Consider the following 72,089-nt stretch of genomic DNA (forward strand, 5'->3'; position numbering starts at 1 on the left):
AATGACTTTTATTTGTGGTTTTAAATTGTGTTTCTAAAAAGTAATGCAGTACTATCAAAATGATATTTTATTTTGAACATCTGGTTAGTTCTGAGAATTGTTAAATTTTAGAAGAAATATTTCATATGTTGCAAAATGTTACATGGCACAATAAGTTATCCAAAGCAGGAACAACAGTGGAAACAGAAAAAACAAACAAACAAAAAACAAAAAACCATTTTTAAAAGAAGACTTAATGAACATCAAACAGTGACAACTGATTTAATGTCAAAGATATGAAACCTTTATGATAAATAAAAGGGTAGATCGTTTATGGAGGAACACAATTGTTACAAACTTCTAGAAAGATCTTATTTCAAAGGCAGTGAGGGTAGACTCTAGTTGTACAGTTATACTAATAAATCACATAAATGTAATTTCACACTTCAGTCAATGAGCTCTGCAGTCAGTGAACTCTGGAATTACTCCTGACTCTCAAAGTGCAAAGTATCACCTTTAAAAATTCTTTCATGATGAGGCGCCTGGGTGGCTTGGTCGGTTAAGCGTCCAACTTCGGCTGAGGTCATGATCTAATGGTTCATGGGTTGGAGCCGTGCACTGGGCTCTGTGCTGACAGCTCAGAGCCTGGAGCCGGCTTTGGATTCTGTGTCTCCCCCTCTCTCTGCTCTTCCCCCACTCGCGCTCTCTCTATGTCTCTCAAATATAAAAAATTGCTAAAAAATTTTTTAATTATTTCGTGTCTAGCTATCTAATTTACTAATCTAAAATAGGAATTAAAATATGTAGAATGTGATGCATATAAAGCACTTAAACTCAATCTGACTGTTCTAAGATCTCAATAACATATTAGTTATATTAATTATTTTTAACACAATAATTGTTTATCATTAGTGATTCATATCATTTAGACCATGTAACATAATTCATTAGACAGGAGTGTCTTTCAGTATTAAATATCTTTCTTGGCCAAGTTTTGTTCAATTTTATAAAAAGTCTTTGGATTGTTTACAGTTAAGTTTAAGTTAGCATTTTTACAGAAGGTACCTCATTTTGCATATTATAAAAAATCAAACTGCTTTCATTTATTGAAGTAAGTGTATGAGGAATTACATTTGACCTATATGATATAATGGATTCATTTTAAGAATCTATTTTTAAAGGCTGGGTAAATATCAAATAATATGTAATATATCATTGATGACAATTGATGACAAATCCAAATTAAGTGTCCTTCGTCATGATGCTTATTTGATCTCACCCGAAATTATATTGCTTTACAAACCCAATTATGCATATGAATATGCTCTTAATGACTTCTCCACAGGCAAGAATTTGAATATTTTAAGATCTCCAACATACTTCATGCTCATTCTTGTTTGTTACCCTGAATTGTTGGAATGCAGATACCAATGTTCTCTGTGATTTCATTGTATATTAGCTGTGTCTCAGATGCATCCCACCAGCATTTATAATCTCCCACTCACTGGGGTGACTACTAGAAAGGCAGGACCGTGGTGACACATACCTTCTGTTGGCCAGTCACGCATCGTCCAGAGGGAACCAGGTTCCTCTTGTAAACAGAAAATATCTGTGGTCCTCACAGCCTGCCAGCCCTGTGAGAGCTCAGAGTGAGGCAATAATGGAAAAAGTAGATTTCTTATCAATGAGTCACTTCAAATTTGAACAGGAAATTCTTACTCTTGGGCTATTTTGAAGACACTTTATCTCTTCACACACCTCCAGAATGTAGATGCTTTGAGCTGGCAGTGTGTCATTTAGTTTGTCCCTCAGCAAATACCTCTGACAAATTTTATGTTCCACGAGCTACTGGGGTCAGAGACTTAACCACCCAGGCTGTTCACTTGCTTCCCTCTGAATGACAAACACTGAGGATTTAGGCCTTGTGTAAAATATCTTAGATGTTTAAGTTTTACTTTTAGACAATTTTGCTACGTCTTGATATTATGTACTTTTTCTTCTGTCCTTATTGTGTCATTTCCACTATACCAAAAATATTCTAAAATCATCATCCTATCGACAGATATTTAATTATATTTGACACTAATAGAGAAGATTGACTACATTTTCCATTTATTGTAACTGTCATAAAGACATCAATTTCTGAATTTATCTCATCAATTTTCTACCTTAGTTTTTAACATACCTACATTCTATTTTTATTATTTGTAAACAAGTTTAAGTTACGGCTAAAAAAAAAACCAAATCCTGTGGGAAAGATAAAATAATAGACAATATTGAACAATAGCACTGTATGAGATATTTGAATATTAAATAATTATTCATTTTATTTATTTATTCCTCTTCCAATGATAACTAGGTGTCTGTATTTTAATGGGAATATTTGTTGGAAATGAAAAAAAGCCTAAGTCTAACTATGTAGAGGATAATTAACAAATGTTTAAAAATTTCACTTAACTCAAAATATTGGAGTAGGACAGAGAAAGTACTTTTTTATTTTTTTAATGTTTATTTTTGAAAAGGCAGGGGTAGGGGTGGAGAGAGAGGGAGCCACAGAATCCGAAGTAGGCTCCCGGCTCTGAGCTGTCAGCACAGAGCCCGACGCCGGGCTCGAACTCACCAACCATGAGATCATGACCTGAGCCGAAGTCCGTCGCTTAGCCGACTGAGCCACCCAGGTGCCTCCACAAGTTAAAGTTTTAAACATTTCATTAGTAAGAGTCACAAAAAACAAACAAAAACAAAAACAAAAACAAAAACAAACAGTGCTTGTAATTATGGGAAGACCATCATGAAATGGAGGTCAGAGCAACAGTTTTTAGAGCCAATGTCTGTTATCTCCAACTTTACATTCTTTATTTACTAGAAGACAAAATTTTCATTACTAAATTTGTTACATGAGATTTGGCAAACACAACTCAGTCCTTCCTGCCTTCTCCTTGGAACTGAGTGCCTGCAACAAAAACATTTTCTGCTCAGTACATTTTAAAAGGGTGCCATCTTCCTCTGAATTTAGTACTGAAATGGGTACTGTTTAACTCTGGGATCCAGAAAACAAGCTCACTGTGTTCATAACCTAATGTATATTCTCAGAAGGTTAGGCAGAGAAAACTGTCATTTGGATCTTTATATCCCTGACTTCTCCGTGACTCTGTCTTGAATTCACTTCTTATTAGCAGACCTGCATTATTATTCTATATAATGGAAAGATTTAAATATATATAAATAGATATCTCACCTCCCCAACCCATTGTAAATGCTGGAAGACACTTTTTCTAAAGCTACAAACATTTATAGTTTTGTTTTTATTGAAATAAATTAAGTTTGAATAATTGATTTACTTGAAGGTTTCCTATATATTTATAACAGCAATATAATTCTGAATCCCAGGTCTCATATCTGAAGGAGTTTACTATTGCTAGTTGTCAAATTTTAAATAAATTATTTAGATGAATATACTGAAATAACTTAGTTTGTTCCAAAATTGCTTTTTTTCCCATTATTTTTTAAATTTACATCCAAATTAGTTAGCATATAGTGCAACAATGATTTCAAGAGTAGATTCCTTAATGCGCCTTACCCATTTAGCCCGTCTCTCCTCCCACACCCCCTCCAGTAACCCTCTGTTTGTTCTCCATATTTAAGTCTCTTGTATTTTGTCCCCCTCTATGTTTTTATATTATTTTTGCTTCCCTTCCCTTATGTTCATCTGTTTTGTCTCTTAAAGTCCTCACAAGAGTGAAGTCATATGATACTTGTCTTTTTCTGACTAATTTCACTTAGCATAATGCCCTCCAGTTCCATCCACATAGTTGCAAATGGCAAGATTTCATTCCTTTTGATTGCTAAGTAATACTCCATTGTATCTATATACCACATCTTCTTTATCCATTCATCCATCAATGGACATTTGGGCTCTTTCCATACTTTGGCTATTGTTGATAGTGCTGCTATAAACATGGGGGTGCATGTGTCCCTTCGAAACAGCATACCTGTATGCCTTGGATAAATACCTAGTAACACAGTTGCTGGGTCATAGGGTAATTCTATTTTTAATTTTTGAGGAACCTCCATACTGTTTTTCAGAGTGGCTACACCAGCTTGCATTCCCACCAACAATGCAAAAGAGATCCCCTTTCTCTGCATCCTTGCCAACATCTGTTGTTGACTGAGTTGTTAATGTTAGTCACTCTGACAGGTGTGAGGTGATATCTCATTGTGGTTTTGATTTGTATTTCCCTGATGATGAATGATGTTGAGCATTTTTTCATGTGTCAGTTGGCCATCTGGATGTCTTCTTTGGAGAAGTGTCTATTCATGTCTTTTGCCCATTTCTTCACTGGATTATTTGTTTTTTTGGTTGTTGAGTTTGATAAGTTCTCTATAGATTTTGGATACTAACCCTTTATCTGATATGTTGTTTACAAATATCTTCTCCCATTCCATCAGTTGCCTTATAGTTTTGCTGATTGTTTCCTTCGCTAAAAAAAGTTTAAAAAAAAAAGAAGAAGGAAAGGACCCATATAAATAAAATAAAGAATGAAAGAGGAGAGGTCACAACCAACACAGCAGAAATAAAAACAATAATAAGAGAATATTGTGAGCAATTATATGCCAATAAAATGGGCAATCTGGAAGAAATGGACAAATTCCTAAAAACATATATACTACCAAAACTGAAACAGGAAGAAATAGAAAATTTGAACCGACCCATAACCAATAAAGAAATTTAATTAGAAATCAAAAATATCCCAAAAAACAAGGGTCCAGGGCCAGATGGCTTTCCAGGGGAGTTCTACCAAACATTTAAGGAAGAGTTAACACCTATTCTCTTGAATCTGTTCCAAAAAAATAGAAATGGGAGGAAATTTTCCAAACTCTTTCTATGAATCCAGAATTATATTGATTCCAAAACCAGACAGAGACCCCACTAAAAAGGAGAACTATACACCAATTTCCCTGATGAACATAGATGCAAAAAACCTCCACAAGATATTAGCCAACTGGATCCAACAATACATTAAAAAAATTATTCACCACGACCAAGTGGGATTTATACCTGGGGATGTAGGGCTGGTTTAATATCTGCAAAACAATTAATGTGATTCATCACATCAATAAAAAAAGGACAAGAACCACATGATCCTCTCAATAGATGCAGAGAAAGCATTTGACAAAATACAGCATCCTTTCTTGATCAAAAACCCTCAAGAAAGTAGGGTTAGAAGGATCATACCTCGAGATCATAAAAGCTATATATGAACGACCCAACGCTAATATCATCCTCAATGGGGAAAAACTGACAGCATTCCCCCTAAGGTCAGGAACAAGACAGGGATGTCCACTCTCACCACTGTTATTCACCATAGTATTGGAAGTCTTAGCCTCTGCAATCAGACAACACAAAGAAATAAAAGGCATCCAAATCAGCCAGGAGGAGGTCAAACTTTCACTCTTCGCAGATGACGTGATACTATATGTGGAAAACCCAAAAGATTCCACCAAAAAAATTGTATAACTGATTCATGAATTCAGCAAAGTTGCAGGATATGAAATCAAAGCACAGATATCGGTTCCATGGAGGGTATTATGCTAAGCGAAATTAGTCAGAGAAAGACAAATATCATATGACTTCCCTCATGTGAGAACTTTAAGAGACAAAACAGATGAACATAAGGGAAGGGAAACAAAAATAATGTAAAAACAGAGAGGGGGACAAAACATAAGAGACTCTTAAGTATGGAGAACAAACAGGGTTACTGGAGGGGTTGTGGGAGGCGGGATGGGCTAAACGGGTAAGGGGCATTAAGGAATCTACTCTTAAAATCATCTTTGCACTATATGCTAACTAATTTGGATATAAATTTTAAAAACTAAAATTCAAAAAAGAAGAAGAAATGAAGAGTTTCCCAGATAAACAAAAACTAAAGGATTTTGTGACCACTAAATCAGCCCACCAAGAAATATTAAAAGGGACTCTTTGAGCGGGAGAGAAAGACCAAAAGTGACAAAACTAGAAAGGAACAGAAAAAATGTACAGACACAATGACTTAGCATGTAATAAAATGGCATTAAATTCATATCTATCAACAATCACTCTGAATGTAAATGGACTAAATTCTCCAATCACAAGACACAGGGTAGAAGAATGGATACAAAAACCAAGACCCATCTCCATGCTGCCTACAAGAGAATTTTACTTTAGTTTTTATTTTATTTTATTTTATTTTATTTTATTTTATTTTATTTTATTTTATTTTATGTTTATTTATTTTGAGAGAGAAAGAGAGAGAGAGAGAGAAATGGCAGAGAGAGAGAGGGAATCCCAAGAAGGCTTCATGCTGTCAGTGCAGAGCCTGACATGAGGCTCAATCTCATGAACTGTGAGATTGCGACCTGAGCTGAAACCAAGAATTGGATGCTGAACTGACTGAGCCACCTTGAAGCCTCCAAGAGACTCATTTTAGAGCTAAAGACATCTGCAGATGAAAAGTGCAGGGATGGAGAACCAATTACTATACCAATGGATGTCAAAAGACAGCTGAAGTAGCCATACTTGTACCAGATATATTAGATTTTAAGCCAAAGACAAGAGAGAAGAGCACCATATCATAATAAACAGGTCTATCCAAAAAAGAAGATCTAACAATTGTAAATATTGATGCCCCACATAAACATGGAAGCACTCAAATATATAAAATAACTAGTAACAAACATGAAGGAACTCATTGCTAATGATACAAAAATAGTAGGGGACTTTAACACCTCATACAACAATGGACAGATCTAAGCAGTAAATCAACAAGGAAACAATGGCTTCGATGACACACTGGACCAGATTAACTTCATGGATATATTCTGAACATTTTATCCTAAAGTAACAGAATATGCATTGTATTCAAATGCACATGGAACATTCTCTAGAAGAGGTCACATACTGGATTACAGTATGGTTGTATTGTAATATGAGTACTGACTCAACCACTACAAAAAGATCAAGACCACACCATGCATATTTTCAGACCACAACCCTATGACACTTGAAGCTAATCACAAGAAAAATTTAGAAAGATCACAAATATATGGAGGTGAAAAAATATCCTACTAAAGAATGAATGGGTCAACCCAGATATTAAAGAATAAATAAAAATATACATGGAAACGAATGACAATGAAAACATGGCAGTCCAATGCCTTTGAGACGCAACGAAAACAGGCATAATAGGGAAGTATAGAGCAATACAAGTCTACTTCAGGGGCAAGAAACATCGGGGCAAGAAAAATCTCAAATAACCTAACCTTAATCTAAATGAGCTAGAAAAAGAATGACAAATGAAGCCTAAAGCCAGCAGGAGAAGGGAAATAATAAAGATTAGAACAGAAACAAAGGATATAGAAAAAAAACAAGCAAGCAAGCAAGCAAGCAAACAAACAAACAAACAAACTGTAGAACAGAACAATGAAACCAGGAGCTGGTTATAAGAAAGGATTAATAAAATTGATAAACCCCTAACCAGACTTATTAAAAAGAAAAGAGAAAGGGCCAAAGTAAACAAAATCATAAATAAGAGAGGAAAGATCGCAACCTGCTAGAGACAAGTTCCAGCAACCAGGGGTTCCCGAAGGAAGAACGGCGTCGGTGAAAAGAAAACAAAACTAAAATAAAATACTAGAAAATAAAAAACTAAAACTAAAATAAAAATGGACACAGACAACAGCAGCGTGTTGAACTGGCCAATTTATTGCAGCAAATGTGGCATTACATATGCTAGTGATTCCCTTGTAACATATGTCATCTATGTTTTTCTAACATTACCTAATTTTGAAAATGTTTCTATGTGTAAACAACCTTCAAGAAATAACATGGCGATTTTCCTCTAATGTTCCCGCATATCTTTGGATTATTGATTAATTTCTTACATTATCCCATGATGCATCTACATGTATCTATAATCTACAAAGCATTTGCTTTGCTGTTCTCATGAAAGGCCCTCCATGTCTCAACACCTCAAGTGGAACAGTTACAGGGACATGACCTCCTAACCACATGAGGCCAAAAGAACAATGTGTTTGCCTCAGTCCGAGGTGCCAGGAAGGGGCCGAAAAAGCCTTAGAAACCCATGCCTCACACATTCTCAGAGGGACAATGCACCTAGGAACCAATGAACCATTCTGTACCTTAACCAACTAAGTTCAGTCATCATCTGGAATGCCTCTGGGGGGCCCGGTGGGCCTAGGGGTTGAAGTCACCTGTGTCCAGAGATACACTCCTTAGTTGCTGGAGTGAGGCTTTCAAATCCATGTGTCTCCTTACAGGCCATCTTTGCTGGCAAAGGTATGAGGCTATCCTTCCTGTAAGTAAAGGAGTCTCCATAGGGGATGGCGAGGGCTAAACGTAAGGCCGCACAATTTCTTGCGGAACCTTATTTTCTTCCCTAATGGTTCTTTTCCCAGGGGGCCTGTCGAGGGCAATTCCCCAACAGACAATACCCCAAGTACTTAAGGCCAAATTACCTAAAAATGGGAGTACAAGAAGCTTCACTGTCGGTGGCCCACCCTGCAGTCACCAATCCGTCCACAGCCGGGGCCCTGCCACTCAGGTTGGGATAGCTCGGCTTCCAGCAGCAACCATCACCACAGAAATACAAATAATTATAAAAGAATATTATGAAAAGCTATATGCCAACAAATTGGGCAATCTTAAAGAAATGGACACATTCCTAGAAATATAAACTACCAAAACTGAAACAGGAGGAAATAGAAAATTTGAACACATCCATAACCAGCAAAGATATTAAATTAGTATTAAAAAAAAGTCACAATAAACAGAAGTTCAGGGACAGATGGCTTCCCAAGGAAATTCCGCCAAACATTTAAAGAGTTAATACCTACCTATTCTTCTCAAGCTGTTCCAAAGAATATACATGGAAAGAGAGCTTCCAAAGTCATTCTACAAGGCCAAGATTACCATGATTCCAAAACCCAACAAAGACCACGCTAAAAAAGCGAATTACAGGTAAATATCCCTGACGAACATGAATGCAAAAAATTCTCATCAAAATACTGGAAAATTGAATCCAACAGTACATTAAAAGAATCATTCACCACAATCAACATTTATTCCTGGGCTGTAAGGGTGGTTTCAAATCCATCACGTGATACACCACGTTAAAAAAAGTAAGGATGAGAACCTTAGGATTCTCTCAATAGATGCAGAAAAAGCATTCGACAAAGTATACTAGCCATTCTCAATAAAAGACCTCACAAAGAGCTGTAGAGGGAGCATACCTCAACATCATTAAGGCCGTATATGAAAGAACCGTAGCTAATATCATCCTCAATGGGAAAAACTGACAGCTTTTACTCTGTGGCCAGGTGCAAGACAGGTATGTTCACTCTCACGATTGTCATTGAAAAGTCTTAACTCAGAATTCGGACAACAAAAAGAAATAGAAGACATCCAAGTCAGCAAGGGAGAAGTCAAACCTTCACTATTGGCCGACATCATGACACTATAGGTAGAAACTCAGAAGGACCGCCCCAAAAAACTGCTAGAACTGATACATGTATTCAGCAAAGTAGCAGGAGACAGAATCACCCTACAGAAATCTGTTGCATTTTTATACACCAGTAATGAAGCAGCAGAAAGAAAACTGAAGAAATAGATCCCATTTACAATTGCACCCAAAACAATAAAATAAGTAGGAATAAACCTAACCAAAAAGGTAAAAGGTCTCTACTCTGAAAACTATAGAACACATATGAAAGAAATTGAAGATGACACCCCCCAAAAAATGGATAAACATTCCATGCTTATGAATTGGAAAAAGAAATATTATTAAAATCTCTATAGTACCCAAACCAAAGCACTCTACAGATTTAATGTAATTCCTATCAAAATACCATCAGAATTTTTCACAGAAATAGAACAAACAATCCTAAAATTTGTGGGGGACCACAAAGACTACTAATCATAAAAACAATCTTGAAAAAGCAAAGCAAAGCTAGAGACATAACAATTTTGGACTTGAAGTTATATTATAAAGGCTTCTTCTGTACAGTGAAGGGAGCAATCAACAAAATTAATAGGCAGCCTTTGTAATGGGAGAGATAGTTGAAAATGACATCTCTGATAAAGGGTTAGTATTCAAAATCTATAAAGAACTCATCAAACTCAACACCCAAAAAACAAATAATCTAGTGAAGAAACAAGCAGAAGACATGAATAGACATTTTTCCAAAGGAGACACACAAATGACTAACAGACGTATTAAATGGTGCACAATGGAACTTATAATTAGGAAAATACAAATCAAAATTCCAATGAGATATGATCTCACATCTGTCAGAATGGCTAAAATTAACAATACAGAAATCAGTAGATGTTGGCGAGGATGCAGAGAAAGGGGAGCCGTCTTAAACCGTTGGTGGGAATGCAAACTGGTGCATCCACTCTGGACAACAGCAGAAAGTTAAAAATAGAACTACCTCACAACCCAGCAATTACACTAGTAGCTATTTATCCAAATAATTAAAAAAATACTGATTTGAAGGGGTACATGCACTTCAATGTTTATAGCGGCACTATCAACAATGGCCTAATTATGGAAAGAGTTCAAATATCCATCAACTGACAAATAGGTAAAGAAGATGTGGTATGTATATAAAATGGAATATTACTCAACAACCAACATGAATGAAATCTTGCCATTTACAATGACATGGATGGAACGAGAGTGTACTATGCTAAGCAAAATATGTCAATCGGAAATATAAATACCACATGATTTCACTCATATGTGGAATTTAAGTAACAAAACAGATGAACATTGCGGGGCGGGGGGGAGAAGACCATCAAACAGACTCTTAACTTTAGAGAACAGACTAAGGATTGCTGGAGGGGTGGTGGGCAGGGGGATGGGTTAAATGGGTGATGGGTATTAAGAAGGGCACTTGTGATGACCACTGGATGTTGTATGTAAGTGATGAATCACAAAATTCTTCTACTGAAACTAATATTATACTGTATGTTGATTAACTGGAAATAAATACAAACATACATACAAACATACATGTATACAGTATCCAAAATATATAAGGAATCCTGTAAACCAGTAACAACAACAACCAAATAACCCAATGGAAAAATGGGCAAAAGTATAGAATACTTTTTCCAAAGAAAATATATAAATGGCGATAAAGCATATGAAAACGTACTCAACATCACTAACTACCAGAGAAACACAAAGCAAAACCACAATGCGATATTACTTCATACTCATGAGGATGGAGACTAAAAAAAAAAAAAAAGTGTCGGTGAGGAGGTGGAAAAAGAAGATCCTTGCACGCCATCGTTGGGAATGTAAATTGATCAGCCATATGAAAAACTGTATGAAGCTTCTTCAAAAAATTAAAAATTGAATTACCACGTGAATCACTAGTTCCACCTATAGGAAAATATATAAAAAACATTAAAAGCAAGATTTCAAAGAGATATCGGCACACCCATGCTCAGGGAAGCATTATTCACAAGAGGCAAGTGATAGAAGCAGCCTACTGCCTGCTAATGGATGGATGGAGAAAGAAAGCATAGTACACACATAACAACATATTATTCAGGCTTAAAAAGGAAGGAAATCCTATCACCTGCTACGACGTGTATGAAATGCCAGGGCACTGTTCTAAGTGAAATAAGGCAGGCACACACATGCAATCAACCAAGCAATCAATCAATAAAATAGAAGTGTATGATTCCACTGTTGAAAGTAGCCAAACTTACAGATACAGAAAGTAGAATGGTGATCGCTCAGGGCTGAGGGGAAAGTGGCGAAGGGTAATAATGGTTCAGTGAGTATGAATTTCTAATTTTATAAGGTGAAAAAGTTCTAGAGATCTGTTAGGCAATGACTGAATATAGTTAGCTCTCTAAACTGTGCGCTGAAAGTCAGTTAAGACACATGATATAGTAAGTGTTCTGTAAGACGTGAGATAAGTTTATGATTCCCACTACAACAGTCTGGAAAAAAACACAACTACGGAGACAGGAAATAGGATCAGTGGTTGACAAGGTTTAGGGAGAAGGAAGGATGGCTAGATGGAGCACAGAGGATTTTCAAGACAGCGAAAGTATGCTATATAACTCCATAGTGGTTAATACATGTCATTACATATTTCTGCAAACTCATAAAATTCACAATACTAATAGTAAACCTTAATGTAAACTATGGTCTTTGGATGATAGAGATTTGTCAACATACGGTTATCAGTTGTAGCAAATGAATCACTACACTGAGAGATAATGACAGTGAGAGACTCCATCCACGACTCATGCATAGACACTTAGAGAGTAGGGGAACGCAGGAAATCCCTGTGCTTTGTCTGAGTTCTGCTGTGAACCTAAAACTGCTCTAAGAAAGTAGTCTATTTTTTTTTTCACATGGGTAATGTGGTAAATTTTATGTTATGTGGGGTTTTTTTTTTGCCACAACTTAAAAAATAAAATAAAAGGGAAACAAAAAGAGGTGATCTTGACAAAAGCAAGAGAAAACTACTCATTACGTTTAGAAAAATAAGAATATGATTAACAGAGGAGTTTTCACCAGACACCATGAAGAATAAAAGACAGTGAAGGTCAAAATCAGAGCTGAAAGTACTGCACTTGTTGTGATGAGCACTGGGTGTTGTATGTTAAGTGATGAATCACTGAATTCTATTCCTGAAACCAATATCACACCATAAGTTTTTTTAAACAAAAACTTGAAACAAGCAAAAAAAAAAAAGAAGAAGAAGAAGAAAGGAAAAAGTATTTAGCCACAGAGCTGAAAGTACTGAAAAAACAAAAACAAACAAATCAGCTCCCCCAAACAAACACACACAAAACCCAGAACAAAACAAACAAAAAAACCCAAAAAGACATGTCAAACCAGAATTATAAATTCAGCAAAACAGTCTTTCAAACAAGAAGGTGCATAAAGACCCCACATCAAACACAACACCTAACAGAACTTCTTCTTAGTAGACCCACCGTCCAAAAATGTTCTTCAAGCTAAAAGTAAACGATGCCAGAGTTACTCATTTCCACAAGAACTAATAACGATCACCAGAATGATAAATATGTCAATAAATTTTTAAATCTGTGTATTGGGGTGCCTGGGTGGCTCAGTCGGTTAAGCAGCCAACTTCAGCTCAGGTCATGATCTCGCGGTCCGTGGGTTCGAGCCCCGCATCGGGCTCTGTGCTGACAGCTCAGAGCCTGGAGCCTGTTTCGGATTCTGTGTCTCCCTCTCTCTGACCCTCCCCTGTTCGTGCTCTGTCTCTCTCTGTCTCAAAAGTAAATAAACGTTAAAAAAAAAATTTAAAATCCGTGTATGTATTTTCCTCTTGTAAGTGATCTATGAAATGATATTATTTAAAATCATCATTATAACACCATATGGTTGGATTGTACTATACAATCTTATGCTGGTATATGGGCACACAGGGAAAAGAAAACGTTTTTTTTTTTGTATTTGTCAACTTTTGTGGTGCAAAATCATCATGAATGTTTCCTTTCAAGTCTCCAATGTGAAATCGTGAATGTAGAGAACGTAAAGATGTGCATAATTGGTGTTCAGAAACCAGGGTTCGGTACAACATTGTTAGAAGGACAGGTTTCCTGCTCTGAGTGTTTCTATGAAATCTTTCCTAAGCTGCAATGATGTAAATTAAAGAAACAATTACCATTAACTTCTATGGAAGAGTTGTTGAGCATTCCCTGACCCAAAAAACAACCTCTCATGTTTTTTTTTTGGATACCTTAAGAAATATCTTGCTAATGGATGCACAAAATAAATTGAGATGAAGTACAGACGCTGAAAACCACAGTTTAAAGCTACCCTTGACAGTGAGATGCTGAGTAGCTGGTCTGACAGGACCAGACTCACTGCTTGGGGTGTGGGCTGCCTCTATAACAGCAAAGCCAGCACTGAACACATTTTTCACTTTTCATCTCTTTTTTCAGAAAAGCAAAACTCCCCTTCCCATTTCTGTTGTTCACCAAAAAAAAAAAAAATGGTACTAATCCAGGTCTTTCATAAAAGCAAAGTGACATAATGCAAACAGTTGGAAAGCTGTAATGGGGGGAGGACAAATTGCAATGTTTGTGCTTAATGTATTTTTACATGTTTATTTATTTATTTATTTAGAGAGCAAGTGTGGGCGGGGGAGGGGGCAGAGAGAGATGGGGACAAAGGATCTGAAGCAGGCTCTGCGGTGACGGCAGAGACCCAGATGCCGGGCTCCAGTTCACAAACTGTGAGATCATGACCTGAGCCCAAGGCAGATGTTTAACCGACTGAACTGCCCAGGTACCCCTCATTTAATGTACTTTGTCCGAATTAATTTGAAGTATATGGCAACCACTTCATGATATATGAGTAAAGAGTCCCATCCACAAGGTGAAAGGCTAGGAGGTACCAACGCTCATCTGCCCTACAGAAAACAGTAAGAACAGTAACGAAACCATTTCAAACGGTTCAGGGAAAGCTCTGCACAACAAAGAGCAGCAAAAACTGGGCAGAACTCGAAAATTCAGGGTGGCTCCTCAGAATGTAAAGCAAGCATTTTGCCGGCACCACACAGCCAGCTAGTTGGGAGCCGCTTGGCACCAGGAGGAATCCCCTCAGGGGAAGTCACCTCATGGAGAGAAGGGGGGCAAGAGAACCCAGCAAGGTTTAGCTTTGTGGCCATCTGCAGGTTTTGCAACAGAGGTGCCCCACTGATACTGATCCCAACTTGATGGAGCAGCCCAGAGAGCCCCCTCTGCAGCTACTCCCAGAGGCTGGAGCTGTTGCCCTGGTGAGACTTGCCTTCAGGGGCGCCAATGGAGGCATTTGGGGACTGGGTGCCATAGCACCTCGCCAGATAGAAGACTAGAGCTGCGTCTGAGTTCTTCCACCCCCGGTCCCTGGTTGGGGCTCCGTCTCAACATTACTGGGAAAGCTTGTGCTGTCTTGAGCCCCGTCCCCAGGTTCCAAGAATGCTTTGGCTCCCAGTATGGGTACCTGCGGCTACTTCCGGTAAGCCCCACCCACTGGGTTCCATGTCATGACGCTGGGTCTTCGTTGTAAAGGGCGCTCCTGCTGCTCTGAACCCCACCCCTACTTGAAGCCTAGACTTTGAACTGCCATGGCTCGCATCAGGTTGCTGCTGCCTGGACCCTTCACTCCATCTATGGCAGCTCAAGGCTCTGACCCATCATCTCTATGACCAACCTACCACTGCCTACAGCCCCATCGCTTAGGTCCCATATCAGGGTTCTGAAACCTCATTGCTGGTGCTGTACTGCTCCATCCCAAGACACACTTTCAGCTCCCAGGTCCCAGCCTGAACTGTCACTGGGGGCTGGGCTGCTAAAGCTCCGCGCCCAGGTCCCTGGGTCATGAGACATGGTTTTAAGAAACTACCACTGGATCGCGGTGCTGCTATCTTTGACTGCTGCTTGGGACAGAGTTGAAACTTTGCCTCACCCTCCCCAGCATATGCCACTTCTACACTCTGCTTCTCCTGCCTAAGCCCCTGCTGAAACTTGTCATTCTAGGGTCTGTGTCTCTGTTATATTCCCTTCACCAACCAGAGCCACAGTTGTGTGTCCCTGAGACCCTGGTACAGTTTGCATAGAGTATCTGCCCATGTCTCTATCCTAGACCCCAGTGCCCCAGCCACAGCAAATGAACTTGTGCGCCATGACCCAGGCACAATGGTAGGTCCATCAGTGCCTAATCTTGGACAACGGCTCCAACACTGCTTTGAGGCCTCTGAGGTCAACATGTCACATCAGACACCAAAAAGGATCTTCTCAGCAAGATCTTCCCACGATTAAGACAAGAGAGAATGGGATGCTATTTTTTTTCAATTTTTTAATATTGATCTATTATTGAGAGAGAGAGACAGAGAGACAGAGTGAGAGTGGGAGAGGGGCCGAGAGAGAAGGAGACAGAATCTGAAGCAGGCTCCAGTCTCTGAGCTGTCAGCACAGAGCCTGATGCAGGGCTCCAACTCACGAACCGTGAGATCATGACCTGAGCTGAGGTCAGACGCCTAACCAACTTAGCCACCCAGGTGGCCCCTGGGATGATATTTTTAAAGGGAGCAAAGAGGGGCGCCTGGGTGGCTCAGTCGGTTAAGTGGCCGACTTCAGCCCAGGTCACGATCTCGCGGTCCGTGAGTTCGAGCCCCGCGTCGGGCTCTGGGGTGATGGCTCAGAGCCCGGGGCCTGCTTCCGATTCTGTGTCTCCCTCTCTCTCTGCCCCTCCCCCGTTCATGCTCTGTCTCTCTCTGTCCCAAAAATAAATACAGGTTAAAAATTAAAAAAAAATAATAATAAAGTGAGCAAAGGGAAAGAAAAAACCCCAAAAACCTGTCAACCAGAAATACCTTACTCAGGCAGCATGATCTCCAATAGCCAAACTATAGAAAGAGCCCAAATGCCCATCATCCCATGAATGGATAAAGATATGGTATTTTTCAGAGTTAAAAATACCATAGTAGTAGGGGGGACCTTGGGCTTGTCTCATGCCTCAAGCACAGCTAGATCAACATCAAATCACTCTGAAAGCCTCGGAAATTGATCACAAGGCAATCGATAAGAGAACAAGCTGCACAATTCAAGGTAGAGAATGTGGCAGGTACGCGGAGCAGGGGAACTGGGGGGAGAGAAAATCAGCGTTGCTGCAGAGGGTCAGAGCCCTTTACACAGAGAAGAGTAAGAGAGAAGGAGGGAGAGAGCAATGCATTGGGTTCATGTAAGAAAAGCGCTCTCCCCAGCCACTGGTAGGAGAATGACGAGGAACTGACTCTTCCAAGTTTTTGCGAAGAGTTAAGCTGAAATTTTGAGTTTTTGGAAGTCTGTGCCATTTGCCGGAGTAGAGTCGGGGCCGGGGGGTGGCATTGCTCCTGGGTAGAAGAAAAGGAGGCCCAGAATGTACCGTGGACAGGGTGGGGTGGCCATCCCTTGGGTTGCACGGGGAGACTTATCCTCTCCAAGGATAAAAGACCCAGCTGGCGCCTCTGAGTGGGCATTCAACAGCAGGGCACAGAGGTACAGGAAAAGGACGGGTGAAGTGATCGCAGCTTTTTTCCTGTGCCTCACCATAAACTCCAGGCGCCTGCCCAGCCATGCAACTGCTTTTCGGGAACAGACCGGCGCCAGGGGCAGTGCTGTGAGGTTCTCCTCTGGAGGAGGGGAATGGGTTCTATGCCCTGCCGCATCCTTTAAGATCTGGAGTTTTGAACCCCAGTCATACACCAAAGATAAAACACGGGAGAACTGTGGCACCACAGTGTGTGGAAGGACTGGGCACAGAAGGGTCGAGGGCAGGGATCTGACAGAAGCCTGGGACACGGGAAAGGGAGATGGTTTGCTTGCCCGTGAGGGCTGTCTGAACAGTGGCTCCGCTAGCCGGGGATGACAGAGCTGGGTGATGCCTTTTTCCCCCACCCACCAGCATGGCCAAACTTCAGACAGCAATCCAGCATCTCCAGTAGAGGCTAGCACCCTTACACCAAACCCACCCCCTGCACCCTACAGGGACATCTTTAGGAGGACAGGTCTGACTGTAAGCCAGCGCAGTTGACCTCTTGCCCAGGGGTTTCGGTGGACCCCCTAACCCAAGCGCACTTTACCGAGTAATTCTCCTGGCTTATTATGGGTACGTATAAAACTTTGGGCATCTTATTATGCATGTATTTAGATACGTATTTGGGGAGAAAATTGGGAGGGGTTCTACATCAGATATACATTAAGCAGCTCCTCTCTTACTTTTCTCCATTCTCCATGGTCAGAGATGCGTAGGTGTGGATGGGATATGCCCACATTGAAAGGAAAAGGGCACTTGAGCCTCTTCTTTCCCTGGGCCCCTGTAGGTTCCCCAAATCTAGCAGCTGAACAGGCTTGCTCGCCAAGCCTTGACAATGCTTTTCAAAATTTCTTCAATTCCCAACGAGACAGTGTGAGGTGTTGGTATTGGGTGAGGAGACTGGGCTTTTGGCCAACGAGACAGAACAGGAAATGCAACCTGATTTCAAAAATGAAAACACATGTCCCCCCAAAATTACTCATTTAGTGTCCATAGATGATGTGTATGAAATTTCTCAAAAACCATTTCTTGGATGTTGTATTATTTCCTTTTGAGAGAAAGAGAGACAGAGCACAAGCAGGGAAGGGGCAGAGAAAGAGGGAGACACAGAATCCAAAGCAGGCTCCGGGCTCTGAGCTGTCAGCACAGAGCCTGACGCGGGCCTCGAACTCACGAACCATGAGATCATGACCTGTGCCGAAGCCGGACGCCCAACCGGCTGACACACCCAGGTGCCCTTCTCAAAAACCATTTTCAAACTGAAAATGTCTTTGATAATATATGATCAAACTCCTAAGTCAGATTATATTTCCCATACCCAGCTAAACAAATATATTGTAACAATAGAGCTTTGGATGAGTGGAAGGAAGAAGACAGTTTTAGAGCTTGGGTTTTCTTAGAAATCGGCCTTTATGAAATATTTGGAAAAGTAAAATATAAAGAGATCACATATAGGAAGAACCTCTTGTAGCTTGGCTATATTTTAAGGATATTTAGGCATTATGTAATTTATTCCTCAGCCCTTGGCGTTGGCTACTTATACAGTTACCATATCACAGGTGATGGAACTGAAGCATCAAGTTTTTAAGTAAAAATGACCAAGATTTAGTGAATACTTAGGTGTCAAAAGGTGCTTTCCAAATCATCTTCAAGCAACTCTATGAATAAGATACTATTTGCGTCATATTTTATGGGAGAGGCAAGCGAGACAGATCAGTTTTCTGACTCACACAACTAAGAGTGTGCATTCAGAATTACATTGAAATGACCTGGTTTCATTGCTGATGTTTTTAAACTTTATACCTTACTGTTTATTCCACATTTGTAAGTTGATCAAGGCCCCTGGTGAAAACATCTGCATGCTGATGTTTCCTGTTATACAAAAGCACCTTACAAGAATTTTTGGTACAGAGGAAAGAAAAATCTAGATGGAAGTTAGGAACGTTCTATTTTTTTTTTTATTTCTCATGTTTATTTTTTACAAACAAAGATATCTATCTCATGAAACACAATGAGAAAAATATTCCTATGGTTATTATGGTAAATTGGGTTATTTTTCAGTGAACTTATGTTTCCTCTAACTGACCACTTTGAAAACAGTATACTTTGCAGACAATTAATGACAGGTTTGACCATAGGACTTGTTTTCACAATATAGTTTGAGCGGGAAAGTGATACCTTCTGAGCTCAGAGTGCAGGCATTAAGAAGCACATTTCTGCTGGCCCCTCTGACAGCTGCTAATCTCTGCTTTAAAAGGTCGTATACCACATAGCCCACTGTTCTAAGAATAAACAATACAAAAGGATCTGAGCTGCATCTGTGGTTTCCAGTCAAGTCCATGCAACCCAAGCTCATCAACTAAAACGCAGCCAAACCACAAATGGGTGAACGAGACATAAAGGCTTATTTTTAGATGCCAATGAAATTTGGGTTGTTTGTAACACAAGTTTAGCAATTAGTACATCTGCCACTTACCTACTATATGAAATTAACTTTGAATATCCATCTATTTCCTCTGTATGAACATGGGAAATAAATATAAAGAATATGTCTATATTCAAGAGATCAAAGCATATGAAATGCGAATTTATTTTGTGACTTTGAGTTTTATCTCTCTTCCTCTTGTCACTGAATTACAGTAGAAAAATCTCTGAATCACTATCAAATTACTAAAGTTTGTCCTGTGATCTGGCAATAATTAGCTGTTTTACCCACACAAATATCTGTACATGTTTAATTCTTGTTTTCTTCATCATTTACTATTTTATTTTTCATGCCAAAGTATGTATGTATGTATTTATTTATTTATTTACTGGGAGAGTGGAAACAAAGCAAGGGCAGAGAGAGGGGGACAGAGGATCCAAAGCGGGCTCTGTGCTGACAGCACAGAGCCCGACGCAGGGCTCAAACTCACGAACTGTGAGATCATGACCTGAGCCGAAGTTGGACGTTCAACTGACTGAGCCACCCAGGTGCCCCTGCCAAAGTATATTTTTAAATTTGCTGGCACAGAACGACAGAGTGAGGACACAGATAATTTAATAAAACAAGATACCTTCCAAAATATCTGAAATCCTGGTGAGGAAAACAGTAGACAAGAAGAAGTACCAAAGGACGCTGGTTGTTATTCATTGAAAAAGCAACCTCTCCCCAAAAATGAATCTAATCTTTGATTAGTGCTGCACTAAAATGGGTTCAGAAGGTACAGCTTGGTTCCATTCTCTGAGGAAGTGGGCAGATCTGAATGGCTCTTAGACGGCAACCCTGGGATTGTCGCATGATACCCTGAGTGCCTGGTTATCAATTTAGTACTCTCAGCTCCAAATCTATCCCTCAGTGCTCTTTTCTCAGATAACGGTGCAAGATCCTATCAATTTTCTCTCTTGTCATCTCACAGGAGGTTGACTTCTGTTGGTAAAAGGCCATCGAGAGACACTGCAGCAGAAAGGGCTCTTCTTCCTGGTTCCTTGGTGTTTTCTCTCCTTTGGCCACTATGGCTCAGTTGCCAGCTGCCTGTTTGCAGGAAGTCCTGTGTATTCAGCCTCCACGAGTGTCTGTGGCCAGTGCCAGTTAAAGTTTCCTCTTCCAGCCTCTACCTGCTAACACTCTGGCAGGGGGTTCTTCCTTCCTGCCAGTCTCAGACCGAGATCCTTCCTCGCCAAGTTCAGCCAGGGGACCGAGGAGCTGCTCTGCCCCAGGTCAATCCAGTGAGCATGTCGGCCATGAAGTGGTGTGCACCCACATTGTCCTCGACATCTAAATCCCATCTTCAGAGAGCGGACCTGGCTTCCCAGTGATCCCTCCTTTCGGTACTTTCCTTTAAGCCTAAGGTATTCTTATAACTTTGTTTCATCCCCTCATGCTAGGCTTTCCCATATAGTTAATAATTCTTTATATCAAACTTCTCCTGGTTTCTGTCTCCTACCTCAACACTGACTGATAACCTTGCCACTCTGGGTCGTTCAATCTTCACATGCAGCCCCTTTAGGGCTAGAACAAATCAATTATTTTGGAAATATGAGTGGGCTTTTTCACCCTACCAAGGACTTTATCATAATAATGCTTGATATTATCATTTATAATGTATATGTAATTTATTTTAATAAATAACAAAAGTTTAAGAAATGGGTGATATATTCCTGAGTATATATATTTTTTATGTTAATATAAATAAAGATTTTAAAATAATTCTACAACCCTAAGGGTAAAACCTCAGGTACTCTTTGGACCTTGGGGGATTATGATATATCAATGAAGATTAATCCTGGGTAACAAGTAAAGTATTCTAATGAGTGATGTTGATGATGGGAGACGGCATGCATATGTGCATACTGGAGGGTTATGGGAAATCTCTGTACCATTCTCTTAATCTTGCTGTGAACCCAAAACTGTTGTAAAAAATAAAATCTTAAAAAAATAACTCTAAGAAAATAATCATATGGTTTGAAGAAATGAGAAATATGTTCTTTATAGATGGTGAAGCAGCATTATATCAGATTTAGGTAGGTTGAAGTGCCTGGTGCTTACAAATATATGTTTTTATTTCTAAGCAGGATTCAATTAAAATTTTTTTGGCCTGAACGTATAAAAATGTACAATTGTGGTCCCACTCTGAAGATACTGACAACCTGAAATATAGAAAATAATATCTAATTAATCTTGGTAATACATAATTTTAAATCTTAATGAACATGCAATCCATTTAGACTAAGAGTCATGTATCTAAATCTGAATATTTTCCATATTATTTTTCTATGGAAACACTTCAACAATGGTGTTTCTAAAGTTGTTCCATTAAGGGGCGCCTGGGTGGCTCAGTCGGTTAAGCATCCGACTTCAGCTCAGGTCATGATCTCACACTCCGTGAGTTCGAGCCTCCCGTCGGGCTCTGTGCTGACAGCTCAGAGCCTGGAGCCTGTTTCAGATTCTGTGTCTCCCTCTCTCTGACCCTCCCCTGTTCACGCTCTGTCTTTCTCTGTGTCAAAAATAAACATTAAAAAATAAATAAATAAATAAATAAATAAATAAAGTTGTTCCATTAAAGCTGTTTTCTTTTTCCTATGACAAATTCTTTGAGGCATAAAATAAAGGAGTTGTGAAGAAACTTACAGTTTGGAAAGGAAAGCTAAGCCTTTGGGCCACAGCCATGAACTATTATTTCTTGTCTGGGAGACTCTACACCATGAAGAATGAATGAAGAAGTCCAACATATACTATGAGAAAACAAATTTTATTAGAAGTCACATCAAAGCTCTTATACTCATGTGAACTTTGTAGTAACAAGTCAAGCTCATTCTTTGTGACTTTATGGAATCTTTCAAATTGTAATACAGTGCTATGCACTGAACCCATTGTAAAGATATCTTAGTAGGACTAAGTGAAGAAGACACACTGCCATAGATAATAATTTGGGGTTCTGACAATTGCCCTGAGGTTAATAGTAATAACTTGTGAAATATTTATTATTTTAAAAACTCCCAGAGATTCAAGTAAGAAGTACCTTTGTAATCTTCTTGCCTAGGACTGCTCCCATGATTCTCCACCTACCCACCCTAGTGCAGTGATCAAAAAGAATTGTACTATTGGGGCGCCTGGGTGGTTCAGTCAGTTGAGCATCCGGCTTCAGCTCAGGTCATGTTCTCCCGGTCCATGAGTTCGAGCCCCGCGTCAGGCTCTGTGCTGACAACTCGGAGCCTGGAGCCTGCTTCTTGTTCTGTGTCTCCCTCTCTCTGCCCCTCCCCTGTTCATGCTCTGCCTCTCTCTCGCCCTCTCAAAAATAAATAAGCATTAAAAAAATTTTAATAAAAAAAAGAATTGTACTATTTATGGGGAACTGGGTGACTCAGTGGGTTGAGCGTCTGACTTCACCTCAGGTCACGATCTCACGGTTCATGAGCTCGAGCCCCGCGTTGAGCTCTGTGCTGACAGCTCAGAGCCTGGAGCCTGCTTCAGATTCTGTATCTCCCTCTCATCCTTCCCCACTCGAGCTCTCTTAAAAATAAACATTAAAAAAAATTTTTTTTTTAAAAAGAATTGTACTATTTACAATTTGGGAAGACTGAAAAAATCATGATGCAGTTGCCTCAAGGGCAGACATGAGTAAGAGTGGGGAAGGGGATGAAATAACCATTGCTTTTTCAGCTCAAAGTGGTGAGTTTGCTTGATAATGAATGAGGGATACTCACACTTTCCTTTATCTGAGCTCAAGTCCCCCAGTAAGTAAAATGGGAAGATATTGAAGGGAAAAGTACAACAGAAGAGATGATATTAGCTCTCTACACACTTTTAGCTGATGGGGAAAATGCGCCCACATGTAGAGGAGACCCAGATAAAAGCGAAAGCTGAGACTTGAGAATTGACAGTAAAGTTATGAGCATTCCCCTCCCACACACATCCCCCACCTCTCCCCACACACATACACATACACCTGCACATCCAACACATGGCAGAGGGTGGAAGCCTTACTGATTTGCAGTATTTGAACACAACCTTTAAAAAATTAGTGGTTGACATCTAAGCTGCAAAATCACAAGGGCAATCCCTAGGAAAATAGGCTGTAAGTAAATAAATAAGTAAACAAAAAAACAAACGATAAGAATTAGGAAAAACTGATTTTGCAGTAAAAGCTATGCAAGCTCCAAAAATAAGAAATCTAAGAAAAATGAAATACAATGCATGTTTACTAAACTACATTATCAGAAATGTGTACCTAAAAAACTTTTAAAACACGCAAAGAAACCGGAAAATGTCATCCATACTAAAGTCAATAGAAACTTTTCCTGGGAAAGATGTTAGAATTACTGAAAAAAAAAGTATTTTAAAGTAACATTTATGAATATTTGTAAGTTATAAAGGGAACTATGTTCAAATAATTAAATGAAAATATGGCAGCAACATAAAAACTAGGAAATATCAGTAGAAAAATGAAACTATGTGAAAAAAAACACAGAGAAATTCTGAGTTTATAAATACATGAAATGAAAAATTCACTCAATTGGCTCTATAGAAAATTGGAGATGCAAAAGAAAAACTTGATGAAACTGAAGAAGGGGTAAGGGGATTTATTCATCCCATAGAATGAGAGAGAAAAAATAACAGAGTTCAGAGATCTTCAATAATCAGAAAACCACCATGGGTCTGAATAAAATCAAAGGAGGATAAAAGAAGCAGAAGAAAAAAAAAAACAAACAAACAGAAAAGCAATATTAACACACAGTGAAAGAATAACTTCTTAAATAGCATTTTAAAAATATTTGTGGAACCCAGTGGCTCAGCAAACTACTAACAGAATGAGCACAAGAAACCCACATCTCACAACATGATAATGGAATGACCATTAAGTGACCATTAAGTGTCACTTGCGAACACAGACAAAAAAATAAGCCTGAGGGAACAGGGTGGATTATGAGGTGACTTAAGTCAGTATGAAAATCAGGGAATGGGTGGCATATCTCCCACCTCCAGCAGACTTAAACCACATTATCTACCACAAAATCCACAGATTAGATCCAGATCTGATCTGTGTTCAGATTAGAGGGGGAATGACACCAGCAACAGAAAACAAGAGGAAGCCCCAGGCCCTTAATCCCCCATGGAAACAATAACTTAAAAATACATCCAGACACAAACCCATGTGTAGTCAGGCTAATCATTTTTGATCAGGGTGAGAAGACCATTCAGTATGGAAAGGGTAGTATCGTTCACACATGGTGCCAGGAAACTGACTACCCACACACAAAAGAATGAAGGTGGATGCTTAGGTTTATGCCCCATAATAAAGTTCATTCAACATGGACTAAATATCATCGGGACACCTGGGTGGCTCAGTCAGTGTAAGCATCTGACCCCAGCTCTGGTCATGATCTCGTGGTTCATGAGTTCGAACCCACATCGGGCTCCACACTGACAGTGCAAGAGCCTGCTTGGGATTCTCTCTCCCTCTCTGTCTGCCCCTCCCCCAATTTTGTGTGCACTCTCTCTCCCACACACACAAAATAAATAAATAAACTTTTTTTTTAAAAATCGGGCTAAACACAAGGCACCTGCTTGGCTCAATCGGTTAAGCATCTGACTTCAGCTCAGGTCATGATCTCACAGTTCGTGAATTTGAGCCCCATGTGGGGCTCTGTGCTGACAGCTCAGAGCGTGGAGCTCGCTTCAGATTCTGTGTCTCCTTCTCTTTTTGCCCCTCCCCTGCTCACACTCTGTCTCTCTCAAAAATAAATAACCATTAAAAAAATTTTAATAATTTTTTTAAAAATGGACTAAACACACAAACATAAGATGTAAAACTATCAAATTCCTTGGAGAAAACATGGAGGGAAGTACATAAAATTTTATTTGTCAATGACTTCTTGGATATGACACCAAAAGCACAGACTACAAAGGAAAAGACCATTGTAGACAAATGGGCTACATCAAATTAAAACATTTCTTTGCATCAAAGGACATGATCCACAGAATGAAAGATAGAGTGGAAAAATGCTTGCAAATCATATATCAAAACAAAGATTTATATCCAAAATATATAAGGAATACAATGTCACTAATAAAAACAAAAACCCAATAACCCAAATAAGAAATGGGTAGGGGCGCCTGGGTGGCTCAGTCGGTTGGGCATCCGACTTCGGGTCAGGTAACGATCTCACAGTCCGTGAGTTTGAGCCCCGCGTCGGCTCTGGGCTGATGGCCCAGAGCCTGGAGCCTGCTTCCGATTCTGTGTCTCCCTCTCTCTCTGACCCTCCCCCGTTCATGCTCTGTCTCTCTCTGTCTCAAAAATAAACAAAACGTTAAAAAAAATTTTTTTAAAGAAATGGGTAAAGGAATTGAATAGACATTAGAAAATACACAAATGGTCAAAAAGCATATGTAAAGGTGTTCAATATCACTGATTGTCAGAAAAATTCAAATCAAAACCATAATGAGATATCACCTCATACTTACTAGGATGGATACTATTTAGGAAAAAAGGAGGTGGAAAAAGAGGACCCTGGCACATTGTCATTGGGAAAGCAAATTGGTCAGCTATTATGTAAAACAGTATAAAGCTCCCTCCAAAAATTAAAAATAGAATTGCCCTATGAATGAGCAATCCCACGTGTAGGAAATTTTCCAAAAGAATTGAAAACAAGATCTCGAAGAGATACCTGCACACCCATCTCACTGCAGCATTATTCACAAAAGTCAACCAGTAGAAGCAGCCCAAATGTCCACTGATGGAAGAAAGGAGAAAAAAAAAAAAACAGTATACATAGAACAGTGTAATATTATTATTCAGCCTTAAAAAGGAAGGAAATCCTATCACATGCTACAACATGGTTGAAATTCCAGGACATCATGCTGAGTGAAATAAGCCAGTCACACACACACAAGAATACGATTCCACTTCTAGGAAGTATCTAATGCAGTCAAACTGATGGAAACAGCAAATAGAATGGTGATTGCTAAGGGTTCGGGGGAAAGTAGAGAAGTTCATTCTGTCCATTGAGTATGGAGTTCCAGTTTTGCAAGGTGAAAGTTCTAGAGATCTGTTGGACAACGATGTGAATACAGTTAGCACTCATGAACTGTCTGCTTAGAGTTGGGTAAGATGCATGAAACTGTTAAAGTGTAGTGGATAAGATGTGAGACATTGTGTGATTCCGACTATATGATGTCCTGGAAAAAAAAAATAAAACTATGGAAACAGTAAAAAGATCAGTGGTTGCCAAAGCTGAGCAAGAAGGGAAGGATTGATAACAGGTGAAGGACAGAGGATTTTTAGGGCAGTGAGCCTATATTACATAAATATGTAATGGACGATAAAAGTCTTTACACATCTCTCCAGTCTCATAAAATGTACATAATCAAGAGTAAACCTTAATTTAAACTATGATCTTTTGGTGATAAAGATGTGTCAATGTACTTTCATCAGTTGTAGCAAGTGTAACCCTAAGGTGGGAGATATTAACAATGGGAGAGTCTATGCATGTGTAGACAGTAGGCGTATATAGGAAACCTGTGTGCCTTCTCTCAGCTTTGATATGACCCTAAAATTTCTCTCAGAAATAAAGTTTATTTTTTAGATAAATGGGTAATATGGTAAATTTTCTATTATTTTTTTTACCACAATTAAAAATAAAATAAAAAGCAAACAAACAGAAAGAGGGGATCTTGAAAGCAGCAAGGAAAAAACTACTAATTACATTTAATTACAACTAATAATATGATTAATAGAGAAGTTCTCGCCAGAAACCATGAAGAATAAAAACAGGGAAGTTCAAAACCAAAGAGCTGAATGTGCTGAAGAAAACAAAAAAACAAGACACAAACCAAAACCCCTCAAAAAAAAAAAACCCACAACAAAGCAAAAGATGACAAAGAAAGCTTGTCACACAAACGTTCCAAATTCAGCAAAACAGTCTTTCAAAACAGAAGGTGCATGACGACCTAACAGTTTCTTAGCAGACCTGTTCTCCGTAAATGTTTTTCAAGCTAAAAGTAGATGACAAGGGATGGTGTCCACAAGAAGGAAAAAAGATCAATAGAAATGGTAAATATGTGGGTAAATTTAAAAGTCTCTGTGTGTGTTTGCTTCTCTCAATTTTTTAAGAGGTAAGATTATTTAAAGCCACAATTATAACACTGTATGGTTGGGTCTATACCATATATGGATACAACCTTGTGCTGGTAATTGAGCACATCAGAGAGGAAAGAAAACTTTATTTTGTTAGCACTTGTTGATTTCTGTGGTGCACAGTCACTGCGAAAGGTTCAAGTCACCAATGTGAAATCATGAGCACGGTGTTGAAAAAGATATGCATAATTAGTGGTCAGAAACCAGTATTAGCTGGCTTCAGCACTGTTTCAGAAGTACATACAGGTTTCCGTCCCTATCTGAAAGTAGAGCGCTTTTATGAAATCATCCATAAGCTGAAATGGCGTAAATTGAATAAGCTATTATCATTAATGCATATGCAAAATTTTCAAGCATTCCCAGACTGCCACCTTGTCCCTGGACTACTCCACCCTGCCTCTGTGCCCAAGCATCCCTGAACCTCATAATCCCAGAATCTGTGTCACTGAGGTATTTGCTTCCCCAGCCAGACTCACAATGACTATCTATCCCCTGAGATGTAATTACAGTATCCCTCGGATATCGGCACATGCCTCCACCGTAGCCATCAGTTCCAGAGTGACAGCAAGTGAAACTGCCCAGGACCCTACACCGTGGAAGTTCCATTTGCACTTGTTCCTAGCACTATGGCTCCAATACTGCTTGGAGGGGTTTGAGTGCCAGCATGCCAAGAAGGGTCACCTCAGCCAAACCTTCTCCCACGCACAAGCCCAGAGAGGGTAGAATGTTTTCTTTTTCTTCTTTCTTCTTTTTACGTGCAGTACAGCTAACATACTATAGTGTTTTATTAGTTTCAGGTATGTAATAAAGTGATTAAGCATCTCTATACGTTTCTCATTGCTCATCATAAGTATAGTCTTAGTCCCCTTTACTTATTTCACCCATCCTCTCATCCACTTCCCTTCTGGTAACCATCAGTTTGTTCTCCATAGTGAGAGTCTGGTTTTGGTTTGTCTCTTTTTTTCCTGGTTCACATGTTTTGCTTCTTAAATTCCACATATATGTGAAATCATACGGTCTTTGTCTTTCTCTGACTGTCTTATTTCACTTTGCATTATGCTCTTTAGATCCTTCCAAGTTTTTTCAAATAACAAGATTCATTACTTTTTATGCCTGAGAAATATTCCATTGCAATAAACACATTGCAATGGTGTCTATACCTTTTCAAATTAATGTTTTGATATTCTGTGGATAAATATTCAGTAGTGGAATTACAGATCATAGGAGAGTTCTATTTTTAAATTTTTTAAGGAATACCAATACTGTTTCCACAGTAGGCTGCATCAGTTTTCATTCACAGTCATGCACAAGCGTTCCTTTTTCTCCACATCCTTGCCCACACTTGCTGTTTCTTGTGTTTTTTTTTATTTTAGCCATTTTGACAGATGTGACATGATATCTCATAGTAGTTATGATTTGCATCTCCTTGATGATCAGTGCTGTGCTGTCGAGCATCTTTTCATGTATCTGTTGGCCATCTGTGTTTCTTCTTCGGAGAAATGTCTGTTCATGTCTTCTACCCATACTTTAATTGGAGTATTTGGAGGGTTTTATTGGTTTTTTGCCTTTTTTTTTTTTTTTTTTTTGGTGTTGAGTTGTATATGTTCTTCATGTATTTTGGATACTAACCAACCCTTTGTTGGATATGTCATTTGCAAATATCTTCTCCCATATAATATGCTGTGTTTTAATTTGGTCATTTCCTTTGTTATGCAGAAGCTTTTTTGATTTTGATTTAATCCAAATAGTTTACTTTGCTTCGGGAAGCATATCTACAAAAATGATGCTGTGGACAATATCAGTGAAATTACTGCCTCTGCTCTCTTCTAGGATTTTTATGGTTTCAGCTCTCACATGTAGGTCCTCAATCCATTTTGAGTTTATTTTTCTGTATGGTGCAAGAAAGTGGTCCAATTTCATTGTTTTTTTTTTAATTTTATTTTATTTTTTATTTTTTAAAATTTACATACACATTAGTTAGCGTTGTTTCGCATGTAGCTGTCCAGTTTTCCCAGCACTATTCGTTTAGGAGACTTTTTCCCATTGCATATTCTTGCCTCTTTTGTCAAAGATGAATTGACCATATACTTCTGGGTTTATTTCTGGGCTCTCTATTCTGTTCCATTGATCTTTGCATCTATTTTTGTGCCAGTATCACACTATTTTGATTACGACAGCTTTGTAGTGCATCTTGAAATTTGGAATTTTGATACCTCCAGTGATGCTCTTCTTTTTCAAGATTGCTTTGGTTATTGGGCATCTTTTGTGGTTCCATACCAATTTTAGGATCCTTTGTTCTGGTTCTGTGAAAAAATGCTGTTGGTATTTTTATATGGGTTACATTAAATCTGTAGATTTCTCTGGATAGCATGCACATTTTAACAATATTTGTTCTTCCAATTCATGAGCATAGAATGACTTTCCATTTGTGTTGTCTTTCATTTCCTTCATCAATGATTTACAGTTTCAGAGTACATGTCTTTTACCTTCTTGGTTTAACTTATTCCTAGGTAATTTTTCGTGCACTTTCAAATGAGATTGTTTCCTTTTTTTTTAATTTTTTTCTATGTTTATTTATTATGGAGAGACAGAGTGAGACAGAGCATGACCATGGGAAGGGCAGAGAGAGGAGACACAGAATTTGAAGGAGGCTTGAGGCTCTGAGCTCAGAGCCCAACGTGGGGCTCGAACCCACCCACTGCAAGATCATGACCTGAGCCGAAGTTGGATGCCCAACTGACTGAGATTGTTTTCTTAATTTTTCTTTCTGCTACTTCATTGTTGGTGTATAGAAATGCAACAGATTTCTGTATATTGATTTTTGTGTCCTGCCATTTTACTGAATCCACATATCAGGTCTAACAATTTTTTGGTGGAGTCTCATGGGTTTTCTAAATAGAGGTATGATGTCATCTGCAAATAGTTAAAATTTTACTTCTTCCTTACCAGTTGGGTATCTTTTATTTCTTTGTGTTGTCTGATTGCCGTGGCTAGGATTTCCAGTACTATTTTGAATAAGATTGTGAGAGTGGGCAACCTTTTCTCATTCCTGACCTTAGGGGAAAAGCTTTTAGTTTTTCACCACTGAGGATGATGCCCGCTGTGGATTTTCATATATGGCCTTTATTATATTGAGGTATGTTCCCTGTAAACCTACTTTGTTAAGGATTTTTAACAAAAATGGATGTCGTACTTGTCAAATGGTTTTTTCTCCAGCTATTAAAGTGATGATATGGGTTTTATTTTTTCTCTTGTTGATGTAATGCATCACACTGATTGATTTACAAATACTGAATATTTGCATTCCAGCAATAAATTCCACTTGATTAGTGTGAATAATTTTTTAGTGTATTGTTGGATCTAGTTTGCTAATATTTTATTGAGGACTTTTGCATCTGGGTTCATCAGAGATAATAGGCTGTAGTTCTGGGTTTTGTTTTTGTTGTTGTTGTTGTTTTTCTAGTGTCTTTATCTGGTTTTGGTGTCAGGGTAATGCTAGCCTCATAGAATGAATCTGGAAGCTCTCCTTCCACTTCTATTTTTTAGAATGGTTAGAGAAGAATAAGCATTAACTCTTCTTTAAGTGTTTGCTAAATTCACCTGTGAAGCCATCTGGTCCTGGAAGTCTTTTGTTACTGTTCAATTTCATTGTTGGTAATCCGTCTGTTCAATTTTCTATTTCTTCATGTTCAGTTTTGGGAGGTTATATGTTTCTAGGAATTCATCCATTATTTTTAGCTTGTCCAGTTTGTTGGCATATAATGCTCTTTTACAATCCTTTGTATTTCTGTGGTGTCAGTTGTTATTTCTCCTCTTTCAGTTGTAATTTTATTTGATTCCTCTCTCTCTCTCTCTCTTTCTCTCTCTCAGTGAATCTGGTTAGAAGATTATCAGTTTTTTTTTTAATCTTTTCAAAGAACCAGCTCTGTATTTCATTGATCTGTTCTATTCTTTGTTTACTTTCTGTATCATTTATTTCTGCTCTAATCTTTATTATTTACATTCCTCTTCTGGTTTTTCCTTTGTTTGTGTTTCTTTTTCTAGCTCCTTAAGTGTAAGTTTTCGATATTTATTTGTGGTTTTTCTTCTTCTTGATGTAGGCCTGTATTGCAATAAACTTTCTTGTTAAAGAGCTTTTGCTGTATCCCAAACACTTTACACTGTTGTGTTTTCAGTTTCATTTGCCTCTATTTATTTTTTTATTTCCTCTTTGATTTCTTAGTTGTCCCATTTACTGTTTAGTAGCATGAAATTTAACTTTCATATATTTGTGTTCATTCCATATTTTTTTCTTGTGGCCGATTTCTAATTTTATAGCATTGTGGTCAGAAAAGATGCATGGTATGACTTCAGTGTTTTTCAGTTTGCTGAGTCTTGCTTTGTGGCCTATTCTGGAGAATGGTCCATCTGCACCTGAAAAGAATGTGTGTTCTGCTCTTTTAGGGTGGAATGTTCTGAATATATCTGTTAAATCCATCTGTTCCAGTGTGTCATTCAAAGCCACTGTTTCCTTGTTGATATTCTGTTTGGATGATGTATGCATTGGTATAAGTGGGGTGTTAAAGTCCCTTACTATTATGGTATTTCTATCAGTTACTTCCTTGTAGCTTGCTACTAATTTCTTTATGTATTTGGGTGCTCCCATGTTGGTTGCATAAATATTTATAATTGTTTTCTCTTTTTGTTGGATGATTATAGAGTGTGATTCTTTGTCTCTTGTTACAATCTGTTTTAAAGTCTATCTTGTCTGAAATGAGTATTGCTACCCTGGCTTTCTTTTAGCTTCCATTTGCATGATAAATGCTTTTCCATCCTTTCACTTTCATTTTCATGTGTTTTTAGCTCTGAAGTGAGTGTCTTGAAGGCACATATACATGGGTCTTGCTTTTTTATCCATTCCATCACCCTGTGTCTTTTGATGGAGCATTTAGTTCATTTACATTCAACGTACTTATTGACAGGTATGTAATTATTGCCTGTAAAAAATTACAGGTATGTAATTTTGTTACCTATGTTATGGTTGTTTTTGCCATTCTATTCCGTTCCTTTCTTCTCTTGCTCTTTTCTCTCATGGTTTCCTAGCTTTCTTTAATGACATATTTGGATTCCTTTATCTTTATTCTTACATATCTATTACTGGTTTTTGATTTCTGGTTACCATTAGGTTTATGTTAACATCTTCTGCATATTATAGCAGTCTATGTTATGTTGATAGTCTCTTTTGAACCCATTCTTACTGCTCTCCCACCACACATTTTAGGTGTATGGTGTCATACTTTATATCCTTTTATTTTGTGAATCCCTTGCCAGATTTTTATAGATATACTTAATTTGAGTGCTTTTGTGCTTCCTGTTTTTCTTAGTCCTCCTTGTGGTCTTACCTTTCCACTCAAAAAGTCCTTGTTAACATTTCTTGAAGGGATGGTTTAGTGGTCATAAATTCCTTTAACTTTTGTTTATCTGGGAAACTCTATCTCTCCTTCTGTTCTGAATGATAGCCTGGTTGGAAAAAGTATTCCTCATTGCAGATTTTTTCTTTCATTCAGCACTCTACATGTATCATGCAGTTCCCTTCTGGCAAGCAAAGTTTCTGGTGAAAAAGCAGCCAATAGCCTTATGGTGTCTCTGTTGTATGTAACTGTTTTCCTTTCTCGTGATGCTTTCAAGACTCTCTCTTGATCCCTACTTTTTGTCACTTTAATTGCTATGTGTCTTGGTGTAGATCTCCTTAAGGTAACTTACTTCACCTATTATTTCTTCAAATAAATATTCTACCACCTTTTCTCTCTCTTCTCCTTCTAGGATCTCTATAAAGCAAATGTTATTACATTTGATGGTGTCTCCAAACTTCCTTGTTCTATTTTCATTTATTGTTATTTTCTTTCTCAGGGTCAGTTGGATTGCTTTCCACTACTCTGTACTCCAGGTTGCTGATGTGTTCTACGTCTTTTAGTGAACTATTTACTCCTTCTGGTTTACTTTTAATTTCAGTTATTGTGTATTTTTTCTTTCTCCGTTGAGGGTCTCACCGAGGTCTTCCACTCTTTTCTCAAAGTCAGTGAGTATCTTTATGGCCATTGCTTTAAATTCTCTATCAAACATACTACTTATCAATGTTTCGTTTACATATTTTGCTGTGATTTTGTCCTATTCTTTCACTGAAACATTCCTCTCTCTCCACATTTTGCCTAACTCTGTGTCCATTTCTGTGTGTTAGGAAAGGCAGCTACATCCCTGTTCTTGAAAGTAGCAGCTTTATGAACAAGAGTTCCTGTAGAGCCCTGCTATGCAATGTCACTTGTTCAGAAGAACCTGGCATTACAGGGGTGTCTCCTGTGTGTTGTGCGAGCCCCACTGTTGTGCCTGAGCTGCTATTGCTTTCACTCCAGTCATCTGCAATGATGCTCTGAGTCTGTTGGGAGCAGAGTTTGGTTCTAGTGTTATTAGTGGGACATCCTGGGGCTTCCTTGAGCTTGAGTTGAGTCAGACCAGGCATTTGCCAAAGATTTGGTAGCACAGAATGGCAGGGCATCATCCCTATGTTCTTCCATGAGAAGTTTTGTGAGCAGTGCATGCAATCAGACTAGATATCAGACCCCAGCCCTCTACTGGGCCACATTTGGACCTGGATGTGTGGTACGTTCCCTTTTCTCCCAGGGCAGGAAACCTCTGGAGTGGCGCTGGCCCCTGTTGTGGCTGCTTGCCTACTACCAGGCTTGTGGCGCCACTTTGGATAGGCTCTGGCCAAGGGCATATTGAAATGGGCAGATTCAAAGGAGAATGTGAGGCAAGGAACATGGTATTAACAAGGCTTACTCAGGTCTGCTGTGGGAAGAGACCTGGGGAGGAGCTTGGCAGAATAGGTGGGTTTGCAGGGTAGCACAGAAGTAACATACAGTGTTATCAAGTTGGGTGGAGATCATCGGCAAAGCACTGATTCTCACAGGTGTCTTGGTCACTATGCTAGAGAGCAAGAGAGGGAGATGGCACCAGACAGCTCCTCTGTTCTTGGAAAAGAATCCTAAAGATCCCTGCCCTCCAGCACACGCTCTGAGATTAGTAAATATATCTCTTTCTTGTATATCCCAGGTGTTTTTCAATTCATGTTTTTGTTGTGCTGTCTCTTTAAGGGTGAAGAATAAGTGTTCTATGCTCTCTGGGCTCTCCCAGAGCTAAAACTACTCGGTTTTAAAGATGCAGGTGTTCACATTAATCAAAGAAAGATTCAGAACAACACAGTCCTCTCAATAGGAGCAGAAAAGCATGAGACAAAAGGCAGCACTCTTCCTCGAGGAAAACTCTCAAGGTAGTAAGAATAAAAAGGACATACCTCAAGGCCATAAAGGTCATATATGAGAGACCCACAACTAATATCATTCTCAGTGGGGGAAAAACCGAGAGCCTTCCCCCTAAAGTCAGGAATACAACAGGGATGTCTACTATCACCACCACTGTTCGACGTAGTCTTGGAAGTTCTAACCTCAGTGATCAGACAAAAAGAAGAAATAAAAGCCATCCAAATCAGCAAGGAAGAAGTCAAACCTTCACTCTTTACAGACAACAGGATACTCTGTGTGGAAAACCCAAAGACTCAACCCAAAACCTGCTAGAACAGATTCAGGAATTCAGCAAAGTTGCAGGTTATAAAAATCAATGTACAGAAATCAGTTGCACTTCTATACACCCTTAATGAAGCAGCAGAAAGAGAAATCAAGGAATTGATCCCATTTATAATTGCCCCTAAAACCATAAAATATCTAGGAATAAACCTAACGAAAGAGGTAAAAGATCTGTATGCTGAAAACTATAGAAAGTTTATGAAAGAAATTGAAGAAGACACAAAGAAATGGAAAAATATTCCATGCAAATGGATTAGGAAAACAAATATTGTTAAAATGTCGATAATACCCAAAGAAATCTGCACATTCAATACAATCCCTATCAAAATAACACCTGCATTCTTCACAGAGCTAGAACAAACAGTTCTAAAATTTGTATGGAACCACAAAAGACCCCAAGTAGCCAAAGTAATCCTGAAAAAGAAAACCAAAGCTGGAGGCACCACAATTCCACACTTCAAGCTGTATTACAAAGCTGTAATTATCAAGATGGTATGGTACTGGCACAAAAACAGACACTAAGATCAATGAAACAGAATAGAGAACCCAGAAATGGACCCACAAATGTACGGCCAACTAATCTTTGACAAAGAAAGAATATCCAATGGAAAAAAGTCTCTTCAGCAAATGGTATTGGGAAAACTGGATAGCGACATGCAGAAGAATGAATCTGGACTACTTTCTTACACCATACATAAAAATAAACACAAAATAAATGAAAGAACTAAATGTAAGACAAGAAACCATCAAAACCCTAGAGGAGAAAACAGACAGCAACCTCTTTGACCTCACCCACAGCAATTTCCTACTATACATGTCCCCAGAGGCAAGGGAACCAAGAGCAAAAATGAACTATCGGGACCTCATCAAAATAAAAACTTCTGCACAGCAAAGGAAACCATCAACAAAACTAAAAGTAAACTGGTAGAATGGGAGAAAATATTTGCAAATGACATATCAGATAAAGGGTTAGTATCCAAAATTTATAAAGAACTTACCAAATTCAACACCTCCCCAAAACAAGTAATCCAGTGAAGAAATGGGCAAAAGACATGAACAGACACTTTTCCAAAGAAGACATCCATATGGCAAACAGACACATGAAAAGATACTCAACATCACTCATCATCAGGGAAATACAAATCAAAACCACAATGAGATACCACCTCACACTTGTCAGAATGGCTAGAATTAACAACTCAGGAAACAACAGCTCTTGGTGAGTATGCAAAGAAAGGGGACTCCTTCAGCACTGCTGGTGGCAGGCACTCTGGAAAACAGTATGGAGTTTCCTCAAAAAACAAAAACAAAAACAAAAACAAAAACAAAAAATAGAGCTACCCTACGACCCCGCAATTTCACTAGTAGGTATCTATCCAAAGGATACAAAAATGCTGATATTATATATATATATATATTTTTCACTTTTAGTGAAATATATATATATATTATATATAATATAAATATAAATATAAATAATATAAATATATATATAAATATATATAAATATATAAATATATATAAACAAATATATATATATATATTTCACTAAAAGTTAACTAACTTGGATTTAAATAAAGTCTTAAAAAGTCTTAAATAAAGTCTTAAATAAAGCCTTAAAAAATAAATAAATTTCCAGGTGTTAAGCCAGGTTGATTATAAGAACTCACAAAATAAGACCCCTCTGGTTTTTGAAGCCAAATGTAATGGAAATTCATCTTCTCTGAGTGTGTTCCCCATGTCTGGGATGCTTTGTGTGAGGGCCTTTTCTTCTCCTCTCTCCACACTCAAGGCATCCCTTCTTCTCATGCACGGTCCTGAGGGTCTGCCTAACTTGTGACTGGATCTTTGGACTTTCTACGCTCTTGGATGTGTCCTATTTTCTACATTCAGCTGTTCAGAGTCTGTTCTGTAAGTCTTTGGGTCATTTTCTAGGTTATTTACAGTTATGTGGATGTTATCTAGTTTTGTCCATGAGATGAGGTGAGTTTAGGACCTTCTTACTCTGCCTCTTTCCCAGAATTTGGGATACTATTTTCAAAGTGATCAAAGGCAAAAAATAACTCTCAACCAAGAATACCTTACTCAGCAAAGCTATCATTCCAAAATACAGGAGAGATAAAGAACTTCCCACCATCCCAGGGGATGGTGGATTGGATCAGTTTCTACTCTGGCCGTAGGTGGCAGTCACAGGATTACAGCAACATGACTCCCCTGGTGACCTGTTAAAGCCATGCGTCATAAGTACTAGACCTCTATCCCGTAGAAATGCTAAAGGGAATTCTTCAAACTGAAACAGCAACCAAAAAAATCATAACATAAAAATGTATGAAAGTATGCAATCACTGGTACAGACAAAAGGAAAATGATCCTTGACAGTGGTCCAGGCAATAATGTCTAGAATATGTCACCACAAGCACAGGCACCAAAAAATAAAATAAAAAGTGAGGCTACATTGAAATAAAGAGCTTTTGCACGGCAAAGGGAACAATCAATAAGCTGAAAATACAATGTATTGAATGAGAGAATGTAATTGCAAACCATACATCTGACAAGGAGCTAATTTCCAACATATAAAAAGAACCTTTCCAACGGTATAACAAAAAATAAACTAATCCAATTTTTAAAATGGGGAATGGATCTGAGTAGACATTTTTCTGTAGACGTATAAATGGCCAGTAGGTACATGAAAAGGTGCCCAACAAATGACTCATCGGGGAAATACAAATCAGTGAGCATAAAGTAATGAGATAATCACCTCACATCTGTTCAGATGACTTTTTTCACAAAGAGAAAAGATATTGGTAGAATGTGAAGAATGGGAAAAATTCAGGTGGGAGTGTAAATTGGTGCAGCCACAGTGGAAAATAGTATAGTGGTTTTTCAAAAAATTAAAAATAGAACTATTAAATGATCAAGTAATCTCACTCTTGATATATATTAAAAGGAACTGAAATAAACATTTCAAAGGGATCTCTGTACAGCCATGCTCAATACAACATTACTTACAGTAGCCAAGATATGAAAACAAACTGTCTTCCAACAGATAAATGGTTATGAAGATATGATATGTATAATGACATGATATAGATATAGATTAGATATAGATATAGATGATATAGATATAGATGGATATGGAAGTTAATTAAAGTCATAGAAGGGAGGAAGAAATGATAAACATATATTTAGTTGAAAGTTGATGCTAAAATATGAATAGTAGAAGAACTCATGGTAGCCTCAAATGGAACAATACCCCAAATTCCAAGGGCATCATCAATAGAATGGATAAATACGTTGTAGCAGAATCAGACAATAGAACAGCAAGGAAGTGTCGAGAAATTACAAATTCATGCAATTATAGGGATGGGTCTCACGAGTTTAGCTTTACCTAAAAAAGCCAAATATAAAGTATACACATAGTATGATTTCATTTATATAATGTGCTCTTTAATGAAGAAAAGGACATGAAAGGGGTATTTTGCAGTGCTGGTAAAATTCATTTCCTCATTCCATGTGACAGTGACACTTGAAAATTCTGCCATCTGTTGGCATGGATGACATGTGTTTTCATCTGTATGTATATAATACTTCAGTAAAATTATAAGAGAATATTATGAAAATATGGAAATACGTTTAAAAATTCTATCAAACATTTAAAGAAGGGTTGATGCTTATTTTTCTCAAATTATTCCAAAAAATATAAATGGAAAGTATACTTCCAAACTCATTCTATGAGGCCAGCATTACCCTGATTCTAAAACCGGACAAACACCCCACCAATAAATAGAACTATGGACTGATATCCTAGATGAACATGAATGCAAAAATTCTCAACAAACTACTAGCCTATTGAATCCAATGGTACATTAGAATAATCATTTACTATGATCAGGTGAGATGTATTCCTGGACTACAATGGTGGTACATTGTTTGTAAATCAATCAATGTGATACAGCACATTAATAAAAGAAAGGCTTAGAACCTTATGATCCTTCCAATAGATGCAGAAAAAGCATTTGACAAAATACAACATCCAGCCATGATGACTCAACATAATAACCATCAACAAAGCAGGGATAGAGGGAATATGCCTCAACATAATAAAGGCCATATACAAAAAACCCACAGCTGATATTATCGTCAGTGGAGAAAAACTGGGAGCTCTTCCTCTACAGTCAGGAATAAGACAGGGATGTCCACTCTCACCATTGTTATTTAACACAGTACTGGAAGTCCTAGCCTCGGCAATCAGACAACAAAAAGAAATAAGAAGGATCCAAATCAGCAAGAGAGAAGTCAAATTTTCACTACTTCTAGATGACATGATACCCTATACAGAAAACCCAAAAGACCCCACCAAAAAGTTGCTGGAACTAATACATGAATTCAGTAACTTGCAGGATACAAAATCAATGTACAGAATTCTGTTGCATTTCTATACACCAAAACTAAAGCATCAGAAAGAGAAATTAAAGAATCAATCCCATATAAAATTGTACCCCAAACCATAAGATACTTAGGAATAAACGTAACCAACCAGGTGAAAGCTCTGTACTTAAAAACTGTGAAACAGTAATGAAAGAAATTAGAAGGTGACACAAATAAATGAAAAAAACATTCCATGATCATGGATTGGGAGAACAAATATTGTTAAAATGTCTATACTGTCCAAAGCAATATACACATTTAATACAATCCTTATCAAAATACCAATAGCAGTTTTCAAAGAGGTAGACCAATCTTAAAATTTGTATGGAACCACAAAAGACCCCGAATAGCCAAATCAATCTTGAAAAAGAAAGGCAAAGCTGGAGGCATCACAATTTTGGTCTTTAAGATGTATTACAAAGCCATAGTGATCAAGACAGTATGGCATTGGCACAAAAATAGACAGATCAATAGAACAGAATAGAAAACTCAGAAATGACCACAACTATATGGTCAATTAATCTTTGATAAAGCAGGAAAAAATATCCAATGGAAAGAGGATGGTCTCTTCAACAAATGGTGTTGAGAAAACTGGACAGAAACATGCAAAAAAAAAAAAAAAAACCAAAACAGGATGAGTTTCTTACACCATACAAAAAAAATAAATTCAAAATGGATAGAAGGTCTAAATGTGAGATAGGAAACTATCAAAATCCTAGAGGAGAACACAGTCAATAACCTCTTTCACATCAGTCATAGCAACTTCTTATTAGATATATCTCCTGAGGCATAGGAAACAAAATAAAAAATGGACTATTGGGAATTCATCAAGATAAAAAGAGCTTCTGCATAGAGAAGGAAGCAATCAACCAAACTAAAAGTCAATCTTTGGAATAATAGAAGATATTTGCAAATTACACCTGATAAAGCCTGAGTATCCAAAATCTATAGAGAACTTATAAAACTGAACACCCAAAAAACAAATAATCAAGTGAAAAAATGGGCAGAAAACATGAATAGACGTTTTTTCACAGAAGACATACAGATGGCTAGCTAATAGACACATGAAAAAATGCTCAACATCACTCACCATCGGGGAATATTACAATGAGATATCACCTCACACCAGGTAGAACTAAAATGAACCACACAGGAAACAACAAATGTTAGTGTGGATGCGTAGAAAGGGGAACGCTCTAGCACTGTTGGTGGGAATGCAAACTGGTGCAGACACTCTGGAAACCAATATGGAGGTTCCTGAAAAAGTTAAAAAGAGAACTACCCTACGATCCAGCAATTGCATCTCTAAGTATTTACCCAAAGGTTAAAAAATACAGATATGAAGGAATACATGCAACCCAATGTTTATAGCAGCATTATCAACAATAGCCAAATTATGGAAAGTGCCCAAATGTCTATCGACTGATGAATGGATAAAGAAGAGGTGTTACACCAACATTCTTCTCAAAACTAGAACAAGCAATCCTAAAATTCATATGGAACCACAAAAGGCCCCGAATAGCCAAAGGAATTTTGAAGAAGAAGACCAAAGCAGGAGGCATCACAATCCCAGACTTTAGCCTCTACTACAAAGCTGTCATCATCAAGACAGCATGGTATTGGCACAAAAACAGACACATAGACCAATGGAATAGAATAGAAACCCCAGAACTAGACCCACAAACGTATGGCCAACTCATCTTTGACAAAGCAGGAAAGAACATCCAATGGAAAAAAGACAGCCTCTTTAACAAATGGTGCTGGGAGAACTGGACAGCAACATGCAGAAGGTTGAAACTAGACCACTTTCTCACACCATTCACAAAAATAAACTCAAAATGGATAAAGGACCTGAATGTGAGACAGGAAACCATCAAAACCTTAGAGGAGAAAGCAGGAAAAGACCTCTCTGACCTCAGCCGTAGCAATCTCTTACTCGACACATCCCCAAAGGCAAGGGAATTAAAAGCAAAAGTGAATTACTGGGACCTTATGAAGATAAAAAGCTTCTGCACAGCAAAGGAAACAACCAACAAAACTAAAAGGCAACCAACGGAATGGGAAAAGATATTCGCAAATGACATATCGGACAAAGGGCTAGTATCCAAAATCTATAAAGAGCTCACCAAACTCCACACCCGAAAAACAAATAACCCAGTGAAGAAATGGGCAGAAAACATGAATAGACACTTCTCTAAAGAAGACATCCGGATGGCCAACAGGCACATGAAAAGATGTTCAGCGTCGCTCCTTATCAGGGAAATACAAATCAAAACCACACTCAGGTATCACCTCACGCCAGTCAGAGTGGCCAAAATGAACAAATCAGGAGACTATAGATGCTGGAGAGGATGTGGAGAAACGGGAACCCTCTTGCACTGTTGGTGGGAGTGCAAATTGGTGCAGCCGCTCTGGAAAGCAGTGTGGAGGTTCCTCAGAAAATTAAAAATAGACCTACCCTATGACCCAGCAATAGCACTGCTAGGAATTTATCCAAGGGATACAGGAGCACTGATGCATAGGGCCACTTGTACCCCAATGTTCATAGCAGCACTCTCAACAACAGCCAAATTATGGAAAGAGCCTAAATGTCCATCAACTGAGGAATGGATAAAGAAATTGTGGTTTATATACACAATGGAATATTACATGGCAATGAGAAAAAATGAAATATGGCCTTTTGTAGCAACGTGGATGGAACTGGAGAGTGTGATGCTAAGTGAAATAAGCCATACAGAGAAAGACAGATACCATATGGTTTCACTCTTATGTGGATCCTGAGAAACTTAACAGGAACCCATGGGGGAGGGGAAGGAAAAAAAAAAAAAAGAGGTTAGAATGGGAGAGAGCCAAAGCATAAGAGACTGTTAAAAACTGAGAACAAACTGAGGGTTGATGGGGGGTGGGAGGGAGGAGAGGGTGGGTGATGGGTATTGAGGAGGGCACCTTTTGGGATGAGCACTGGGTGTTGTATGGAAACCAATTTGTCAATAAATTTCAGAAGAAAAAAAAAAAAAAAGAAATCTCCAACCAAAGAAGAGGTGTTACATATATATATAATGGAATACTACTCAGCCAAAACATAAAAAATGAATGAAATTTTGCCGTTTGTAATGATGTGGATGGAACTAGAGAGTATTATGCTAAGATAAGTCATACAGAGAAAGACACTTACCATCTACTGTATGCTTTTACTCATGTGGAATTTAAGAAACAAAACAGATGAATTTAGGGGAGAAAGAGGAAAGACAAACTAGAAAACAGACTCTTAAATAGAACAGAGTGATGATTACTGGAGGGGCATGGGGGAGGAGATAGGTTAAATGGGTGATGGGTATTAAGGAGGGTACTTGTGATAAGCACTGCATATTGTAAGTGATGAATCACTAAATTCTACATCTGAATCTAATATTACACTGTATGTTAACTAACTGAAATTTAATAAATTGCAAAAAAATATGACTTCTCTGTTGCAGAAGGCATTTGATAAAACTAATATTCTTATTTGAAAAAAACTTTTAAAAACATAAAAATAAGAGAAAATACCACTCAAATATCTAGAATAGTCAAGACAACAAAGCAAAATTAATATATATGTATTCTTTTAAAAATATCTTTTTAAACAGGAAATTGAAATAAAAGGGGCGCCTGGGTGGCTCAGTCGGTTAAGCGTCCGACTTCGGCTGGGGTCATGATCTCACAGTGTGTGGGTTCGAGCCCTGCATCAGGCTCTGTGCTAACAGCTCAGAGCCTGGATCCTGTTTCAGATTCTGTGTTTCCTCCTCTCTTGGCCCGCCCCCCCCCCTCCAACCACCTATGCTCATGCTCTGCCTCTCTCTGTCTCTCAATAATAAATAAACGTTAAAAAAATTAAAAATAATACATAACTAGATTAATGAAACAGATTAGAAGGTGAAAATTTATACCCACACATATAGGGAATGCAGATTTCAACAAAGATGTATAGTCATTCACTGGAGAAAGTATAATCTTGTCAACAAACGCTGTGGAAATAACTGACTATCAAATAATATTAATAATTACATGCCCTAAACTCCATACAAAAATGCTCCAAACTGATTGTAAACCTAAGTGTAAACTATACACTTCTTTTAGTTTTTAGATAGACTTTTTAGAGAGAACTCCAGAAACATGATCCAAAGAAGAACAAATTGGTGAAGTATACTTCATCAAAATAAATGACTTCTGCTTTTTGAAGACAAAGAAAAATCACAGACTTGAAGGACATAACTGCAAATCATACATCTAATAAAAGACTTGCCGCCAGGTTACATAAAGAATTCTCAAAATGCAAATAACAAAAATTAAATATAATCAAATATTTCATGAACTACATCACCAAGAAACATAGAAGATTGGCAAATGAGTACAGGAAAAGATGCTCAAAACTGTTTGTCTTAGGAACATTCAAATTAAAACCACCACAGACCAGACTTCCTGTTTGGAAAAATATAGAGGATAGACTTTTCTTTATTCATCCCACTAAATATAGCTAGAACCCCTGGACGTTATACATAATAAGACAACATAAGAAGATTTACAAAGGTAATGAGAAAGCTGGCAGATCCCAGCCCTGGAAAACCCAGGAATGACAGGGAGGTCAGCTCCCTGGAATTTCTCTTCACCTCACATATCCCAGACTGGTGCCTGAGAGGCCAGCAAACCACAGACACAACAGGTACACACAAAAATCCCCCCAATATTTTTTCTCTCCAGTCAAAATAACGGGGAAAAGGCATGCTGGAAAGACAGAAAAGTTTTTGATACTAACTGCATTATTCCAATCCAAAACCATTGACTATCCAATAAAAATATAACTCAGGCTTGCAGGGGAAATCAAGAGATTCTCCAATAAAGGAAAACTAAGAAAATGTACCATCACCAGATCCGCTCTGAAAGAACTGCTAAAGGGAATTATCTTAACAGAAGTTAAATGATAAAAGGAGTCCTGGATCATCAGGAAGAAAGAGGGAACAAAAGAAAGAATAAAACTACCATTAGGCTTAATGGACGGACTTTCCTTCATCTCTTGTATTTTCTAAATTGCTTGATATTTGAAGCAAACTCATCAGTTGAAGCAAAATTATAACATCCATGTGATTCTCAACATAAATAGAGAAATATTTAAGACAATTCTATTGTAAATGGGACACAGCAGAGGGACATAAAGAAAAGTAAGGCTCTACATTTTACTTAAGCTGCTGTGGGTTGTGATAGACTGTGTAGTTGTGATATATGTATATATAATTTTATAAAGATATATAATAGATTACTATCTTATAAAGCATATTAGAGCTTATATACTTACATATATAACTCTCTATATAAAATTAAATGTAAAGAAAAGAATCTACTTTGCTATAAATTTTGTTCCATCAATTATGTAGTGATGTAGGAAAGTATAACCTTGACTTTTATCTCACAGCATCACAAATACAGCATCGCAAATGGATCATAAACCTTAGTTAAAAGTTAATAAATAAATCAACAAATCCTAGAAAGTCATATAGGAAATTATATTCATGAACTCTAACTAATTTCTGAAATGGGTCCCAAACAAGCACCAATGCCCAAAATGATAAATTGAATTATAGTAACATTAATAAATTTGGGTCATTAAAAGAGTAAACATGCAAGTCACAAGAGTCAAAGATCCATTTGCATCTTAAAACTCAAAAAAGAGCACTTATCTAAAATATGACAAGGACTTCTAAAAAGGGAAAAGAAAACACCGTCTAGGAGAAATGGATAAGAGTCACACTTGAGCACTTCTCACTAACACAAAAGAAACGATCCTAATGAGTTACAGCCCAGAAAATGGTACTGTTATGAAACATTCAGAGATTATTATATTAATTTTGTCATACTAGTGCATTTGTATCAAGAACCCATTTGGTACAACATGTATTCACGCAATAAACTAGAAAAATGTTGGAATAATCTAATAAATTGAAATACACACATACCTATGAAGGTGAAATTTCATTCTAATGCTTGGAGGAAAATGTGTTATGATTACTCATAAAAACCATGATAGTGTTATATTTCTACATTATTATTTTATTGTGATAAGTATAATATTGACATGCCTAAACATATTATATACTATATAGTTATTCCTCATATATATTATTATAATTACAGAGTAATATGTAAAAAAGATACAGTAAAGGCTTTTCTTTTTTTAAGGTTTTATTTTTATGTAATCCCTATACACAGTGTAGGTCTTGGACTTAGAACCTCAAAATCAAGAGTTGCATGCTCTACTGACTGAGTCAACTAGGTGCCCCAAAAAGGCTTTCCATAAAATAATTCTTCATAGTGCCCTCACCACATATTAAAAGTAAACTAAAGTTGTATCTGAGAATAGATTTTAAAATATCATATTCTGTCGCGACCGGCGCGACAAACACTGAGGTCAGGGTCCTGAGGGTAGGGGAATGCAAGAAAAAAGAGAGAAGAGAAAGTTTGGGAACAGGAGGGTCCCCTGGGCTGATGGCCCAAGTGACGGCTTTATTGTTGCTGTACACAATCTTTTATAATATAAGACTCTTATGGATCAGGTCATTCTAAGAATAATCAGGTTTCACATAATCGCTGCCAACCAAAACATTTAGTTCTGTGTTTCTTGTGCATTTTCTAGACGGGTCACAAGACCTTGTTGATACCATTGCTAGCAAAACACAGTTCCCATGTTTGTTTCTATCTGACTCGGGGTAGAAGAAGGGAGGTAGCATTACTGCCAACACCTGCAGACCACAGGCTTCAGGAATTAACTTTCTCAGCCTTGACAAGGCTATCGTATGCCCTTGAAAGTGGGGGAATGGGAGGGGGAACCGCAGGGTTGGCTAAGTCAACAGGGAACGTTGCTCTACCCGGTCTCAGCCTGGCACCGGGGCCCGGCCCCCCACAATATTCATATAAGACAGCAGTGAAAATTCACAAACTATAGACAAATGCGATAGCATAGATGGATTACACATACATGAGGGCGAAGGGAAACACACATAAAAATTCATACCGCATGATTCCATTGACATAAAGTCCAAAAATAAGCGAAGATATTTCATAATATTGAAATTGGCAGGGCTGACAAAGGCCTGATGTGTGGTAAAATTAAATAGCAAAGTTTATTTCTGCCAAAAGAGCATTTATAGAAGCACAATTTTCTATGAAAAGCAACAAGTGGAAATTATCAAGTGTACCTTAAAATATAAAAATATAAATAAAATATCATAGGGTCAAACTAGGTAATATTAACAGACTTTAAAATAAACTATAAATATGTACAAAGCTATGAATGAACTCTACAAATATTATATTAACTGACAAGCTATTAATAAAATCTGGAATATTTAAAATCTTACCATTTCTTCTTCATCATCTATGTACAGCAGGTTAGAATTCTTAGAAGCACAGGACATAAAACTCTCATTCCATGATTTTCTCTCAGTGCTAATGTAATAGCAATTGTTGGAATACACAAACCACTCTTTTGGACAACCACAGTGATGTGCTGGAGAAAGATTATGAGATATTACCCAAAAGCATTTTGAACACTAACAAATTCTAGTAAATTTACATACTTGTATATGGATACACATGCGTACATATTTATGCACCCTCACAGACCCATATAAATAAAACAGAATATGCTCACGTACACACAGAGAGAATGGTCAGCTTCTCATTCCCTAACTTATGTGTCCATATAAAGGAAACACACAAAAATATCCATCTCAGCATGCCCTGAGATCACTGAACAAAGCCACTTTTTTAGAATAGTAAAATGATTTATCTCTCATCATGTTATACCAGAAGAAAATTTGAGGAAATTGGTAACAATGGGTATGGCGATTTTAAATGAGTATCTCTTCATATTGTTGCCTAAGAAGTAATACTCTCGTATAATCATCATTTCTGAACGATTATTACCCAGTTTTGTAATTAATTTTCCTCCAAAAACTCCAGTACCATTGTTGCCCAGCCAAAGATAGAGATAAAATTAACATAGAGAAACTATGTTAATATTAGAATTTTGAAAATCACTTTGTACCTTTCTGGATCTTTGTTGTCAGGGACAAATTTTTCTGCTCTGGTATTTCAGTAGCTGAAAAAATTAAATGAAGCCTTATAAAAATTTAATATTAAACCAAATACATCGTAATGATTTGAGTTTCTCAATTTAAAACTTTCTGTATTGTTTAGAATTAGAAAACTGTAATAAAATTTATATTACTAAGCAATATTAATAAAGTAATGATTAGGGAGAAAATATTTCAAAAGCCTACAAAACCAAACCTCACCATCTCTTACAGTATTTGGCATAATCGATCTCAAGAATTAATTTGTATTTCTCAACAACATTTCTCCTAGATCATCTCTTTGAGTAATGACATCTGAACACATGTGTAATGCTGTCTGCAATTATTCTTTTGTATTTTTTGGCAAATTCAGAATAACCATTGCACATTTAGAGCACATATGCATTAAAATGAAAATTCTATTCCATAATAGTAGGAGACATTTTGAGGCACTGACAGTCATTAAAATGAAAAGTTCCCAAATAGTCATTCAAATACTTACGGGTAACAACTACTATTGTTACCACAGTGGACATCAAGACAAGGCAGATGATTCCCAGGATCCTAGCAATGAGCTTCCCTGGAAATAATAGTAAATATTTAGAAGAGAAATGAAAACACTGAGAAAGGATGGAAGGAAATAATTATTTAGGAAAGTTACATATAAGAGAGCTACAGATGCACAGGGAGTCACAAATAAACACTTGGACCCCAAGCCCATATCTATCATCGTAATCTTTTCCCAGAATATACGATTGCATTTTAAGTAAAGGTAATACTCCATGAGCTTTTGGTCAAAGACTACAAATTACAATAGCTGAGTAAAGTTAGTCTTTAGATTTCAATTAGAATACCATTATCCAACTCCAAGCTCTGATATTCACAAATGAAAACTGTGAGATCATTCCCGGCTCATTCTCTACACCCCTGCACCTTAACTGCACATCCTAGAACAGTTATACTGTGTGCATATTAAATGTTTTACCTTTGCAGTGATAATTCTTGTCATTCCCTTGAAGATCCTGAGAAGCATGTTGAAGATTTAATTCTGCATAGAGCAGTTCCTGCTCAGTTACTGAAATGGAACTTTTAGTGCCCTTGGGTTTCATTTGCTGTCTCTTTGAGTCTTTCATCAGATTAAGTTCTGCATAAGTGACTTCTTGGCTATTCATGTCTGCAGCTGAGTCGTGACAGGCACAGTGCTGTATGAAACTATACTGAAGGTCTTGATAAATAGTGTATGTAATGTAAGGACAAGATTGCTCACACGGGGTGGAGTGCGGGGTAAGTGATAACTACTCTTTTGCAGTTGAACAATGTGAAATCTGGTACTAATTTCCTAAGAGCTTTAAAGGAGTGTGTCATGATAGAATGAATGGGTTTTACTCTGATATTCTATGTTTGACACAGTAGTATTGGTTGGAAAAACGTAAAGCAATAGATTAGTGAAGAAGAAAGGAATTCATGAATAACACTGTCCTCATTAATATAAGGCCAGATTCCACAGAAACATTTCAACACTATTATAATAACTGGGTTAAAACTAAAATGCTGCATTAGAAAGAAAATGTTGCACCAATGTTTTTGACAAGTTTTAAATCCATTATTGGTTAAAAGTGGAGTATTCTGATTGGGGAATTGAGTTTTAACACATATAGAACTATCCTGTAATAAATTACTTTTATTTGGTGACATACTTATTTATTAAAAGGTGATGTGTTATTATCAAATGATCTTTTATTTTGGGTTATTGTGGAGTTCTGAGAAATTATTAAATTTTAAAAGAAAAAACGTATATGTTCAAAACTGTTAATGTGACACACTAAACTTATCCAAAACTTGAACCATACTGAAAACAAAATTTTAAAAAATGACTTCCTTAAAGAACTTTTTTAACACCAGAAACTGCCATTAATTGTAATATGTGTAACCATAAAATGATAAAATTACAAAAGTATAGATCATTTGTGGAAGAACTGTTTTGGTACAAACTTCCAGAAAGATTTGTGAATGTTAAAAGTTGTGAGGGTAGTCTTAGTTGTGTAAGCAAGTGTAATAAATAGAAATTAAATGTAAATTAATAGTTCAGCCAATGAGCTCTGTAGTCAGTGAGATCTGGACTTACTTCTGTCTCTCAAATTTACAAAGTATGACCTTTAAAAAGTTACTTTGTGTCTAACTACCTAGTTTACTAATGTAAACTTGGAGCAAAATATGTAAAAACATAACACATATAAAGCATTCACTATTCAATCTGGCTTTTATAAACTCTCAATATTAATTATTTTAAGTATTTTTAACACCATAGTCACATTATAACTACTGATTTGTTAGAGCAAAGAACATTATTCATTACACAGTAGTGCCTTTCAGTATGGATTCTTTTTTTTTTTTTTTTGAGTTTTGGTTAATTTTTAAAAGGTCTTTTGATTGTTTACAGTTAAGTTTAAATTAGCATTTTACGGAAGGTAGCTCATCCTGCTTTTTATGAAAACCAAACTGCTTTCATTTACCTAAGTAAGTGTGTAATGTTGGACTCTCACGATGCGATGAATTCACTTTAAGAATCTATTTTTAAAGGCTGGGCTAAATATCAAATCATACATGTAATTATATCTATACTGATGACAAATTCAAAATTAAGGGTTTCTTGCCATGATGCTTATGGGATTTCACTCGACATTATATTAACTTACAAACCCAAGTATATGCGTCTGTGTGTGTACATGATTACTTCTCCACAGGCAAGATTAAATATTTTAAAAAACTCTCCAATGTATTTCATATTCATTCTTGTTTGTTACCCTGAATTGTTGGAATACAGATACCAATGTTCTCTGTGATTCCATTGTATATTAGCTGTGCCTCAGATGCATCCCACCAGCATTTATAATCTCCCACTCACTGGGGTGACGGAGTAAAGAGACAGGACAGTAGTGACACATGCCTTCTGTGGCCCAGACACTCATGCATCTTCCAGAGGGAACCAGGTTACTCTTGTAAACAGATGATATCTGTGGTTTTCACAGCCTGTTGGCCCTGTGTGACCTCAGAAGGGGGCAATAATGGAAAAAGTAGATTTCTCATCAATGTGTCACTTCAAATTTGAACAGGAAATTCTTACCCTTGGGCTAGTTTGAAGCCCATTTATATTATCACACGCCTCCAGAATGCAGAGACTTGCAGCTTGTAGTGTGTCGTTTAATTTGTCCATTGGCAAATGCCCTTGAGAAATGTTTAGGTTCCACAAGATATTGGGATCAGAAACTTGACCACCCAGGCTGTTCACTTGCTTCCATCTGAATCACAAACACTGAGGACTTAGGCCTTGTGAGAAATACCTTAGATGTTTACGTTTTAGACAAAGTTGCTAAATATTACATACTTCTTTCTCTTATGCCCTTGCTGTCATTTCTATTATACTGAAAATATTCTAAAACCATCATCCCCATAACAAGTATTTAATGTTATTTGGCACTAATTCTGAAGACTTGCTATATTTTCGGCTTTCTTGTCACTGTCACAAAGTCATTAATTTCCAAGCTTTTCTTCTCAATTTTTCTGCCCTAAGTTTTAAGATACCTTCATTCAATTTTGTCATGCATAAATGAGTTATACATAAACGAGTTATGCATAAACGAGAAATTTCTGGAAAGGAAAAAATATCAAACAATATTGAACAATAACACCATGGCAGAAATTGAAACATTAAATAATTATTCATATTATTCATTGATTCATCCTCTCATGATAACTACTTGTCTGTATTTTAATCAGTATATTTGTTCTCATTGACAAAAGCCTGAGTCTAAGTCCATAGGGGAAAAATGAAGGTAATTTTTAAAAATTTAGTGAGGGCAGAAAAAATACTTTTTTTTTTAATTTTTTTTTCAACGTTTTTATTTATTTTTGGGACAGAGAGAGACAGAGCATGAACGGGGGAGGGGCAGAGAGAGAGGGAGACACAGAATCGGAAACTGGCTCCAGGCTCTGAGCCATCAGCCCAGAGCCTGATGCGGGGCTCGAACTCCCGGACCGTGAGATCGTGACCTGGCTGAAGTCGGACGCTTAACCGACTGCGCCACCCAGGCACCCCAAAAAATACTTTTTAAAAAATGTTCATTTATTTATTTTTGAGAGAGCGACAGAGACAGCACAAGCAGGTAGAGACAGAGAGGTAGAGAGAGAAGACCAAGCAGGCTCTGTGCTGTCTGCACCAAGCCTGACACGGGGCTTGAACTCATGAAACGTCACATCATGGGGGCACCTGGGTGGCTCAGTCGGTTGAGTGTCCGACTTCCGCTCAGGTCACGATCTCACAGTTTGTGATTTCAAGCCCCACATTGGGCTCTGTGCTGACAACCCAGAGCCTGGAACTTGCTTCAGATTCGGTGTCTTCCTCTCCCTCTTCCTCTTCCCTGCACACACTCTGTCTCTCAACAATAAATAAATGTTAAAAAAAAAAATGTGACATCATGACCCGAGCTGAAATCAAGAGTTGGCCGCTTAACCAACTGAGCCACCCGGCTGCCCCCAAAAAGTACTTGTAAAATGCAATTTCAAGGATTTTTACATGTAGGTTTCTACTGGTCTGTAGATTTTCCTTTGCAACAGTGGGGGATAATTTTATCTGTTAATGATGCATAGTTGACATACAATATTATATTAGTTCCAGTGTATAACACAGTGAGTCAAACTCTACACAGAATGAAATGTTCACCCTTATAAATCTTATGACCATTTGTCAGCACACTAAGTTATAAAAATATTACTGACTATATTCCCTACGCTGTAATTAATACCCCGGTGACTTACTTATTTTTTAAGTGTTTATTTAAATTCCAGTTAGTTAACAAACAGTGTAACATTAGTTTTAGGTGTACAATTCAACACTTCCGTGCAACACCCGGTGCTCATCACAAGTGCACTCCTTAATCCCCATCATCTATTTAACCCATCCTCCCACACGTCTCCCCTCCGGCAACCATCAGTTTGTTCTCCATAGTTGAGAGCCTGTTTCTTGCTTTGCCCCTCTCTCCACCCTCTTCCCTTTACTATTTGTTTTATTTAATTTCCACCTATGAGTGAAATCATATGGTATTTGTCTTTCTCTGGCTGACTTATTTTGCTTAGCATAATACACTGTAGCTCCGTCTACATTGTTGCAAATGGCAAGATTTCATTCTTTTTGATTGAATGATATTCCATCGTGTGTGCGTGTGTGTGCGTACGTGTGTGTGTGTGTGTGTGTACTCAACCATCTGAGCCACCCAGGAACTTATCATAAAGAAAAGATAAAGGACTCAAATAAATAAAATCACAAATGAGAAAGGAGAAATAACAACCGACAGCACAGAAATACAATTATAAGAGATTATGAAAAACTATGAACCAACAAATCGGACAACCTGGAAGAAATGGATAAATTCCTAGAAACATAGAAACTCCTAGAACTGAATCAGGAAGAAATAGAAAACTTGAACAGATGGGTAACCAGCAACAAAAATCATCAGTAATCAAAAAACTCCCAACAAACAAAATTCTAGGGCCAGATGGATTCACAGGTGAACTCTATCAAATATTTAAAGAGGAGTTAATACCTATTATTCTCAAAGTATAAGACATTTCTTCCCTCCTTCCTCCCTCCCTCCCTCCTTCCTCCCTCCCTCCCTCCTCCCTTCTTTCCTTCCTTCCCTTCCTTCCTTCCTTCCTTCCTTCCTTCCTTCCTTCCTTCCTCTCTCTCTCTGTCTCTCTCTCTCTCTCTTTCTTTCAACACAAACTCCACCAGAATTGAGACCCTGAAGAACTCTCTGGTCAGAGGTGTGGGCAGGGGTTTGTGCTGGTCTTTAGGGGAGGGGTCCACCACTCTGGGACTGACATAAACTTGACTGAAAAGGCCAGTCCTGCCAGGACGCAGGGGTGATGGGCTTGGTGTAAACAAGTTAGGCAGCCAGTGTTTCACTGTAACGCTTCCTGCAGGTGGGTGGGTGTTTATGCTAGATACAGGAGAGGGAAATGGCATAGGCCCCCTCCTTTTTGCCAGGAGAGGCATTTCGGTCAACACTGCCTCTCAGGGGTGTGCTCCGATAAGAGTGAATAATCACCCCCGCGTGTGCCCCGGGTGTTCTTCAGATTGCTATTTCCATGCCATCTGCCCCCATGTTGTTTGCTTGCCTTCTCTCCAGGAGCAGGGTGGTGCCTTCAGGGCTCTATCCTAGTCAAGCTCATGGACCCTTAAAACTCCAGACATTAAGCCCTATAGTTGCAAAAACTCATGAAATTCAGCCTCTTGTTTTCCAAGCCATGGCTTTGGGGAAAGGTTCTCTTTGTGTTCCTGTGTGCACCTCTCTCTCACCCTTATCCGTGACCATGGCTCCCTTCCCTCCACAGCACTCATGATCCCTTTCTTCCCTAAACCACATCTCTGCACTTCCTTCTTTCTTTGATGTGGCCTCTTCTGTCCCTTTAGTTGTTGAGTTTGTTCTGTCAGTTTTTTAGGTCACTTGCTGGGATATTTAGGATGATCTGATAGTTATCTAGTTGTGTTTTTGGAACAAGACAAGCCTAAGTTCCTTTTATTCTGCCACCAACTTCCTCCTTCCTCCTGTGACTTATTTATTTTTAACTGAGTGCTTGTGCCACTTAATTCCTTTCACTGATATCACCCATCACTCCTCTCCCCTCCCCTGTGGCAGTTAGCATTTTGATCTCTATATGTATGAGTTGGTTTCTCATTTCTGTTTTTGTTTTGTTTTGTTTTGCTTTGCTTTCCTTTTTCTATTCCATATATATGTAAAATCACACAGTGTTTGTCTTTCTTGGTCTGACATATCCTGGGTATTTTAAATAATGCCACAGTAAAAATAGGGTGCCTACAACTCCTCAATTAATGGTTTCATTTTATTCAGAAAAACACCTGGATGTGGAATTTTTGTATCTTAAAGGGTTTTTACTTTTAATTTTTTGAGTAACCTCCATATTCTTTTCTCTTCTGGCTACAGTAATTTACATTTCCACCAGCAACACATGAGGGGTCTTTGTCTACATCCTCACCCGCACTTGTTATTTATTGTCATTTTGATTCTATCTATTTTAACAAGTGTGAGGTGATATCTCATTGTCGTTCTGAATTGCATTTCCCTGATGATTAGAGATGTGGAGTATCTTTTAATGTGTCTGTTGACCACTATACATCTTCTTTGAAAGAATGTTTATTCAGTTTCTCTGCCCATCTTTTAATTGTTTGGGGGTTTTGGGGGGTTTTGAGTTGTAAGAAATCTTTGTGTATTTTGAATATTAATCCCTTGTGGATATATCATTTGCAAGTATCATGTGCCACCAGTAGGTTGTGCTTTTTTGTTTATGATTTCCTTTGCTGTGTGAAAGATTTTAATTTGATATATATATATATATATATATATATATATATCCCCACTTGTTTATTTTTGTTTTTGTTGCCTTTGCCTGAGAAGACAGATCCAAAAAATAGTTTAAGACCTATGTCCAAGAATTTACTGGGTTTTCCTTTTTTGTGTTTTATGGCTTCAGGTCTTTAAGCTTTGAGTTTATTTTTATATACAGTGTAAAAAAGTTGTCCAGATTCTTTTTGTTTGTTTGTTTGCATGTGGTTGTCCAATTTTTCAACACCATTTATTGAAGATGGTCTTTAACCCGTTGTATATTTTTGCATCCTTTGTCATATTAATTTACCATATAAGTACATGTTTCTTTCTGAGCTTTCCATTGTGTTCCATTGATTTATATAAGTCTATCGTTGTGCCAGTACCATATTATTTTGATTACTATAGCTTTTTAGTATAGTTTGAAATGTAAGAAAATAATATCTTCCGTTTTGTTCCTGTTTCTAAAGATGGCTTTGGATATTGAGTCTTTTGTAGTTCCAAACAATTTTAGGATAATTTATTCTAGTTCTTGGAAAAATTCTATTGGCATTTTGATAAAGATTGCATTGAATCTGTAGGTCGTTTTGGGAGCATGGATATAGTCACAATATTAATTCATCCTGCCATAAATACAGTATATCTTCCCATTTATTTATGTCATCTTCTAATTTCTTTTATCAATGTCTTATTTCAGATATAAGGCTTTATTGTGCTTACTTAAATTTATTCCTAGGTATTTTATTCTTGTAGATGCAATTACAAATGGCATTGTTTTCTTAATTTCACTTTTTGATAGTTTGTTATTAGTGTGTAGAAATGCAACAGATTTCTACATTTAAATTTTGTATCTTGCAACTTAACTGATTTCATTTATTAGTCCTAGTAGTTATTTAGTAGAGTCCTTAGATTTTTCTATCTACAGTATCATGCCATCTGCAAATGGTGACAGTTTTACTTTTTCCTTATAAATTTTATTTATTTTTTTTTGTTTTGTTTTTTCAGATTATTGTGGCTAGGACCTATAGTACTGTGTTGAATAAAAAATGATAAGAATAGGTATCTTGTCTTTATCTTGGTCTTAAAGCAAAAGTTTCTGGCGTTTCACTGTTGAGAATGATGTTAGTTGTGGGCTTGTAATATATGGCCTTTATTATGTGGATGTACATTCCCTCTCTATACACTTTCTTTGTAGTTTTTATCATAAACAGATGTTGAATTTTGTCAAGTGCTTTATCTTAATCATATGATCATATGATTTTAATCTTTCATGTAGTTAACATGATGTATCAAGTTGATTGATTTGCAGTTATTGAACCATCCTTGCATACATGTAATAAATCCCACCTGATCATGGTGTGTGATCCTTTTAATGTGTTGTTTAATTCAGTTTGCTAATATGTTGGTGAGGATTTTTGCATGTTCACTGGGAATATGAGCATATTATATTTTTGAATTTTGTGTCTTTATCTAGTTTTGATATCGGGGAAATGTTGGCCACACAGAATGAATTTGGAAGCTTTCCTTTGTTTTCAATTTTAGAACTAATTTGAGAAGAATAGGTATTAATTCTTCATTAAAAGTTTGGTAGAATTCACCTGTGAAACCATCTGGTCCTGGATATGTGTTTGTTGGGAGTCGTTTGATTAGTAATTCAATTTCTTTACTATTAATTGTTTTTCAGATTTTATTTTTCTTCCTGATTCTGTTCTGAAAGATTGTATATTTCTGGAAAGTTATCTTCTTCTTCTAGGTTATCCAGTTTGTTGGCATATAATTGTTCACCCTAAGTCTCTCATGATATTCTGTATTTGTCAGGTGTCTGTTGTAATTTATCCCTTTCATTTTTGTGAATGTATTTATTTGGGCCCTCACTCTTTTTTTTCTTGATGATTCTAGCTAAAGATTTTCCAATTTTCTATATTTTTCCAAAGAAGTAGCTCTTGGTATCCTTGATCATCTCTGTGGTGTTTATAGTCTATGTTTCAATTATTTCCATTCTCATCTTCTTCATATATTACTTTTTCATATATTTCCTTCTAGTATATTTAATAGATATGTGTGTATGTACATATATAAATAGATAGATATCTTTTTCTAATTCCCTTAGATATAAAGATAGACTGTTTATTTTAGATTTTTTTCTTATTTATTGAGATAGGCCTGCATCATTGTTAACTTTTCTCTTTAAACTGATTTAGATGTGTCTCAGAGATTTTGAGACATTATTATTTAATTTTCATTTTTCTCCAGGAATTTTTTATTTTCTCATTGATTTCTTCGTCGAACCATTTTTTGGTTAGTAACATGTTATTTAGCCTCCACATGTTTGAGTTTTAGCAATTTTTTTTCTTGTAATTGATTTCTCAATTCATACCTTGATGCTCAGAAAAGATGCATGATATGATTTCAGTCTTCTTTAATTTAATGAGACTTGTTCTGTGACCTGACATGAAATCTATTCTGCAAAATGTTCCAAGTGCACTTAAAAAGAATGTGCACTCTGCTGATTTGGGATGTAATGTTCTGTACATATGTATTAAGTTCATCTAGTCTAATGTGCCTCTCTTTCCTTATTGATTTTCTGTTTTGATAGTCTACCTACTGATTCAAGAGAGGTGTTAAAGTCTCCTACTATTACTTCATTACTGTCAATTTCTCTCCTGTGTCTCTTAATATTTGCTTTATTTGTTTAGGTACTCCTATGTTGACTGCATATATATTTACAATTGTTCTATCCTCCGGTTGGATTTTTCCCTTTATCATTATGTAATGCCCTTCTTCCTTTCTTGTTACAGTTTTGTTTAAAATCTATTTTGTCTGATATCAGTACTGCTACCCTACCTTTCTTTTTATTTCCATGTGAAATGGGATATTTTTTTCCATCTTTTCTCTGTTAGTCAGTATGTGTCTTTAGGTCTGAAATGAGTTTCTTGTAGAGGGCATATAGATGGGTTTTGTTTCTTATCCAGTCAGTCACTATTCAGTCCTTTGATTGAAGCATTTAGTTCATTTACATTTAAAGTAATTATTGATAGGTATGAACTTACTGCCATTTTGTTAATTGTTTCCTGGTTGTTTTGTACTTTTTTCTGTTTTTTTTTGTTTGTTTGTTTGCTTGTTTATTTTTTGGTTTGAGGGTGTGTTGTGTTTTGCTTTCTTCTCTTGTGTTTTGATGACTTTCTTTAGTGTTATGTTCTGACTCCTTTCTGTATTTTGTGTGTGTGACTATAGTAAGATTTTGGTTTGTGGTTCCAGTAAGGTTCATAGATATAACACATGTACATAACAGTCTATTTTAAGTTAATAGTTGCTTAGGTTCAAACACATTCTGTAAGCATTACATTTTTACTACCCTCCCCCAACATATTTTGTGCTTTTGACACAATGTATTACTTCTTTTTACATTGTGTATCATTTAACCAATTATGTTTAGTTGATATTTCCACTTTGGTCTTTTAATCTTCATATTAGCTTTATAAGTGGTTGATCCATGACCTTTAATATATGCTTGGTTTTTGCCAGTGAGATTTCTTCTTTTATAACTTTCACACTTCTATTTATGACTTTTTCTTTTTCCTTAAAAAGTTTTTTTAACATTCTTGTAAGTCCAGTTTAGATGTCATGAACTCTTTTAACTTTTGTTGGTCTGTGAAACCTTTTATTTCTCAAATCTGAATAATCTTGTCAGTGGAGAATTCTTGGTTTAGGCTTTTCCTTTTCAGCATTTTGAGTATACAATGCCAATTCTTTCTGACCTATAAAGTTTCTGCTGAAAATTCAGCTGACAGTTTTATGGGGCTTCTCCTGTATATAACTAGTTAATTTTCTCTTTCAGCTTTTAAGATTCTCTGTATTTAATTTTTGCCATTTTAGTTAGTATGTGTCTTGTTGTGGACCACTTTGCATTCATCTTGTTTGGAGTTTTCTGTGCTTCTTAGACCCAGATGTCTGTTTGCCTCCCCAAGTCAGTATAGTTTTCTGCTATTATTTATTCAAGTAAGTGCTTTTGCTTTATCTATTTTCTTCTTCTGGGATTCTTGCAATGCAAATATTAGTAAACTTGATGTTGTCCAGAATTTTCTTATTCTCATTTTTAAAAATTCTTCTGCTTCTATGATTTCCACTACCCCATCTTCCAGATCACTGATCCCTTCTCCTACATCACCTAATTTTCTGTTGATTCCTTCTAGTGTATTTTTAATTTTTAGTTATCATACACTTCAGATCTGATTGATTTTTTTATATGTTCCATTTGTTTTTTGAAATTTGACTGTGCTCATCCTTTCTTCTCCAGAGCTTGGTGAGCATCTCTTTCACCATTACTTTGAACTTCTTATCAGGTAGATTGTTTACCTCCATTTCATTTTGATCTTTTTCTGAGATTTTGTCTTGTTCTTTCATTTGAAACATGTATTAAAGTAACTGAATTCATTATACAAACCTTCATACAAAATCTGTAAACTCAGATGGCATTAGTAGTGAATAATGACACTTAAAAATATAACATAATCATATTGTTGCAGCCACTATGGAAAACAATATGCAGTTCCTCAAAAAATTAAAGATAGAAATGCCGTAACACCCAGAAATTCTACTTCTGGTTATTTATCCAAAAAAAGTGAAAACCTTTATTCCAAAGATATAAGCACCTGTATGTTTACTGTGGCATCATTTACAATAGCCTAAATATGGAGGCAGCATAGATGTCTAAAATAGATGAATAGATAAAGAAAATGTTATATATATATAAAGATTATTATAGTATTATATTATATATAATATACTATATGTATTATATATGTAAAGATTATATATATTATATATATTATATATATGTAAAGATTATATATATATACATATAATCTTTACATATATATAATCTTTACATATATATATAACCTTTACATATATATATAAAACATTTACATACATATATATATAGCCTTTACATATATAAATATATATATATTATATAATCTTGCCATTTACAACAACATCAATACACCTAGAGGATATTATGCTAAGTGAAATACGTCAGAGTAATACAAACACACCATACATTTTACTTAGATGTGGAATCTAAAATAAAACAGTTGTACAACCAAAAAGAAATCAGAAATGCACAGAACAAGCTGGTGGTTGCTTGGTGGGGGTGGATAGGACAAAATAGGTAAAGAAAATTAAGGGGTACAAAAATTCCAGTTACAAAATAAATAAGTCCCAGGGATGAAAAGTACAGCATAGAGAATATAGTCAATAATGTTGCAATAACTTTGTATGGTGACAGAGAGTAACTACACTTATCATCGTGAGCATTGAGTAATATAGAGAATTGTCAAATCACTATATCAAACACCTGAAACTAATATACGTCAACTATACTTCAATTAAATATTTATATACATTACATGTATATTATATTTATATATAATATAGATGTGTATATGTAGTGTACATATGTACATTTTATATGTAATATAAATTTATATGTAAGATAAATACATGTAACATGCAATAATATGCATGTGATAATATATATGTAATAATATATGTAGTAATAATAATATATATAATAATATATGTAGTAATCTGAAATACATATGTATATGTAATATAATATGTATGTAATACATGTAATATATTACGTATACATATGTATACGTAATATATATGTATATCTAATATACATATGCATATTATATATGTAATATAAATTTATATGTAATATAAATATAATATATATGTAATATATGTGATAATATATATGGAATGATATGTGGAATAATAATATATAATAATATTTAATAATACATGTAATATATATATTATAACAGTACTCTTGCACAAAGAAAGTTGAGGATTTACCTATACGGATATAAAATCTTTCAGGCGCTAGGGAAAGATATGCTTCCCAATATAGCCTTGATAAAAAAACATAGTTATCAATGAAAACTCAGTCTAATCTCTTTGTCAATGGGTGAAGAAAAAATTCTTATACACTATTAGATCTCACAAGACAGATTTTTGCTGTTATGTTTTCCTTGTACTTCATATAAAAATAGTGAATATTCATTGTGAATATCCATTTCTTTGGCTGACGTGTTAATTAGGAATATATTAGTAAATTTAAAACCATATAAGGATCTTCAGATTTTTGGTTACTGACTTCTATTTTAAGTAAACTATAGTTAGAAAATTTTCTGTGAAGCTGGAAATGTCACATTTCTGTGTAAATGTGACTAGTTTAGTATAATATATGCACTGATTTTTTAAAAAAGAACAATACAGAATTATCCTTGTGGTTTTATTTCAGAAGTGTAAGATGACTTTAATATTTTTTTCTAAGAAATTTTATTTTATTTTATTTTATTTTTAATATATGAAATTTATTGTCAAATTGGTTTCCATACAACACCCAGTGCTCATCCCAAAAGATGCCCTCCTCAATACCCATCACCCACCCTCCTCTCCCTCCCACCCTCCATCAACCCTCAGTTTGTTCTCAGTTTTTAACAGTCTCTTATGCTTTGGCTCTCTCCCACTCTAACCTTTCTTTTTTTTTTTTTCCTTCCCCTCCCCCATGGGTTTCTGTTAAGTTTCTCAGGATCCACATAAGAGTGAAACCATATGGTATCTGTCTTTCTCTGTATGGCTTGTTTCACTTAGCATCACACTCTCCAGTTCCATCCACGTTGCTACAAAAGGCCATATTTCATTTTTTCTCATTGCCACGTAATATTCCATTGTGTATATAAACCACAATTTCTTTATCCATTCCTCAGTTGATGGACATTTAGGCTCTTTCCATAATTTGGCTATTGTTGAGAGTGCTGCTATGAACATTGGGGTACAAGTGCCCCTATGCATCAGCACTCCTGTATCCCTTGGGTAAATTCCTAGCAGTGCTATTGCTGGGTCATAGGGTAGGTCTATTTTTAATTTTTTGAGGAACCTCCACACTGCTTTCCAGAGCGGCTGCACCAATTTGCATTCCCACCAACAGTGCAAGAGGGTTCCCGTTTCTCCACATCCTCGCCAGCATCTATAGTCTCCTGATTTGTTCATTTTGGCCACTCTGACTGGCGTGAGGTGATACCTGAGTGTGGTTTTGATTTGTATTTCCCTGATAAGGAGCGACGCTGAACATCTTTTCATGTGCCTGTTGGCCATCCGGATGTCTTCTTTAGAGAAGTGTCTATTCATGTTTTCTGCCCATTTCTTCACTGGGTTATTTGTTTTTCGGGTGTGGAGTTTGGTGAGCTCTTTATAGATTTTGGATACTAGCCCTTTGTCTGATATGTCATTTGCGAATATCTTTTCCCATTCCGTTGGTTGCCTTTTAGTTTTGTTGGTTGTTTCCTTTGCTGTGCAGAAGCTTTTTATCTTCATAAGGTCCCAGTAATTCACTTTTGCTTTTAATTCCCTTGCCTTTGGGGATGTGTCGAGTAAGATTGCTACGGCTGAGGTCAGAGAGGTCTTTTCCTGCTTTCTCCTCTAAGGTTTTGATGGTTTCCTGTCTCACATTCAGGTCCTTTATCCATTTTGAGTTTATTTTTGTGAATGGTGTAAGAAAGTGGTCTAGTTTCAACCTTCTGCATGTTGCTGTCCAGTTCTCCCAGCACCATTTGTTAAAGAGACTGTCTTTTTTCCATTGGATGTTCTTTCCTGCTTTGTCAAAGATGAGTTGGCCATACGTTTGTGGGTCTAGTTCTGGGGTTTCTATTCTATTCCATTGGTCTATGTGTCTGTTTTTGTGCCAATACCATGCTGTCTTGATGATGACAGCTTTGTAGTAGAGGCTAAAGTCTGGGATTGTGATGCCTCCTGCTTTGGTCTTCTTCTTCAAAATTCCTTTGGCTATTCGGGGCCTTTTGTGGTTCCATATGAATTTTAGGATTGCTTGTTCTAGTTTCGAGAAGAATGCTGGTGCAATTTTGATTGGGATTGCATTGAATGTGTAGATAGCTTTGGGTAGTATTGACATTTTGACAATATTTATTCTTCCAATCCATGAGCACGGAATGTCTTTCCATTTCTTTATATCTTCTTCAATTTCCTTCATAAGCTTTATATAGTTTTCAGCATACAGATCTTTTACATCTTTGGTTAGATTTATTCCTAGGTATTTTATGCTTCTTGGTGCAATTGTGAATGGGATCAGTTTCTTTATTTGTCTTTCTGTTGCTTCATTGTTAGTGTATAAGAATGCAACTGATTTCTGTACATTGATTTTGTATCCTGCAACTTTGCTGAATTCCTGTATCAGTTCTAGCAGACTTTTGGTGGAGTCTATCGGATTTTCCATGTATAATATCATGTCATCTGCAAAAAGTGAAAGCTTGACTTCATCTTTGCCAATTTTGATGCCTTTGATTTCCTTTTGTTGTCTGATTGCTGATGCTAGAACTTCCAGCACTATGTTAAACAGCAGCGGTGAGAGTGGGCATTCCTGTCGTGTTCCTGATCTCAGGGAAAAAGCTCTCAGTTTTTCCCCGTTGAGGATGATGTTAGCTGTGGGCTTTTCATAAATGGCTTTTATGATCTTTAAGTATGTTCCTTCTATCCCGACTTTCTCAAGGGTTTTTATTAAGAAAGGGTGCTGGATTTTGTCGAAGGCCTTTTCTGCATCGATTGACAGGATCATATGGTTCTTCTCTTTTTTTTGTTAATGTGATGTATCACGTTGAATAATTTGTGAATGTTGAACCAGCCCTGCATCCCAGGAATGAATCCCACTTGATCATGGTGAATAATTCTTTTTATATGCTGTTGAATTCGATTTGCTAGTATCTTATTGAGAATTTTTGCATCCATATTCATCAGGGATATTGGCCTGTAGTTCTCTTTTTTTACTGGGTCTCTGTCTGGTTTAGGAATCAAAGTAATACTGGCTTCATAGAATGAGTCTGGAAGTTTTCCTTCCCCTTCTATTTCTTGGAAGAGCTTGAGAAGGATAGGTATTATCTCTGCTTTAAACGTCTGGTAGAACTCCCCTGGGAAGCCATCTGGTCCTGGACTCTTATTTGTTGGGAGATTTTTGATAACCGATTCAATTTCTTCGCTGGTTATGGGTCTGTTCAAGCTTTCTATTTCCTCCTGATTGAGTTTTGGAAGAGTGTGGGTGTTCAGGAATTTGTCCATTTCTTCCAGGTTGTCCAATTTGTTGGCATATAATTTTTCATAGTATTCCCTGATAATTGTTTGTATCTCTGAGGGATTGGTTGTAATAATTCCATTTTCATTCATGATTTTATCTATTTGGGTCATCTCCCTTTTCTTTTTGAGAAGCCTGGCTAGAGGTTTGTCAATTTTGTTTATTTTTTCAAAAAACCAACTCTTGGTTTTGTTGATCTGCTCTACAGTTTTTTTAGATTCTATATTGTTTATTTCTGCTCTGATCTTTATTATTTCTCTTCTTCTGCTGGGTTTAGGCTGCCTTTGCTGTTCTGCTTCTAGTTCCTTTAGGTGTGCTGTTAGATTTTGTATTTGGGATTTTTCTTGTTTCTTGAGATAGGCCTGGATTGCAATGTATTTTCCTCTCAGGACTGCCTTTGTTGCGTCCCAAAGCGTTTGGATTGTTGTATTTTCATTTTCGTTTGTTTCCATATATTTTTTAATTTCTTCTCTAATTGCCTGGTTGACCCACTCATTCGTTAGTAGGGTGTTCTTTAACCTCCATGCTTTTGGAGGTTTTCCAGACTTTTTCCTGTGGTTGATTTCAAGCTTCATAGCATTGTGGTCTGAAAGTATGCATGGCATAATTTCAATTCTTGTAAACTTATGAAGGGCTGTTTTGTGACCCAGTATATGATCTATCTTGGAGAATGTTCCATGTGCACTCGAGAACAAAGTATATTCTGTTGCTTTGGGATGCAGAGTTCTAAATATATCTGTCAAGTCCATCTGATCCAATGTATCATTCAGGGCCCTTGTTTCTTTATTGACCGTGTGTCTAGATGATCTATCCATTTCTGTAAGTGGGATGTTAAAGTCCCCTGCAATTACCACATTCTTATCAATAAGGTTGCTTATGTTTATGAGTAATTGTTTTATATATTTGGGGGCTCTGGTATTCGGTGCATAGACATTTATAATTGTTAGCTCTTCCTGATGGATAGACCCTGTAATTATTATATAATGCCCTTCTTCATCTCTTGTTACAGCCTTTAATTTAAAGTCTAGTTTGTCTGATATAAGTATGGCTACTCCAGCTTTCTTTTGGCTTCCAGTCGCATGATAAATAGTTCTCCATCCCATCACTCTCAATCTAAAGGTGTCCTCAGGTCTAAAATGAGTCTCTTGTAGACAGCAAATAGATGGGTCTTTTTTTTTATCCATTCTGATACCCTATGTCTTTTGGTTGGCGCATTTAATCCATTTACATTCAGTGTTATTATAGAAAGATACGGGTTTAGAGTCATTGTGATGTCTGTATGTTTTATGCTTGTAGTGATGTCTCTGGGACTTTGTCTCACAGGGTCCCCCTTAGGATCTCTTGTAGGGCTGGTTTTGTGGTGACAAATTCCTTCAGTTTTTGTTTGTTTGGGAAGACCTTTATCTCTCCTTCTATTCTAAATGACAGACTTGCTGGATAAAGGATTCTCGGCTGCATATTTTTTCTGTTTAGCACACTGAAGATCTCGTGCCAATTCTTTCTGGCCTGCCAAGTTTCAAAAGAGAGATCAGTCACGATTCTTATAGGTCTCCCTTTATATGTGAGGGCACGTTTATCCCTTTCTGCTTTCAGAATTTTCTCTTTATCTTTGTATTTTGCCAGTTTCACTATGATATGTCGTGCAGAAGATCGATTCAAGTTACGTCTGATGGGAGTTCTCTGTGCCTCTTGGATTTCAATGCCTTTTTCCTTCCCCAGTTCAGGGAAGTTCTCAGCTATAATTTCTTCAAGTACCTCTTCAGCACCTTTCCCTCTCTCTTCCTCCTCTGGGATACCAATTATGCGTATATTAATTTTTTTTAGTGTATCACTTAGTTCTCTAATTTTCCCCTCATGGTCCTGGATTTTTTTATCTCTCTTTCTCTCAGCTTCCTCTTTTTCCATAACTTTATCTTCTAGTTCACCTATTCTCTCCTCTGCCTCTTCAATCTGAGCTGTCGTCGTTTCCATTTTGTTTGCATTTCATTTAAATCGCTTTTCAGCTCCTCGTGACTGTTCCTGAGTCCCTTGATCTCTGTAGCAAGAGATTCTCTGCTGTCCTCTATACTGTTTTCAAGCCCAGTGATTAATTTTGTGACTATTATTCTAAATTCACTTTCTGTTATATTATTTAAATCCTTTTTGATCAGTTCATTAGCTGTTGTTATTTCCTGGAGATTCTTCTGAGGGGAATTCTTCCGCTTGGTCATTTTGGATAGTCCCTGGCATGGTGAGGACCTGCAGGGCACTTCCCCTCTGCTGTGGTGTATAACTGGAGTTGGTGGGCGGGGCTGAAGTCCAACCTGATGTCTGCCCCCAGCCCACCGCTGGGGCCACAGTCAGATTGGTGTGTGTCTTCTCTTCCCCTCTCCTAGGGGCTAGATTCACTGTGGGGTGGCGTGGCCCATCTGGGCTACTTGCACACTGCCAGGCTTGTGATGCTGGGGATCTGGCTTATTAGCTGGGGTGGGTAGGCAAGGTACACGGGGGCAGGAGGGGCAGGCTTAGCTCTCTTCTTCTTAGGTGATCCACTTCAGGAGGGGCCCTGTGGCAGCGGGAGGGAGTCAGATCCGCTGCCGGTTGTTTGGCTATGCAGAAGCACAGCGTTGGGTGTTTGCACTCGAGCAAGTTCCCTGGCAGGAACTGGTTCCCTTTGGGATTTTGGCTGGGGGATGGGCGGGGGAGATGGCGCTGGCCAGCGCCTTTGTTCCCCACCAAACTGAGCTCTGTCGTCCGGGGGCTCAGCAGCTCTCTCTCCCATTGTCCTCCAGCCCTCCCGCTCTCTGAGCAGAGCTGTTAGTTTATAACCTTCCAGATGTCAAGTCCCTCTTGCTGTTGGAACACACTCTGTCCGGCCCCTCCGCTTTTGCCAGCCATACTCGGGGGCTCTGCTTGGCCGGTGAGCCGCCCCTCCGCCCCGGCTCCCTCCCGCCAGTCCGTGGAGCGCGAACCGCCTCGCCGTCCTTCCTACCCTCTTCTGTGGGCCTCTCATCTGTGCTTGGCTCCGGAGACTCCGTTCTGCTAATCCTCTGGCGGTTTTCTGGGTTATTTAAGCAGGTGTAGGTGGAATCTAAGTGATCAGCAGGACGCCCGGTGAACCCATTGTCCTCCTACGCTGCCATCTTCCCTCTCTCCTTGCCAAAATAATTTCTAAAAGAAAATACGAACTAATATTTGGAACATTTCAGGCCTGGCATGGAATGCAGTTTTTACACAAGTGTCTTGTGGTTCAGAAATCCGATTTCACAGCTTATCTTCCGTTAGATGAAAGTGTTTACGGTGTGTCTGGAGCTGGACTAAGTTCCCACGCGGGTGCCCAAGAGCAGGGGCCTCCTCTCTCCTCTCATTAATTTGCGGATGCCTGCACTGATGCAGCGGTGAGATGACTTTAATATTTTAAAGTATAATTTAATTACTTTATAAGTACTATACAGAGAAAACATCATTCCAATTGATGGGAAAATAATATAAATGTAACCGATTATAAAATGGTAGAAAAAAAGGAGTATTATGGAATTGCTTTAACACGAGAAAAGTGTGATTTAAACAAACAAAGAAACCTTAAAACAAACCTCATACTTGAAGATAAAATATTGAAATATTAACCCCTAACATAAGGAATGCTGCATATAGAACATTTACTGTATCTTCTATTCAACATTGGAAATAAAACCCTAGCATGTGAAAATAAGTCAAGAAAAAAAACACATAATTACACTTAGAAAGAAGAAATAAAACTGTGATTATTTACAGCTGAAATAGCTTGTGTATATAAAACATCCAGAAGAACATTTATTTGAAATGGTAGAATTAATACATAAAATCAGCAAAGTCGTTCTATATAATACCAACATGTAAACTTCAATTGTATTTCTATTTACTATAGCAAAAGCTTCTAAAAATTTAAAAATAAGGATGCCATTTACAAAAGCATAACTGAAATACTCATATTTCTGTAAGACTTCAGTATAGAAACATACAAACTATAAAAGAAAGAAATTAAAGAAAACCTATTTAATGGAAGGATCCAACACGATACAAATCAGAAGAGGCAATATTGTAAAAATGACTAATCTTTACAGATTAAAGATTAAATGCAAACACAATTTCAGGAGTTTATTTTTAACAGCTTTATTGAGGTTTCGTTTACACAGCATAACATTCATCCATTTGAAGTGATTAATCAATGAATTTTAATATATTCACACGGCTTGCAAACATCAGCACTATCCAACTCTAGAAAATTTCATCACCCCAGAAGGAAACACTGTACTGATTAACAGTTGTTTCCTATCCTACCTCCCCTTAGCCCTTGGAAATCACTAATCCTACCAGAGAAAGGTAGGACCAGCGAAAGACATCCCATGATAAAAATACTAGACCCAGGAAACCTTTGTGTTCTTGTGGGCATAAGACTCACATCCTCACTCCCAAGACACATCAGTAGAATGTATTTTAAAATGTTATATTCACACAGTTTAGAAGTAAGAGTTAACACACTATAGATAAATGGGATAATATTGGTGAATTCCAAGAAATAGCATACGGGAATGAAAAGAGGAACAAAAATGCATACTGCGTGACTCCATGTATATGAAGTTCAAAACCAAACCAAGAGACAAAAAGTCAGGACAGTGGTTGAAAAGGAAGGAGGAGGAGGAATGATAAGAGAATACAAAGAAGCAGGAGCAGGGCTGTTGGAGAGGGGAAGTCCTGTTCCTGATCTGATTCATAATTTCATGCTTCAATTCACTTTTGCATCAGTCTGTGTAATCATGTTTCGTGTCTTTGATGTCTGGTCAATTAAATAGCAAAGTTTATTTTAGACAAAAAAAATTACAGAAGCATGGTTTTCTATAAAAAGGAAGAACTGGAAATTATCAAACATGCATCAATAGTAAAAATATATATAAATAAAATATCATGAAGTCAAATAATGGAATATTAATAGGCTTTTAAATAATAAACTGCAAATATACACCAAAAATATAATATTGACTGAAACAAGTTTTTAACAAAATGCTGGAAACATTTGAAATCTTACTATTATCTCTTCATCATCGATGTAGAGCAGGTTAGAGCTCTTAGAAGCACAGGCCTTCAAACTCTCATTCCATGTGTGTTGTGTTTTTTTCTTCAAAATTAAAGTAATAAAAATTGTTGGGACATGTTAACCACTCCTTTGGACAATAACTACAATGATACACTGAGGAAAGATTATAAATTATTATCCAAAACAGTTTGAATATTTGAAATGAAAATTAATTTACCTATTTGTAATAGTTATAAACATTGCATGTATATAACATAGCTATGCACACTCATAAGCTGGTAATATACAATAAAACACATTCACACACACTCACAGAGAAGGGTTAGTCTCTTATCCCCTACTTTATGTGTCCGTATAAAGGAAACAAACAAAAATACCCATCTATTCTTGTCCTGAAAGTCACTGAACAAAACAACATTTTTAGAATAGTATATTTTTTATCACTTATATCATAGAAGGAAGAAATTTGAGCCAATTGGCAACAATGGATCTAATAATTTTAAATGAATATTTCTTCACATTGTTAGTGAAGAGGAAATAGTTTTCTCTAATCAGTATTTATGAACATGGATTGCCTAATTTTATAATTTACATTCCCTCAAAAAATATCATTTTGTCTACCCTAAGATGAACACAAAATATAAACTTTACTAATATCAGAACTTTGAAAATCATTGTATATGTTTATAGATCCTTGTTACCAGGGAAGAATTATTCAGCTCTGGTATTACAGTACCTAAAAAAATTAAAGTAATCCTCATAAAAATGAATACTGATCTAAATAGACCTTAATAATTTTAGTTTCTTAGTTTGATATTTGATGTATTGTTTTAGATTAGAATGATCTGAAATAAAATAGATATTTCAAAGAAAAATTAATAAAGAAATGAAGACGTGGAGGGAAAATATTTCAAAAGCCCAAAGGACCAAACTTCACCATCCCTTACAATATAATTTTTAGCCAATCTCAGAAATTAATTTGTATTTTTCACAAAGGTCTTTCAGTCCCCTAAAGCATGTCTTTGAGTCATTATATATATATATATATACATATATATATATATAATATTCTCATATATATGATTTTCTCGATGGTCATTCTGTTATTATACCTAGGAAAAATTCAGAATAATTTTAGTCCAAAAAATACATTAAAATGTAAGTTCTATTGTGTAATATTGTGAAATATTTAGAGACTCTGACAATCATTAAAGTGAAAACTTGCTTTATCATCTTTCAAAAATGACTTACAGGGAATAACAGCTATCAGTTCCCCACAGTGGCGATCAAGATAAGGCGGATGATTCCTAGGATCCCAGCCTTGAGCTTCTTCAGAGATGATGGTAAATCTGCAGGAAGAAAAATCAAACACTGAGAAAAGATGGATGAACACAATTGTTTAGAAAAAGAACCCATATGTCAAAGATATCATAGATATAAACTTGGACTCCAAACTCATATCCACCATTGTAATCTTCTCTTAAAATATGCCATTGCATAATGCTCCATGAGATGTTGGTAAAGATGAGGAAGTGTAACAACGCCTGAACAAAGTTAGTCCTCAGATTTCAATCAGAATACCGTATTCCAACTTTAAGCTCTGATCCTCTCAAATGAAAAATATGTGAGCTTATTCTCTATGCTTGGCATAGTCCTTATATATATATATATAAGGTATATATACCTCTAGGCTTGGTATAGTCCTTATACCCCATAACTTGGCACCCCAACTGCACATGCTAGAATAGTTATACTCTTGTGTCTATTAAATGGTTTACCTTTGCAGTGTTAGTTCTTATCATTCCCTTGAAGATCCTGAGAAGCATTTTGAGGGTTTAGTTCTGCATAGGTTATTTCCTGCTCAGTTACCAAAATGGAAGTTTTAGTGCCCTTAGGTTTTATTTGCTGCCTCTTTGAGTATTTAGCCACATTCAATTCTGCATAAGTTACTCTTTGGTTATTCATCTCTACAGCTAAGCAAAGCCAGGGACTGTGGTCCAATATAAGAGTACTTGACAATAAATGGTACATCTAATGCAGAGATACCTAGTTCTATAAAACTGGGGGGAGGGTGGCAGGTGAGAATTAGTGTTCATTTGAAACTGAAAAATCTAAAGATCTAGTTCTAAATTTCTTAAAGAAACAGACTTTTCCTTATTCATCCCACTAAATATAGCTAGAACTCCTGGGCATTATATATAATAAGACAACATGAGAAGATTCAGAAAGGTAATGAGAAAGCTGGCAGATCCCAGCCCTCAAGACCTGAGGAATGACACGGCGGTGAGCTCCCTGGAATTTCTCTTCACCTCACATATCCCTTAAAGAAGAAAAAATACATTTATGATGCTGTATTGTTAAAAAAAAAATGTGTGTAAGTGGACATATCTAGTTCAAACCCATGTTTTCCAAGGGCCAACTGTACAAGTAATTGTAATAATCCAGATAATATAATTTAATAATTCAATCAATGGGCTCTCAGTCAAAAAGATTTGGAATTAATTCTGGCCTTGAAACATATAATGTGTGACCTTTGAAAAGTTACTTAGTATCTAGGATCTTAGTTTACTAATCTAAAATGGTAATAAGAACGTGTAAAATATAATGCTTGTAACACT

General features: G+C 37.0%; 1 protein-coding gene and 1 pseudogene across 1 annotated transcript; both read right to left on the reverse strand.

The window, feature by feature from the left end:
• Positions 1-20,116: 20,116 nt before the first annotated feature.
• On the reverse strand, positions 20,117-49,091 carry LOC122472732 (NKG2-A/NKG2-B type II integral membrane protein-like). The gene is made up of 6 exons (XM_043562530.1): positions 48,847-49,091; positions 48,364-48,441; positions 47,834-47,887; positions 47,145-47,293; positions 22,204-22,307; positions 20,117-21,722 (listed from the first exon to the last, which is right to left on the reverse strand). The coding sequence occupies exons 1-6, from the start codon at positions 49,031-49,033 to the stop codon at positions 21,593-21,595; spliced, it is 702 nt and encodes a 233-aa protein (XP_043418465.1). The 5' UTR covers positions 49,034-49,091; the 3' UTR covers positions 20,117-21,592.
• Positions 49,092-67,714: 18,623 nt separating this feature from the next.
• LOC122473582 lies at positions 67,715-71,436 on the reverse strand (annotated as a pseudogene).
• Between the last annotated feature and the right edge of the window lie 653 nt (positions 71,437-72,089).

Source organism: Prionailurus bengalensis, chromosome B4 (genome assembly GCF_016509475.1).
Source record: "Prionailurus bengalensis isolate Pbe53 chromosome B4, Fcat_Pben_1.1_paternal_pri, whole genome shotgun sequence".
Taxonomy (NCBI): Eukaryota; Metazoa; Chordata; class Mammalia; order Carnivora; family Felidae; genus Prionailurus; species Prionailurus bengalensis.

Bases quoted from the DNA above. Each gene is read 5' to 3' on its own strand.
- LOC122472732 (XM_043562530.1), bottom strand. From the start codon at position 49,033: ATGAATAGCCAAGAAGTCACTTATGCAGAACTTAATCTGATGAAAGAC. The intron at 47,294-47,833 runs GTACAAAGTGAT...ATCTTTCTCCAG, and splicing joins GACAACAAAGATCCAGAAAG to CACATCACTGTGGTTGTCCA. The intron at 22,308-47,144 runs GTAAGATTTTAA...GTTTTCTCATAG, and splicing joins TAGATGATGAAGAAGAAATG to TATATGTTGGACTTCTTCAT.